Source organism: Mustela nigripes, chromosome 3, assembly GCF_022355385.1.
Source record: "Mustela nigripes isolate SB6536 chromosome 3, MUSNIG.SB6536, whole genome shotgun sequence".
In the NCBI taxonomy this organism is placed as follows: Eukaryota; Metazoa; Chordata; class Mammalia; order Carnivora; family Mustelidae; genus Mustela; species Mustela nigripes.
Window position 1 is genome coordinate 31,744,067 of NC_081559.1, and position 72,089 is coordinate 31,816,155.

Genomic DNA, 72,089 nt, shown 5'->3' on the forward strand with positions numbered 1-72,089 from the left:
CCTTTACCCTGCCTTCAGTGTAGGATACCTTCTGGAATTATGTCTGAAGATCTTTTTCCCCAACAGTCTCAGCTTCCACCACTCCCTAATTGCAGATGGTGCCCATTCTAACCTCCAGCCCATCTCTCTCTTCTGTGCATATTTTGTACCAACTTCTGAACATCTGGATGTGGATGTCCAACGGGCTGGCATGTCGAACTCAAAAACTGAACTTTCCTCTCATCCCTAAGCTTATTCTACCTTGTGTGCTTCCTATCCTTTTCAAAGTCACCATCATCGGCCAAGTTACCCAGGCCAGACATATTTCACTTGACCCAACTCCTCCTTCATCACTCTCTTCTCACTGGTTACGACTGAGTAAACTTGGGACAATTCACCCAGCATGCCTTATTTCTCTCTGCACGAAGTAAACCTTTGAGTCACCATGCTAAAGCAATGGGACCCAGTATCCCACACTGGTATACCAGGAGTAAACACCTGATCCAAGCTGGATCTTGGACCTGAGACCGCAGGGAACTTGAGTTCCATGTTATTCAGTGGTGGAAGCAGCAAGGTACAAGTCTGGAGTCACTGATGGTCACGTTTCCCACCGCTCAGAGAAACTAATCTGCAAAGAGATAAAAAGACACTAACACCAAGAGAAAAGATAGTGGAGAGAAACCTGAATGCATTTAAATGGGTGTTCTTAAGCCCCCGCTGTCTCCCTCTTCTTCCTGAAATTTGGTTCCTCAACTGAATGAAGTTCAGATGGCTTAAACCTTAAAGTGTGAGAGGTGGAGGGTTACACCTGAGACTCAAGAGGTAAGCAGACGCCCCTTAATGTGGGGCTCAAACTACATGAAAGGGTTTGAACTTTATCTTAAGAACAACGAGAAGATGCTCGGCAGGGAGTCTGCTTCTCCCACTGACCTCTCTACTCTCATGCTCTCTCTCTATCATTCTTAAAAAAAAAAAAAACAAAACCCAGCCAAACAACAACAAACAAACAAACAAAAACAATGAGAAGAAATTCAAAGACTTCAAGCAGAGAAACAACATGATCAATGAAGTATTTTGGAAAGATCACTTTGGGTGCATTATGGGGAAGGAATGAGGGGTGTCCGTTCAGAGGGCAAAACTCAAGGCAGAGAGACCAGTTAGGAGGCTGCAATTATGGAGGGGAATAATGATAGCAGCCAGGACTGGGGAAATGGCATGTGTTTAAAGAAAACAAAAGGTTTAATAATAGACCGGAAGAATCAACAGGTCATATACCAAGTAGCCATAAATAACCAGAAAGATACAAACACAAGCACAAGCAAACCCATTGGATTGGACCTTCTTGGAAACTGGAAGAGGTGGAGTCTGTGCCATTTTCTCCAAGGACACTGTTGTTGGACACTGTTGATTGCCTCTTTTGAAGAGCTGGTCCAGACCAGGTTGGTAGCTGTAGACCTTTCCAATCTCTTTCTCCTCATTCCTCCCTCACTTGGGTTGCTGGAACCTCAAATAGGTTTCCAGACCAAGAACGAATGGAAACGTGGATGAGGGTCATGAGAAGAGAAATCATGGCAGCCACAAAGCCTTGGTATCTTGGGCAAGACTGCTGCAGCTCTGCCCAGAGCAAAAACACTCGAGCCTTGTCAGACTGATAAAATACGTTAATTGATAGGACAATAAGAAAACAGAGGGGCCAGAGCAAATTTCTTGAACTTAGTTCAAAAGAGTGTTGAAAACAGAACTTCTTGAAGGACATTACATTGAAACTATCATTATGATGGATTTCTGTTGACCTTAACCGGATCTGGCCAGTCTCAGTGACTTACAGTAACCATGATGTTTGAATTTCATGAATGTAAGGGTGTGTATGTAAGAGAGAGAAAGAGAGTATTTGCCTTTATGATGAACGCCCCTTAAGAAAACTGTCACAGTGACCTTTGTTCTAAACTATCCCCTCTGAGAACTCTCAATCTGGGAAAAATACTATTTCCTTTTCAACTAAAAGATGGGAACATATTAGCTTAGGCTACAGTAAAATGTCATGTTATGGCGAAACATTCTCTTCCCTTTAGTAGAAATTACCTGTCATGAAATGCACCGGAAAAAAACAAGGAAGTGATTTTAAAGTAGTCATTTCCACACATAGGTTTTGTAACCTATGAGGCAATCTGAACCATCATCTTCTTATTCCTAAACTGGAGCTGAGACCTAGAAAGAGGAACCATCCTCTGTTAGTGGAATCTCAGATCTTCAAGCTGGACAGTGTAGATTTCCTCTCCTTATGATCTCATCAGGACTTGCCACGGCACAGGTGTTTGATATACTGTGGTTGAATTTTTGAAAGTGTATTTATGTTTTATTTGCTCACAGATACCTAATGCCAAAGCCATAGTATGTGGTTGGTAAATATTTGTTGATTGAATGAATAACTAATCCCAACCCAAACTATGGCACAATTGGTCCTCTGCATTCTTCAGAGACTTCTTCAGAGACATTCTTCAGAGAAGTTCGATGACTTCTCCATTTCAATGACATCCCTTTCCTTCCTTGTGCTATCATTCAAGAAACAGCAGTTATGTGCTCGGACTCTGGAAACAAATTTTTTTTCAAAACACAGATGGGGCTCCTGGTGGTTCAGTGGGTTAAAGCTTCTGTCTTCGACTCTGGTCATGATCCCAGAATCCTGGGATCGAGTCCCACATCAGGCTCTCTGATCAGCAGGGATCCTGCTTCCCCCTCTCTCTCTACCTGCCTCTCTGCCTACTTGTGATCTCTGTCTGTCAAATAAATAAATAAAAAATCTTAAAAAAAAAAAACCAGACACTTAGTTCTACTACTTAATAGGTGAACAATTCGTTTCACCTGTGTCTCAATTTCTCCATTGGTTAAAAATAATAAATACTACCTAGACTGGAGAGCTGCTGGGGGGTTTACATCAGACACAGAATGATAAAGCATGAGCACAGTACTTGCTAGGTGGTAAGCACTTAGTAATATTGACATACTTGTTTTTTTTTTAACTGCAACCACATTCAGACCTTGAACTTCTCCAAATATTAGGATACCCAGACACAAAAAAAAGCAAAATAAGCTTCCAAACCGGGTTTTGCCAAACCCTATGAGCTTCTGAAACTGTTTAATATCAATTTCATTTTGTGACAAATACAGTCGCTATGGGAAGGAAGGAGATGCTGAGAAAGTGGGTTCCTCACCTTCTTTCCCAATAAGAACAGGTTCACTTGGATTTATCACTCGGAGATCTTTTGAAGATTGAAAAAAAATTCCTCTACTAGAATCAAAGTTTGAAACCATGATCCCATACCATGTTGCTTCTCCTCATCCATTTTAGTAGGCTATGAAGAGAGCTCGGTCTATTCCTTGCCAGTAACTGGCTGGGTTATCTTGGGCAAATCACTTAACTTCCCTGCTCTCAACTCCCCATTCCATGAAAGGTGTAGTTTGGAAAGATAATGTTTACGGTTCATGTTTTCATGTTAGTTTTAGTTCTGGAAATCTGAGAAGAGTTGTTTTGAATAGCTTGATAAAGCTTTCTCGCCATTTAATGCTGGTAATCATTTAGCTACAATAACCTGGGGCACAATATATACACAGACACGTGTTGAATATTAAATGAGTGAGTGATTTGTTACTTAGGATGGTGATAGACTGTGCCTTGGCGGGGCCATGCTTTGCTTCAGTGTGCTATGCTAGAGTGTAACAGCTGTTTACTACTAGCTGAGGGCCTGGATGTCTTGCTTATTTACCAAAAAATTGTGAATCTGATTAACCAATTCTACCATTTATATCTCCGAGCATATTCCAAATCCATCTCTATCCTCCTTTAATACCACAGCAGACCACACCACCATCTCCTAGGCCAACCCTACAATGGTTCCTTAGGGTCTGCCTGCTTCCCACTCTTGTTAATTCCAATCTGTTCTAAATACATGCTCACTATTTCCTATCACTGGAACATGCATGTTTCTTTCAGGCACTATCATATATTTGGTTCTACACCCATGTGGTTACTTTGATTCTTCCAGGAGGCTATGAGCCCCTCCAGGACAGAGACCTCTTATTCACTGTTATAGCCAATACCTGCTCCCCAGCTCGTGCCTAGTACAAGAAGCCTTTTCATAAATAATCAATGAATGAATGCTCAAAGGCTCAGAGACCATGTCTTAATTTACTCTCATGCCATCAACACCATGGGCAACGGCGATGCAAAGCGAGCAATCGTTTGTTCCAGCTAAGATTCATTTAATGAAAGGATGACTCTCCTCTCTGGGTTTTAGACAAAACTGTATTTGAATCTTTTCCACTTTGCCAGCTGTGTGACTTTGAGCCTGAATTTCATTAACTGCAAAATGAGCAATAAGCTAGTGCTTATTGCTCTAGGGTTGCTTTAGGATGAGTGAAGGGCTCTGCACAACATCTGAGACAGTGTGTACACCTAGTATCCCCACTGGCACTGGGAGAAGGCTCAGGGAAGAAGTCTAAAAGAAGAATATGAATCCTCAACTAGGGAAACAAAACAAAACAAAACAACAAACAAACAAACAAAAGCAAAACCCACAAACCAGGAAGTTTTGCATACAAAAAGTCACAACTACCCTGAACTACTTTGCCTTAAGTATTCATTTGTATCCAACTTTCTATTAGAATTGTTGGAGAAAGAGACATGATGGTGGGGGTGGCTAGTCAACTTTGTTGTTTTGCCCTGTTGCAGATCCCTTCTAGCAATGACTTAACAGTCACGTGCCACTTGGAGTTGTTCAACTATACAGTAGGTAGTATTTATTAAAAAAAAAAAAAGTAGCAGTGCTCACAAGGATTAGGCAACTACTCAGAATCTAACCATTTAACGCATCATAACTTCAGGGTAAATAGTTGAATCTAAACACAGGCTGCAAAGGTCTGGACTTTGGCCATCATTTTTACCTCATTCCACCCCAATATTCTCCTTGAGCTCCCAATATATTTTATTTGAATTTCAGCCACAGGACTTTTGCACATGTGCTCCTTTTTTTCTGGACAACTCCCTCAGTTAACTAGATTCACCTTTATAGCTCAAGGTCACTTCTTCAGAGACTTCCCTGACCTCCAGCTTAAGTCTTAGAACCCTCTTACAGCCATTCACAGTAGGGTTTCACTTTGCAATTACACACCCAATTATGTGGTTATTTTGCTTCATGTTTGTCTCCGCCCGTAATTTGTACTCCGAGCCGAATCAATGAGTGTCTAGGTAACCAGGTGTAAGGCCAGGGCCCAGAATGGTTCCTGACCTGTGGGAGGTATTCAGTCAGTATCTGTTAAAGGAATGAATAAATGAAAGGTTTCCGGTACTAGTGGAGGGATCTGGGTATCCAAAGGAGGAAGTCGGATCTCTGTCTCTCCTCTCCCGCCGGAGTTAAAAGGTGAGATAGGGTACACACACCAATAAACATACAGAATACACAGAAGCAATGTCCCGCACCTCCTTCTAGCTGGTGGTCGATTTCTTGAACTAATCCTTCCCCAGCCAGAGTGTTCCGAGGAAGGGGTGGGTTTAAGGGCAGATACTGAAGGTGATCGAGTAGCTGAACAACGATCAGATCCCAGTGGAGATCCCAGTGGAGATCCCAGGTCCTCCGCAAGGCTGCAGAAGCCCAGGCTGCCGAGCTCGGGTAGGCCCCCGGCTGACCCCTCGCCATCCCTAGTACCCACAGCGGCGCGCTCTCATCAGCGCCCCGGCGCTGGGGCCAACGCGCCCGAGCGCGCCAGCTGCACCTCGGCCCGGGCACGCGCGATCGGCAGCCCCCAGCCTCAGCCCTCCCGCCCCACCCCACCCCCGACGAAGTCCGGCCCCCGCCTGCTACCCGGGCGTCGCTGCCGCTTCCCCCTCGCCGCCCCGGGGCAGTCCCGCGCGGGGCCGGAATCCGGCCGCTCACTCCTCCCAGGCGCCGCGAATCAACCCGGCGCCCGCAGTCGGCGCAGTCCTGTCCCGGGCCGGAGCATGAAGGTCGAGTTTGCGCCGCTCAACATCCCGCTGGCGCGGCGGCTGCAGACCGCCGCGGTGCTGCAGTGGGTCCTGTCCTTCCTCCTGCTCGGTAAGGACCCCGCGCGCTCCCGGGCGCCAAGATCCAGGCCAGTCTACTCGGTGCAGGGGGTCTCCGTCTCCTCCCTCGCCGACATTCCTTGTCCAAGGACGCGCTTAGATCCGCCAGCCCTTCTTTCCGTGTAAGTCAGAACAAGAAGGTCAGAGAGGGCTTTGGAGAGCTAACTTGGGACTCTTGGTTTTTCTCCCCACGTGCACCTCGTAGCAAAGGACTGTTCGGCAACTGTTTTCCCTGGGATTTTTTTTTTTTTTTTTGGTAATTGATGCCTACCTTACCTACAGTAAAAGGCACTGATGATAATTATGCAACTTGATGAGTTTTGGCAAATGGATACACTCAGATGTCACCAGAATCCAATCAAGCCGTGGAACATTGCACTATAGGCCTGCAAAGTTAGTAAACTCCTTTCCTGAATTGTCGACTGATTAAAAAACGACAACAACAACAATGCTCGAGTATTTACAGCCTGATTCCTTCCTCATCCCTCCCTCGTGACAAATAGCCGTGTACGCGTTTCCGTGTTTAAGATCCCTCAGGTGCAGAAAGGTACCTTTGTACAAGGAAGTCTGCAGCAAACATCGGTTTTGCTTGGGTGGCTTCTGTAGGTAAATAACTCGACCCAAGGGTGTGTTCTAGCGGGTTCCCAAGTTAATCCCATCGAGAAAGGCACCTTGAGGCTGTCGCTAGATGGAGCGGGTTGGGTTACCCGAGCGCTTTTTTTTCCTGGATGTTTGTTCAGCTCTTGGAGTAAATGGGGCGTGGATGGTATGAAACGAGGGAGGAATTACCGAAAACTTGCGCTGTTCTGAAGGCTAACAGCATTTGTATGCTATGTTAAGATCATGGGTTCTACCCTGTGGAGGCCACAATGATAATAATAATAATAAATTCTTTGCACTGTAGAAGTCTACAGTTTGGAAATGCTTTCATATTTTGAATGCCTGTGTCAGTGGTTCTTGACCCTGGTTACACATTAGAATCACTGGGGGAGCGTCTAAAAAATACAGGTGTTGGGGCTCCATCCCTAGTATCTTTAATAAGTTCGTTACAGAATGGAGCCCGTGGATCAATATTTTGTGTATCTATGTAACTATATAAATGTGTGTGTGTATACACACACAAACTCTCCAAGTGACTCTAGGGTACAGCTAGGGTTTACTGAAAAAGGAACTTCAAACCGGTAACTCATTAAGTCTTCACAGGCCAAACCCCGAGACAGGTGTGGCGGCATTACAGTCCAAGGAGCAAAGGACATCGCAACATTGACATCATAACAAACACTTACTGAGGGCTTAGTGTGTGCCAAGCCCTGTTCTAAGCACCATACACTATCAACCCTGTGATCTTCCCAACAACTCTATGAGACAAGGAGTGTGTGTCCCTGCACTCACTGGACAGATGAGGAAACTAAGAGGTGAAGTAAATTGTTCGAGGTCACATAGCTGGTCGGAGTGCGAGGAGCTGGGTGCAATCCCAAATATTCTACCCAGGGTCCCTGCTTTAACCACTGTGCCGCCCACTCCAATGGCTCGAACTTGGAGACTAACTTGCTGATCAGTCGCACACATCTGGTGGCCCACAGTCCTTTCCTTTTATGGCAGTCATTGTCATTGCTTGTATTTATGTATGTCTGTGGTTACTTGAGAAAGGTCTGCATGACTAACCTTGTCCACCAGCTCAATGTGGGAGCCTGGCCCCTGAAAGGCACAAAGTAAATACTTGTGGAATGACTGTCTCCACTGTGTCACCCAGAAGGGAGGCTCTCCGCTCCCTTGTGTCTCTAGTTGTATTAACCTGCATCACCCTCACAGCAACCATTGGAGGTAGGCCCAGCCCCATACTTGTTTTACAAATGAAGGTGCAGGGGTGAAGTCAGTTGCTCAAGGTCACAGGTGGGGGAGCCGCAGGTGTCAAATGTGAGTGAACCAGTGACTGAGGTATGACTAATGATTCTTAATTTGAGTAAGGCTAGAGTGGCTTGCAGACCATTTAAATGCCTTTTACCGCATGCATTTGACATTTTTGTTATTAGGAGCGTATTATTTTGTACTATATGTAGCGGTAATTTTTATTTTAAAACTTTCAAACATGCAGAAAGTAGAGAGAAGTGTGTGAATTCTCATATATACCCATTACCTGGGTTTATAATTATTTTAACGATTTACCATATTAGTTTTATCTATTGTTTTTGCAAAGACATTTAAAATCGTATATTTTAATCCTAAATACTTTGGTATGCGCATATAAGATTAAGTATTTTTTACATATTTATGGTACACATGTAGCATAATTAACAATCATTGCTTCAAATCATTTAAACTAAGTGCATATTTCCTAAACTGTGCCAGAAGTACACTTTTCTTGGTGATTTATTTGAACCAGGTTCTAAACAAGATCCTTGTGTTGCAGTTGGTCTTTACGTGTCTTTTAATTTAGAACAGTGTTCCCTATTTAACTGTCAGCGAACTGCTAAAAAAAGGAGATTACCTGTTCTGCAGGGTGTCTCCCTTCGTGGTTTTCCTGATTGCTTCTTTTGTAATGTTAACCTGTCCCCCAACACCCTGTGTTTCTTTCTTTCTTTCTTTCTACCCTGTATTTCTTCTATAGTGGAAGTTAGATCTAAGACTTAATGAGATTTTTAAATTTATTTTTAAGATTTTTATTTATTTGAGACAGAGCACGCAAGCTGGGTGAGCGGCAGAGGGAGAGGGAGAAGCCAACTCCAGCCTGGGATCATTACCTCAAGCAATGGCAGAGGCTTAACCTGCCACCTGGCCTGCCAAGGCTTGATTCAATGTAAATGAAACCTTTGTGGCAAGGCCTCTTCCCCAGGCACTGCTGTGTGCTTCACACTGCATTATGTCAGGGTGTACACAATGTCCAGTTGTCCCATTAGTAGTGTCTAAGTGTGATCGGTGGGTGCAGATAGGAAGTAATCTGAGGGCCGGTAATTGGCATGTGCAAGTAAAAGTTCTCCACTGACCCTAGTGGACTGCATTAATGATCCTTGCCTGAGTCAACTGCTACGTGGGACTGCAAAATGCTAGTTTTCTTATTCTGTCATTTACTGGCTAGAATTTCTGCAAAGAATAATTTTTCTCCATCATTTAGGGCCATTTGACTACACTGCAATTCAATTCGTACTGGAACGGTAGGATAAGAGCTTACTTCTTTCTTTCCATTTAATTATCAGTCTTGAAGGACGGAGTAGATGTAGAAGCTACTTTCAGTGGTGTCAAGGGAATTTTTATTAACTGTCTATTTTAAGACCTCTAAATCAAAATCTTGGAAAGCATTTTCCTTTCCAGGAAAAGAGTTTAAGCTATTAGCCCTTGAAATGTATTTTCAAAATCTCAGAACGTTTCATTCTTTCCTTGAAATAAATGTTTTATACCTGTCATCCAGTTTTATAACATTGTATTAGTATTAGGTGGATGACATTAATAATGATTTGATACATGTGTTTATGACAAAATAATTTTCACAATAAGTTTAGTTAATGTCTATTATCATACATAATTACAAATATTTTTTTTTAAGATTTTATTCATTTATTTGACAGAAGGATCACAAGTAGGTAGAGAGGCAGGCAGAGAGAGAGGGGGAAGCAGGCTCCCCGCTGAGCAGAGAGCCCAGTCCAGGCCTCGATCCAGGACCCTGAGATCATGACCTGGGCCGAAGGCAGAGGCTTAACCCATTGAGCCACCCAGGTGCCCACAAATATATTTTCTTTGTGATGAGAACTTTTAGCAACTTTCAAATACAATATAGTATTGTTGGGACATCTGTGTGGCTCAGTCGGTTAAATGGCTGCTTTCAGCTTAGGTCATGATGCCAGAGTCCTGGTATTGAGTCCCATATCAGGCTCCCTGCTCAATCAGCATGGTGTCTGCTTCTCCCTCTAGCTTTGCCTGCTGCTCCCTCTGTTTGTGCTCTCTCTCAAATAAATAAATAACATCTAAAAATATACACACACACACATATACACACAGTATTGTTGACTGTAGTCACTATGCTGTGCATTCCATCCCCAGCACTTACTTATCTTATAACTGGAAGTTTGTACCTTTTGACCCTCTTCACTCAATTTGCCTACCCCTCCACCCCCTGCTTCTGGCAACCACTAATCTGTTCTCTGTTTTTACAAATTCATTTTTTGGTTTTGTGTTTGTGTTTTGTGGGGGGATGGGTAGAGGGATAGAGGGGCAGAGGGAGAGGAAGAGAGAATCTTAAGCAGTCTCCACGCTGGTCATGGAGTCTTATGTGGGGGTTCAACCTCCCAAACCCGAGATCATGACCTGAGCTGAAACTAAGAGTCTGACGTTCAATGGACTGAGCCACCCAGGCACACCTATGAATTAGTTTTGTTTGTTTTCTTTTTAAAATTTCACACACAAGTGAGATCATACAATGTTTGTCTTTCTCTATCTCACTAATTCCACTTAGCCTAATGTCCTCAATGTCTGTCCAATGGTACCACACATGGCAGGATTTCCTTCCTTTTTTTTTTAATGGCCGGATAATATCCATGGACACTTAATGTCGTTTCCATGTCTTGACAACTGTAAGCCATGCTGCAGTGAACACGGTGGGTGGGGGGTGAAGGGCAGATTTCTTTTTGAGATAGTGATTTTGTTTCGTTTGGATAAATTCCCAGAGTGGGATTGCTGGATCCCCAGCCATCCGATCTTAATGTTCAAGAAACTGAACATTACCTACTAGTTTGTGGGCTACCAGCCTGCTAACTGGAAAGTAGGAAGCTGACAAAGAGAGAGCCAACATTTACTGACCGTCTTTTACCTATAACTGCTGTGGCAGAGAGGACTAGATTTCCTTTTTTAGATGACAAGACTGGAACGCAAGAGGTTAAGTGTCTTGCTTAGATGGCATTGGATTGGCCCATGATCTTCTACTGAGTGGGTTTATTTATTTACTTGAGCATTGTTCTTGAAGCATGGCTGACATACAGTTTGATATGTATACAGTTTGATATGATACAGTGTACAGTTTGATAAGCTGACATGTATCTCCCCGAGACATCACTACAGTGAGACAATAAACATCATCCCGAAGGTTTGTCCTACCCCTTTTGTAATCCCTCATTCTCCATTGCCCTTCATCTCCTGTGTTTTCTCTCCTACAGATTGGGTTGCGTAGTGTTTCATATAAATGGAGGCATGCCATAGGTACTCTTTTTTGGTCTGGTTTTTTTCACCCAGCATCATTATTTTGAGATTGGATCTTGTGTATAAGTAGTTCACTGCCTTTTGTTTTGAAGGCGTATTCTAGTGAAGGGATACATTGCAATTTGTTCATCTGTTGGTGAATAGTTGGGTTGTAGGTATTATGAATGATACTGCTGTGAATTTCTGCCTACAAGTCTTTGTATGAACACGTGCTTTCTTTATTCTTTATTTCCAAACCTGGGAACAGAATGGCTGGTCACGGAATGGTATGTGCAGGTTTAACTTAAAAAAGAAAAAGATTTTGTCTATTTATTTGAGATAGAGAGAGAGAGCACAAGTGGAGGTGGGGAGGGGAAAAAGGGCAGGAGGAGAGGAGGAAGAGGGGAGCCTGAGACCGGACTCTGAGATCGATCATGACCTGAGCCGAAGGTGGATGCTTAACCAGCTGAACCACCCAGGTACCCCAGGTTTAACTTTCTAAGAAACTGCCAAATTTTCTTCCCAAGTGGTTGTACCATTTTTCTATTCATACCAATAGTGTATGAAAGTTCCAGTTCCTCCAGATCCTTGCCATCACTTGATATACCCATTTTTTTAAAATTTTGGGATTTAATGAGTGCGCAGTAGTGTTTCATTGTGGTTTTAGTTTGCATTTCCCTGATGACTAAGGACGTTGAGCTTCTTTTCATATACTTATTTGCTATTTGTGTATTTTTCCTTTTGAAGTACCTGTTGAAATCTTTTGCCCATTTTTACTTGGGTTGCTTGTTTTCTTTCTATTGGGTTTTAGAGAGTTGGTTGTGTTCTTTGGGGTACAAGTCTTTTGTCAGGTATATACTTTGTATAGAATTTTCTTTCACTCTAGGGCTTATCTTTTCATTTTCTAAACTGTCTTTGAAAGAACAGATGTTTTTAACTTTGGCAGAGTCCAATCTATCCATATTTTCTTTGTGGATTGTGTTTTTGGTGTTTTATTTAGGGACCCAAGGCCAGAAAATTTTTTTTATATTTTCTTCTACATGTTTTGTAGTTTTAGGTTTTATACAGAGGTTGGTGATCCATTTGAGATTACTTTTTGTATGTGCTGCAAGGTCTAAGTTCATTTTGCTGGCATATGTGTAATCCAGCTAGTTCCTATCCTGTGTCTTAAAAAACAAAACCAAACCAGAATCTGTCCCTTCTCTACTGTAGTGCCCTGTGTATTTGTATATGGGTGGGTTTACTTCTGGAGTCTCTGTTCTGTTGCATTCATCTGTTTGTCTGTCTTGATGTCAGTACAATGCTGTTGTGATTGCTTTAGTTTTATAATAATTTGTGAAATCAGATCTCGTTAGCCCTCAGAACTTGATGCTTTTTTTTTCAAAGTGGTTTTGATAATCATATAAATTCTTTGTGTTTCCATTTGCACTTTAGAATCAGCTCGTCAGTTATCACACACACACAAAATGCCCATTGGGTTTTCATTGGAAGTGATATTTTTTATTGCGATTAATCTATAGATGAATTTGGAAAAAATTGATATCTCAAATACTGAGTCTTCCACTGTGTGATTTTATTTATAGCAGAAGTTTTTAAACTTTAGATCCTATTTAAGAATGACTTGGTGATTTTTGTTAAAATGCAAATTACCCAGAGACTTTGATTCTGTAGGTCTCAGGAAGAGCCATTATATATATATATATATTTTTTTTTTTTTTCTTATTTATTTGACAGACAGAGATCACAAGCAGGCAGAGAGGCAGGCAGAGAAAGAGGAAGGGAAGCAGGCTCCCTGCGATGTGGGGCTGGATCCCAGGACCCTGGGATCATGACCTGAGCCAAAGGCAGAGGCTTTAACCCACTGAGCCACCCAGGCGCCCTTAAGCTTTTTATTTTGAAATAATTTCAGAAATACTCACTGTAGAAAATAAAAATTCTGGGCATCTGGGTACCTGCGTAGCTCTGTCCGTTAGGCATCTGCCTCGGGTCATGATCCCAGTCCGCTTTTCCCTCTGCCCACTCTCCCCCTTGTGCTCGCTCACTCTTTCTCTCACAAAAATAAATAAATAAAATCTTTAAAAGAAAAAAGAAAGAAAAGAAAAATTCCAGAAAATTACAAAAATTCCAGTATTCCTTCACCAGATTCCCCAAATGTTAACATTTTACCATGTTTTCTTTCTTTCTCTGTCCCTTTCTCTCTTTGCACAAACACACATGTGAGTGTGCACACACACACATGCATAGATACTTTTTTTTTTTTTAAATCTTTAAGGATAAGTTACAGACTTGGTTTTCCTTTATACTTAAGTACTTTGGTGTATATTTCCTAAAACCAAGAATACTCTCTTATATAACCACAATACAATTATCCAAATGAGAAAAAGAACTGGTATGTTCATCAGCTTAATCCATACACAGACCCTATTCATATTCCGGTAACTGCCCCACAAATGTCCTTTATAGCAAAGGAACCCACATGTTGTATTTAGTTATGTCTCTCTTTAATTATGGTTTTCAGTTTGTAGCTATACAAAATCATTGTGCTTATTTTGTCCTTCAAATGCTAAACATTTCAGAAATATTAGGAACATGGGACTCGTTTCAATTGGATCCTGATAATTTATGTGCATTCATTAGGTGAAGAAGTAGGTCCAACAATGAATTTGCTTTTAGACGAGAAAAAGGCAGTTCCCTCTCCCTAAAACATTTTAAAAGCAATGTGGAACAGAACCATGTATGAGGAATACTGAGATGCAAAATTCTACAGAGGGATCTGAGGTTTGTCTTTTAGTACCATCCTAAGAAACTCTGGGAGGTAAGTTCCCTAAATAGGAATTTTAAAAATCAGAAGAATGTTACGCTTACATTCTTATAATCAACAGATGGCTCTGATTGTGTTTTGAAATACAGTGCCTCAGGAACAGGAAAGAAGAGAATGTGATGTGCTAAACTTTGAATTCCATTTCCTTCTTCCATACTCTGTTGCATGGTTAAAATAAGTATAGAAACAATTTTCATAGGGGAGAAATGAAAACTTCCTGGATACAAGTGGGAAGGATACACATACAAATTAAACATTTCCAATTATTTCTTAATAATTGGTCGTTATTTAATCCAAATACATAAAACTTAAGTAGTTTTTTGCAATATTTTTCTGATCCTGTTTGCTCATGGAAATTTAATAGAATCATGTTCAAGACGAGAATATTCTCACATAAGTAGATTTGTTCTACAGTTTATTTTCTTATTTCTTTCTAGTGAAGCCATTTTGTTTCTTTCTTCTTCTTCTTTTTTTTTTTTTTTTAAGATTTGATTTATTTGTTTGACAGAGAGAGACAGTGATAGAGGGTGTACAAGCTGGAGGAGTGAGAGAGGAAAAAGCTGGCTTCCCGCTTAGCAGGGAGCCAGATGCGGGGCTGGGATCATGACCTGAGCTGAAGGCAGGCACTTAAAGACTGAGCCACCCAGGTGCCCCATTTTGTTTCTTTTTAAAAAATAATCTTGACTAGTTATTAGAAAAATTGAAAAAGTGTAAAGGGCTTTTAAAGACCCTAGAGAAATTCCATATTCTTATTTAGAGGTAATTATTATCAATATTTTGGTGTATTTTTTCCTCCTGTTTACCTATTTTTTAAAACTTACTTTTACTAAAGTAATACGCACACTGGAGAACAAATCAAATAACATTTTGGAGTGAATCGTTTGCCATTGGTGTTTTTGAAGGTCTCAAGCAGTCAGTGGTGGCTAAGAACATTTATGGAGAGTTTCCCAGTGTGCTGTCACTATTCGAAAGCCTATGTGTTCTCTAAGTTTTATTAACCAATTATTTTTCTGTGTTCTAAATATAACCGTCTGATATCTTGAACAACTGATAAAGTTACACTGAGAACTTAAAGGATTTATCAGTTTATATGCATCAGGTCTTTGAAGAAGTGCCTATAGGTAAAACATTTCATTAGGGTTCACGGACTTTTCAAATTCTGCCAGCATTGATGGGCGTTTTGCCCGGATCAGACAATGCCTTTGCATTTGTGCTTTCTAGATCAGCACCCTTGAACTGTTGTCAGCATCCAGGTGAGTGCACTGGAGTCAGGAAGGGGCGCGGGACAGCAGAGGAAAGTCATTACTTAATGCTGCAGAAAATGACATATGGGTCTACATAAGCACTGAGGGACTTTCGCCACCCCAGAGCGCACACCTTGCCACCCCTCCTTGCCAGAAGTCTTCAGTTCATGGGAAAAATGTAATCTTCACCCCTGATTTTGCTAGAACACTTTTTTTTTTTTAAAGATTTTATTTATTTATTTGACAGAGAGAGATCACAAAGCAGGCAGAGAGGCAGGCAGAGAGAGAGGAGGAAGCAGGCTCCCTGCTGAGCAGAGAGCCCGATGTGGGGCTCGATCCCAGGACCCTGGGATCATGACCTGAGCCGAAGGCAGCGGCTTAACCCACTGAGCCACCTAGGCGCCCCTAGAACACTTCTTTTCTGTAAAGCTAGGGAAACCTACAGGCAGCATTGAAAGGTTCCAAGTGGTTATTTCAGTGATTCCCTCTATGAGTGGAAGGTTGGAAGTCAAGATTTTTTTTGCAAATGCAGAGTTGGCTCTGTGAGATTCCAGCTCATTCCCAGCCAGATAGCAGTGCTTAACCTGCTATGATCAGTTATATGTGTAGGTCATGTATTTCCTCCCATTTTTTAATTTGGAAAATTTCAAACTTACAGAAGTATTGAAAGAATAGTTCAGTAAGCCTTTTTTTTCAACCTGGATTCACCAGGTCTTAGCATTTCTCCACATTTGAATGCATACACACACACACACACACACTCTCTCTCTCTCTCTCTCTGTGTCCCCCTCCACATACACTTTCTTATTATTGTTACTGTTGAACCATTTGAAAGTAAGAAAGTAAGTTGTAGACATCGTGGCACTTCGTGATAAATACTATAGAATGTGTCTCTTGAAAACAAGGAACTTCTACATAATCACAATCCCAATATCATACCCCCCAAATTTGTCAGTGATACAAAAATCTTATTTAATATACGGCTCATATTCAGGTTTCTTTAATTGTCTTCAAATTTTCCTTTAAAGCCAGACCAGCTCCTATACCTTTCTTTATCCTCCAAGATTTTATTTATTTGTTAGAGAGAGAGGGGGCAGCAGCAAGGGAGAGACAGAGGGAGAAGCTGACATGCCACTGAGCAGGGAGCCCCATACGAGGCTGGATCCTAGGACCCCAGGATCAGGACTTGAGCCAAAGTCAGATGCTTAACCGGCTGAGCCAGCCAGGGGCCCCACCTTTTATTTGTTTTTTAATCTCTTAGAACTTTGGTATTTTCTGAATAGCACCCCCTAACTATCTTATAGAATGTCCCGGAGTCTGGACTTGCCTAATTATGTTGTCATGATTAGAGTCAGGTTGAGTGTTTTTGGCAAAAAGACCACAAAAGTAATGAGGTTTATTTCCCATTAGATCATATCAAGAGGCTTCATGTCATTTTGTCCCTTTATTGGTGTTGCTAAATTTAATGACAATGCCATATATTTTGGCTGAGCGCTCTTTGTTTCTCTTAGTACTGTTGAAGTGGGTGGGCCATTGCAGCACTATTCATAGTAGCCAAAAGGTGGAAACAAATCAAATGTTGAATGGTGAACGTTGAACAGATGAATGGGTGAACACATCATGATATAGTCATATAGGGGAATATTATTCAACCCTAAAAAGGAATGATGTACTGATACACGCTTTAAGACAGATGAACTTCAAACACTTGATGTTAAGTAAAAGTCTAGAGAAGCTTACGTGTCGGATCATTCCATTCATATGAAATCTCTCGACATAGACATAATGCAGCTTGCTGGTTGCCAGGGGCAGAGAAGAAGGGAATAGGGAGTAACTGCCTGATGGGCTCAGGGTTTCATTTTTGAGTGATCTAAGTATTTTGCAACTAGGTAGAATTACAACACTGTGAATGTATTAAGCGCTACCAGATCGATTTCTTTAAAATGGTTCATTTGTGTTATGTGAGTTTCACTGCAATTAAAAATGAAGTGAGGGGGAGGCTGCTTCTTGATGATGTACAGGAAGTAGAATCTGTGGGCATGAAGTTATAATAGAGAGTGAATGATAGAGGCTGGCTTTTGGTTTTTCATTCAACATATACCTCAGTCATCAACTGAAATTTATGCCTTCTGTGCAACTTGGTTTGTAGATCAAGACGCTTTTAAAAGGTATCAGTATCAATTTGGGGAACCATGCAGTACATTGGAGTAGACTTTTTAAAATCTTTTCTCTTTGACCTCCCATTCAGAGGAATCATGTTACCTTGGATTGCTTACTGAGATAAAAATAGAGAAGAGAGGTGATCCGGTCACCTAGTTTTTTAAGCGTTTTCTTCTTTCAGTCCAATGTAGGGTCATGGGATTTAAAAAGCTATTTTGGTGCTGTAAACGATATGAAATATTAAAGAATGCATGCAATGTGTGCAGTGGGAGTTTAAATTAGAACAGCACCTTTGGATGGTGAGGAATCAGAGTGTATCAAGTGACAGACGTGTTTCTGCTTGGTGATCCAGGGTTTTCCTGACTGTCCTCTAGAAATTAATTAAAATGTGGCAAATGTTTTACAAGTTTATGTTTTTAGAGAAAATTTGTGAGAAGCCCACATTTTCAAAAAGAAAAGAGTGGTTGAATTAGTATTGCCATCCAATGGAATGTGAATCAGTCATCAAAAAGACCATTTTTTAAAAAAGATTTTTATTTATTTATTTGACAGACAGAGATCACAAGTAGATAGAGAAGCAGGCAGAGAGGGTAGGAAGCAGGCTCACTGCTGAGCAGAGAGCCAGATTTGGGGCTTGATCCCAGGGCCCGGGGATCATGACCTGAGCTGAAGGCAGAGGCTTCAACCCACTGAGCCACCCAGGCACCCCCAAAAGACCATTTTTGAAGAGGTTGTTTTTTTTTTTTTTTAAGATTTTATTTATTTATCAGAGAGAGAGAGAGAGCGAGCTCAGGCAGACAGAATGGCAGGCAGAGGCAGAAGGAGAAGCAGGCTCCCTGCCAAGCAAGGAGCCCGATGTGGGACTCGATCCCAGGACGCTGGGATCATGACCTGAGCCGAAGGCAGCTGCTTAACCTACTGAGCCACCCAGGCATCCCTTGAAGAGGTTTTAATACCAAATTTATAAAATAAAACAGCTAGTGTGAGATCATCATAAGAGATACAATACAGAACCTTAAAAAGTGATCACCCATGTTAAGGAAACCTAACTGTTCATAGGAAAAAAAAAGACACAAGGAAAATTTTAACAGTACTTCTGGTTGAGTGATAAGAATGTGGGTGCTATTTTATCTGCTTTTAGTTTTTGTATTTTCCAAACGTGTGATAGTAAACACCATCACTGTAACACCACTCCCATTAGTCAAGAGTGTGCTAGGCATGATGGCGTGTCTATGTTTATTTCCCTGTCATCCTTGGAGGCAGGTGCTGTCATTAGCTCATCTCACAGGTAAAGGCATTAAGGTTCAAGAAGTAAAAGAACTCGCTGCAGGTTAGGCAGCTAGTCGGCAGATTCCAACATGAGCGGTCCAATTCCAGGTCCGTGTTTTAACTATCATCCAAGCAGAACATTTAGTGGCTGTTGAAGAGAGATGCAGTATGTATTCAATTAGTGTGTGTGTGGGTGGGTTAGTGGAACACTGAATGCGTAGCCCGGGGACTTTATTTCTGGATCTGCTCTTGACTCCTATGGTTCAAATTAAGTTACTATGCTTTTGGTCTCAGTTTCTCCATCATTATAGTAAGGAAAACAGACCCTCCCGTTTGCCTGACTTCTTATGCTTATGAGGCTGCCTATGCGTTTCTAATAAATACTTGTAAGTTTATGGTGCTCTTGCCATGAGCTATGATTAGTTTAGTTTAGTTTTGTTTTGTTTAAAAAAAGTGTGTGTCTGGGGCGCCTGAGTGGCTCAGTGGGTTAAAGCCTTTGCCTTCAGCTCAGGTCATGATTCCAGAGTCCTGGGATCGAGCTCCGCATCAGGCTCTCTGCTCAGCAGGGAGCCTGCCTCCTCCCCCCCCCACTCTGCCTCTCTGCCTACTTGTAATCTCCGTCTATCAAATAAATAAATAAAATCTTAAAAAAATAAACAAAATGATAAAATAAAAAATTGAAAAAAGTGTGTGGGTGTAAGAGTTAGGCAGATCCAGGTTCAAGTCCTTTGGACCCTAAAAATCCCTGAGCTTCAGTTGCCACATCAGCAAAATGGGTACAGTACTGTGTACCTTGAGGGGTGGGAGGAGAGAAAATGACATTGCCTGGGGGAGGTGGTCATCACTCAGAAACTGATTCTCCCTTCCCTGCTGCATCTTAGCTCACCTGATCTAGTGGAGAGTGCAGCCTAATGAGACCTCTGGAAGTTTCTTGTACATAATTGACACATGGTAGTGTCATAATTGACACATGGAAGTTTCTTGTACATAATTGACACTTGGTAGTAAAATAAAGAGAAAATTAACCAACAGTGGTAAATTGTCAGCACTCAGACCTGGGTAGAGGGAAGCAGGTGAAGCAAAATGAAATGACCCTGATAGGAATGAGGGCAGAGGACACTCTCTTTGGCCGTACTCCCGGAGTCATGGAAACGTCCCTGGCTGTTCCAGAATGCAACAAAACACCCCATGGAGGGATAGAGGGCACGTTCTTCCTTAACCTTGCATGTACTTTCCTTTTACAAACCTTAACCTATCCTGGAGAAAGCAGGTCTGTGCTCTTATGGGGGTCAATTCTATATTTAGGTTAAATCTATACCAGGATATTTACTGATTTATATAACTCCAGAAATATAAATATATGTTCTGTTTTTGGCAAAAAAAAAATTGTACCTACAAAACTGTGATAGGTCAAAGTTCTATTAATCAGATACTATGACGGATAGTTTGGAAACAGAACTCTTTGTAGCAGTTGATAGGAAGTGAATAGGAGTTTGGGGAACTGAAGTCAGCTCTAAAACCAAGACTGCAGATCATAACAGAAGAAGAGACAAAGGCGTCCTTAAAGTCCTAGGTAACGGGTGGTATTTATTGGGCACGTACTGTGTGCCAAGTTTTATGACTTTATGCTTCCCTCCTCCTTTCTCATTAGTATTTCTCTCCCTCTCTTTTTTTAAAGATTTATTCCTTTATTTGAGAGAGAGCAAGGGCGTGGGTGGGTGGGAGCAAAGAGGGAGAGGGAGCACATTTTAAGCAGGCTGGCTCCCCACAAAGCCTGGAATTAAGACCCAGGCCTCCCAGGACCCTGAGATCAGGATCCGAGCCAAAATCAAGTCACATGCTTAACTGACTGAGCCACCCAGACCATCCATATTACTCTTTTTTTTTTTTTAAAGATTTTATTTATTTACTTGACAGACAGAGATCACAAGTAGGCAGAGAGGCAGGCAGAGAGAGAGAGAGGAGGAAGCACGCTCCCCGTAGAGCAGAGAGCCCGATGCGGGGCTTGATGCCAAGACCCTGGGATCATGACCTGAGCCGAAGGCAGAGGCTTCAACCCACTGAGCCACCAGGCACCCTCATATTTCTCTTTTTATAAATATTTTTTAGTATGAGAGCACTGATCTAAAAAAAAAAAAAAATCTGACTTAGCTTAATGTATTACTTTAAGGCAAACATTCTTGTCACTACTACCCAGTCAAGTTTTCTTGCTTCATATATTTTGAAGCTATGTCATTCGGTGCATAAACAATTTGGATTTTGCTTTGTCATAATAAAATGTTGTAAGTAGTGAAAGATGAACTAAGATGTAAAGAGTTTCTCCTACGCTATTTCTGTCTCTGGCGACAGAGTTCCTGAAAATAGTTTGTTGCTAGAATGTTCCCTCTTTGTGGACACATAAATAATGGTGGCTCAGCAAGGTAAACACCTATAGTAGGAATTCCCTTTTTTCAGTAATGATTCCTCCATATATCATGTCAGGGAGGCTTGCAGACCAGCAGCTTTGAGAGTAGACTGTGGATTTAGATCAACCAGTTCCTTTCTTGTGGGGCTTGGGCAATCCACTTAACCTCTCTATGCCATTTTCTCTTCTACAAAAAGGGCTGTCTGTGGCCACTTCGTTGATACTGTAGCTATGCAAGGGCTACATGAAAATATTTTGGGAGAATACATAATACAGTACTTGGCATATAGTCAATAGACAATAAATCTTATAATACTGTATCATTGCTGTCTTGTTATATTACCTCACTTGGACTTAGGCTCAGTTTAACGCACCTAGTGTATTAATTAACCCCCCCTGCCATGGACCATTGTACAGTGAGCAGATGCTGACTGACCCTGATTCCTGAGGTCTTTTCCTTTCTTACAGCACAAGTGTGCATTGCAGTCATCGTGATACTGATCGTATACAACTATTGGTTCCTCTATGTCCCTTATATGACATGGCTTTACTTTGACTGGAATACCCCAGAGCAAGGGGGAAGGAGATCCAATTGGGTCAGAAGCTGGACCGTTTGGAGATATTTTAAGGACTATTTTCCGATTCACGTGAGTAGAATTGTTTTATGTTGTACTATCTTGAACTGGGAGAAGAGTGGAAATTTGTTTTCATCATAAATAGTTCAAGCTTTTCTCTTTGCAGAGGGAGAAAGCCTACAGATCAGCCCAAATTTCTAAATGGGAACTGAGCTAAATTAACACCATTTTGAAAGCTATGTGCGGGGGGACTCTGGGCTCAAGAAATAGTTTACACATTTGGAAACAGCTCTAACCTAGAGAACTAAACAAGTCATGTTTTCTCTTTCCTTTTTTGTTTGTTTGTTTTTAATATTTATTCATTTATTTGAGAGAGAGATAGCAAGAGAGAACACAAGCAGAGGGGAGAGTGAGAAGCAGCCCCCCCACCACCTCCCCACCTGCCTCCCCACCAAGCAGGGATCCCAGTGTGGGATCCCAGGACCCTGAGATCATGACCTAAGCAGAAGGCAGACGCTTGACTGACTGAGCTACCTAAGTGCTCCTCTGTTTCCTTTTGACATAAAAACTAATCATGAGTTTCTTAGTTTCTTACTGGAACCTAATCTGAACCTTTTTTTTTCTTTTTTAAATCTCACTATATATGGTAGCTTATCAAAACCTTCGATTTGGATCCAAGTCACAACTATATATTTGGGTTTCACCCCCACGGAGTGCTTGTTGCTGGAGCCTTTGGAAATTTTTGTACAAATTATTCAGACTTCGAGGAGCTGTTTCCTGGCTTCACTGCGTATCTTCATGTGCTCCCATTTTGGTTCCGCTGTCCACTCTTTCGAGACTATCTGATGACCAGTGGTAAGTGAAGGCAGATTCTTATGTCTCCAGTGTTTGAGGGTGGTGGGATCACACAGGATGTTCCCTCCCAAACACAGGTTTATAGTTTCTTTCATTTTTTTAAAAAAAGATTTTACTTACTTATTTGATGGAGAGACTGAGAACACAAGTCAGAAACAGAGAGAGGGGGAAGCAGGCTTCCTGCCAAGCAGAGAACCTGATGTGTGGCTTAATCCCAGACCCTGAGATCATGACCTGAGCTGAAGGCAGAGGCTTAGACCACTGAGCCAACCAGGTGCCCAGGTTTATAGTTTCTTAGTTAAGCCCTGTGTCTGTATCCCTGTCTGATTCTTCCCATGCTGCTTAGATGTTTCTTGTCTCCCCCACTGGACTGGAAGTTTCAGGAAGACCCAGACTATTTCCTTTTTTCCCCACTCCTTTCTAGCATAGGGCCTGGGATATAGGACTGTTCAATAGATGTTAATTCAATGCAAGAATAAATTGATGAATGCATTTTGTATATCCAGATATGGAAGAAAGAATCTTGGGTCAAACAAGTGATAGATTGCACCTTTGGAGAAGCACTTTGCCTGTGTTTATTAGCATTAGAGATGGAAAATAGCCTCCAATATGTCTTGAAGTAACAGCCGTGCATAAATGAAGCATACTCAGTCTGAGTTTTTCTTCCCAGATTAAGTAGAACTTGGCTCAGAACTGAGTTCATTCTACTCTGCTACTCTGAACTAGTGGAAGACTCTTTGATCGATGAAACCATGATTCTACCAATTCCAAGAATAAAATTGAGCTGAAATACTATAAAGACATATATGAGTGTGTACAGAGGCTAAGCTTGTGTGAACAGCTCTCACGTCGATTTGAGAGGTTCAATTTATTTGATTTTTTAAGCCGACCAACTTATTGACTCAGCATGAACTACAGAATCTTACAAAGTGCTTTATGTTTATCATCATCATCTACGTTAACTATTGTTGTCTTGCATTTCAGGGATATAAAGAAAAGTGGGTAGCCTTTTTTTGAAAATGTGTAATTTCAGGATAAGCGGCATATTCAAAGATAGAATTTACCAGGGTCTCCCAGGTTTTCATTAGTTCCTATTAATCTCTCAAGTCTCTGTTGTCATTGTATACCTGATAGGAAATCACTAACCACCAGAGGACTGGGATCCCTGGCTGGGTTTTCAGGTTCTGCATACAGACGGACCTTCACCCATAGGGCCCTGGGCTCTCTGTCCAGTCTGGCTGTCACTGCATGTGGCCTCTAGAGGGCGCACCAAACCTCCAAACTACTATACAGGCCAAAAAATCCCTCCCTTGTTTTGTAGATGTTGATTGGGTTAGTTTTTTAAGAGGAAAAAAAATTAAAGGGAAATTTTTTAAATTTCAAAAAAGGCACAGAAATATATTTCCAATATACTGTTTTCTGATTCCAAGCTGCAAGTGAGTTTGGGTAGTGGTAACTGAGAGCAGGTGTGGCAAATTTATGGTACAAGAGATGTACAAACACCCCTTTCCGTGGCCATGTCAGATACATATAGTCAACCTTAAGAGTCTTTCTCCCATATAGTGCCCTTGGAGTCATTGCCATTTGCTTGAGATGGCATCTGAGATTAAGCTTGTCTGTTCTTTCTGGTTTATGACGTCATGGGATCTTTTCCTTTCTGCCATCACCTGAGTTATCTCTAAAAGCTAGATTAAAAATATCCAGACTAAAGCTAAATAAAATATCCAAACTTGTAGCTACATAAAAGCTAAAATAAAGCTAAATAAAGTTAAATAAAAATATCCAAATTTGTACCTGGTAGAGCCTTAGGGTGTCCTTATCTCAAAGTTTGGAGAGTTCTCAATTTTTAACTAGAACCAGCTTCCAGGATGGCCCCTAGTCCAAGGCTGCCTTTCTACTCTATGCCTGGATTGGTGGCTCTCTCTCTGGGTGTGAAAGACAGACAGACATGTGTACCAAACCTCATGCAGTAAAGAAGCAATAGAGGGGTGTCTGGGTGGCTGTCATTAAGCGGCTGCCTTTGGTTCAGGTCATGATCTCAGGGTCCTGGGATCGAGCCCCACATCCGGCTCTCTGCTTGGCAGGGAGCCTGCTTCCCCCTCTCTCTCTACCTGTTGCTCTGCCTACTTGTGATCTCTCTCCTATCAAATAAATAAATAAAGTCTTAAAAAAAAAAAAAAAGCAGCAGCAGCAGCAGCAATAAAGTTTCAGAGGTCCTTTGCTGACCAGTGCCTGCTTTACTCTTACCCGAGGGATTTCTGTCACTGTAAGTCCCCATAAGTCTCCCCTCCAAACTATTCCTCTGTGGTCCATTTTGGTGAATCTCTGCTCATCAGCCAGGGCACATTCTGTGTTTCAAGGCTCATGTTCCTTCCCATGTGCCCAGTACGGCTCAGCAGGTAGCAGAGATCAGATCACAACAGCCACGTATATAGCCCAGATGAGGTCGCTATGAAAAACAGCTGATGGATTCGACAAGACTTACAGACTGATGTGGCCTCATGAAGGTAGCAACTATATATGTCGTATCATCAGCATCTAGCATCGTGTCTTGCCTGTAGCAGGTGCTCAAGAAGTGTTTTGAATGAGAGAATGAGTGATGAGTCAGCGTGGTTGCTAAGAAGAGGGGGGTATGTATGGGAGGAGCCTATACCTCTGATTTGTGTGACAAGATAGGTGATGGTCCCATTCACCTTGAGAGGTAATGTTGCAAGAAGAACACAGTGCATTGGGTTTGGAAACATGGAGTTTGTGGTGTCTTTGAGTTGGTAAGGTAGAAATGTCCATTGGGCCATTGGAAGTGTGGGTGTAGAGCCTCAGGAGGAAAATGTCCCAGGAGATGGATTTGGGAGAGTTCAGCACACTAAGTGGTACTTGAATCCGTGTTCGTAGATAACATTAGAAGATATTAGAGACTCTGAAGGAGCCTTAGTTCAGCCTACTGTAACAGAATACTATAGACTGGGTGACTTAAATAATAGACATTTATTTCTCACTCTTCTGGAGGCTGGTGTCCAAGATCAAGGCTCTGGCAGATCTGGTGTCTGGTTAGAGCTCCTTTCCTGGCTTATGGATAGTCATCTTGTTATGTCCTCTCTTCCTCTTTTTGTAAGGACACTGATCCCATCTTGGGGGCTATGTTCTCATGACCTAGTTACTTTCCAAAGGCCCTACCTCTTAATACCTTCCTACTGGGCATTAGGGTTTCAACATAGAAATTTTCGAGGAATACAAATATGCAGATCGTAGAGCTCTAAGTCATAGCAGCATTTAAGGATGGTCTATAAAGAGAGCCCAGAGAGGGAACTGAGAAGTGGCCGGAGGAGAGCTGGTGTCTGGAAACTCAGAAGGCCCCCCTTTCCAATGGAATTAATGCCTCCAGCTCCCACTCCAGGCATGCAGGGCAGAATGGCAATGTCTTGAACTCAAGAGAAGTTCAAACCCATTGAGACTCAGGTTCTCTACCCTCTGCCTCTTTAGTAAGTTGTTGGTCACTCAGAATCCTGCCTTATTTTATATTCCCCCAGTAATAGGCACTTATAGTAAAATGAGCATATAACTGTCCTTTAAGAAATGAGGTGTATTGTGTCTTAATAAAGCCTGCCTGACACATTCTTTTATGACTCAAAAAATGGATAAAGCCATGAATGGAAGGAAACAATAAGACTTTAAAAAGCAATTATCTCTGTAATACAGGTCATGAGTGGCTTGTTTTTTTTTTTTTTTTTCCTTTAAGAGTTCATGACTTTTTCCTCCACGAGGAAAAAGTACTTAGTACATTCAAAATCTGACAAGGAATCTTTAAAGTTATTTTTATGTGGGAAAGCCTGGTACAAGACTGAACAATTATATAACTATCTTAAACAAACAATTTATCAAAGTCAGACTAGATATTTTGGAACCATGTAAAGATCTGATTATTTGTCAGATGTCTGAATTTTTAAAATCGTTTACATTATAAATCTAGATTTGGGAAATAAGAATCCACATAAAATATCTGAAAACATGTCCTTGTGTGTTCAGAAGGTCCAGTGCAACCTCTTTGGTTCTGAACCAGGATTCACCAGGGTAGTGATCAAGGCCACCATATACAGCTATCCAGGTTGTGCACTGAACAACCTGCAGAGGGCAGAGGGCATCTTTCACTTATAGTGCAATGTGAATAGAGTCCACAAGATGCAGAGGGCATCTTTCACTTATAGTGCAATGTGAATAGAGTCCATAGAGTTGAGCAGTATACAACCTACCCAGATAAGTGATAGATCTAAAAACAAGTGATATTTTAAAGACCTAACCCATCATCTGCCAAAATATTGTTTTATTAATGGAATATATTACCAAAGATCCAGCTGTGACAAAATTATAAACTACAAGATGTTCCAAATGTAAGCAGAATAGGGAATTTTGTTAAATGTTCGCTGATGCCATTGAATAGTATGATAAAAACTTTTTAATTTTTAAAATAAATAATTAGCCTTTTGTTTTATTCACTAAGGGTCAGTCTCAGTTTCTAAGAAAAGTGTGTCCCATGTGCTGAGCAAGGAGGGAGGTGGAAACATTTCAGTCATTGTTCTTGGGGGTGCAGAAGAATCACTGGATGCCCATCCTGGAAAATTCACTCTGTTCATCCGCCAGCGGAAAGGATTTGTTAAAATTGCTTTGACCCATGGGTAAGTAACTTCTCATTTCAGGTACCTGGGTCAGAGAAATTAAGATGTTATTAAATGAACACAAAGAAAGAAAGTAATTTTTCTAGTCCTTAAAGACAGACTTCCTCTTAGTCGACCTTACAATAAAAGCAGATGTGGATATTCATGGGAAATGGTATACAGCCTTCCCACTAAGGTAGCTCAATTCTGTTGCATCCAGAAGTTAAACGCACCTTTAAAAACTAAGCAAACAGGGTGTCTGGGTGGTTCAGGCAGTTGGGCATCTGCCTTCAGCTCAGGTCATGATCCCAGGTCCTAGAATTGAGCCCCACGTTGGGCTGCCTGCTCAGGGAGGAGTCTGCTTTTCTCTTTCTCTTGCCCCTCTCTTCCCCACTCATTTTCTCTCTCTCTCTCTCTCTCTCAAGTAAATAAATAAACTCTCAAAAAAAAAAAAGCAAGCAAAAATTCTGAAATTTTATACACGGAGTATAAATTTCCAGCCAAATGAACAAATGAATCATGGCCTGAATTATAGGTGGGAAAGAAACTTCCTGGACCCTTGATTTTTCTGTGGAATAAAATTCCGCAGATCACTAAATGGCTAAAATACCGCCCCAAAGGATTTCAAGTATAAGTCAGTCGCATTGTGTGGAACATGAAATTAACAGTGCAGACAGACATGGGAACACTGAAAAATTCTTGGTTCACATATTCATCGGTTACGTACAACACCCATCAAAACGCATGCCCAATCATTGAACATTACATCAAAAACTAATGATGACTAGTTGAACTGAATAAATAAATAAATAAAAATATTGAAAGGAAAGAAAAGAAGAATTCTTCGGATATGTTGCAAAAGTCATCTGAACAGAATATAAACACTTAAATTGTTTTCCATAAAAATTTGTATTCTTGGGGTGTCTGGGTGGCTCAGTGGGTTAAAGCCTCTGCCTTCAGCTCAGGTCATGATCCCAGGGTCCTGGGATAGAGCCCCGCATCAAGCTCTCTGCTCAGCAGAGAGCCTGCTTCCCTTCCTCTCTCTCTGCCTGCCTCTCTGCCTACTTGTGATCTCTCTCTGTCAAATAAATAAATAAAATCTTTAAAAAAAATTTTGTATTCTTCTGCTTTGTTCTTTGTAGCGCCTCCTTGGTCCCGGTGTTTTCTTTTGGAGAAAATGAGCTATTTAAACAAGTTAACAACCCTGAAGGCTCCTGGCTTCGAACTGTGCAGGAGAAACTGCAGAAGATCATGGGGTTTGCTTTGCCACTGTTCCATGCCAGAGGAATTTTTCAATACAATTTTGGCCTGATGCCCTATAGGAAACCTATCCACACTGTTGGTATGTATATTGAAGACTAAAGGCTTGTTAGAATAAGTAAAAGTATTACCTTCCTTTGAGCAATGTTATTGTTACTGATTGCAGTGTTAATGCAAGAGAAGGGGCTTTGAATAAGACCTTCCTAAAATAAGAATCCTATAGATGTTATTTAAGCTTCATTTACGATATGCCTTCTGGCTAAGAAATGACTGTATTTTCCATTTGGGACTTGATTACTTTCAGGAATACTACTGTTGAACTACAACAGGGAGAATCCAATTTAGACATAAAGTTCCTAGTACTCTATATGAATCTACTTCTCTGTACCAGCAGATTGGAACATAGCAGTTCTTTGATGAACACATTACATCAGTCTGTTAATAGAGGCAGATTTCTGTGTAATTCACATGCGCCGGTTTCTGTGGCAAAAGCATTTTGGGGGGGCCGCTCGCTGTTTTTATGTGTATTCTAATATGAGCTGATTTTATTTCAAAAAGTGGTATACTGGGGGGAATTGAGATGGGGGAGGAGGGTGACAGACTGTTGATAGAAGGAGCAAGGCGCAGAGTAATGAGCTCTTCACACTGGAAGTGACCTGGATTGCTGAGCGGGAGACAGCACAGAGCCAGATGCTGATAGCACCGTTAACCAAACTGTGTGCTTGATCTGAAACTGAAAGTAACAGTTTCACTGTGGATGGTCCATTAAATGACATTCAGAATGTTTTTAGATCTGTTTCATTCGCATGGGATTTTACCACTTACTGTCAGTTTCTGAGAGCCTTGTGTTTCCTGTGCAGTCACGTGACACTATTTTTAAATCCCGTATTTAATTCAAATGGAATGTTAACGCTGTTGATTAGTTAGTGTAATGGGAACAGGGAGATAAGTCTGCAGTTGTGTTTTTCCAAGATAAACTGGTTACATTTCTTTGGCATAATGTATATTTTTTTGACCAGATAATCAACATGGTTAGACCATGATTTTTCTTCGTTGTAATATTAAATAGTCATTTTTGGTCCCTTATGGGCAAAGTACTATAATTGGCGTTTTGGGGGATATAGGGAGAATTGAAAGACATGATTTTTAGGAACTAGAAGTTTGATTAAGTGCAACTCATACACGTATGAAGTTAGTTGCTGATGTTGAAAGCTAAGTGTATTTTGTTGATTTAAATGATTATAGTTATCGCCTGGTGGGGATGAACTTTAGTGTTTTTTTTTTTTAACTCTAGTTTTAAGTTAAGTGGTCATCATGTGAAGCAGCCTAGTTATAACTCTACTGACAAATAATTGGTCAGGGGTCAAATAAAAATGATTGAATCCAAATTTGTTTTTGAGACTAGAAAACCTAGAGCTCTTGTTTTCACTTGTGCCTATCTAACATGCTAACATTCTAACTTCAAGAGTTAGAATAAGAGAAAATTGCTTCAGTCTATCCTTCCACTTACCTCCCAAATGATTAACATCAGAAATACCATATCTAGTCTCTAGCATCCTCAGTATCCTGCTGTTCCTTGAAGCCTCTTAAAAACCAAGCTGAGAATATGAATGTTTATTACATAAAATCTCAGCTGCCACGAGTTTGATTTTATGGCGGTAGAGTGGGAGTCAGATGATTGAGAGCAGCCGGATTTGGGTGAACCAGACCCTCACAGACTGTGTGCAGAAAAGACTTTCATTTGAGGGTGACTGGATGGCTCTGTCGTTAAGTGTCTGCCTTCAGCTCAGGTCATGATCTCAGGGTCCTGGGATTGAGCCCTGCATCGGGCTCCCTGCTCAGCAGGAAGCCTGCTTCTCCTTCTCCCTCTGCTTGTGTTCCCTCTCTCACTGTGCCTCTCTCTGTCAAATAAATAAATAAAATCTTTTTTTTTTTTTTAAATGAGACTTTCATTTGGAGGATGCTTGGCTGGTAAGTTGGTAGAGCACACAACTCTCAATCTATGGATATATGAGTTCAAGCCTCATGTTGGGCATGGAGCCTCCTTAAAAAAATAAATAAATAAAATGGAGACTTTTATTTATTCCATAAACAGAAGCAAAGCTATGTCTCAATCCAATGCAATGCGATATGGTAACAGTGATCTAAGTTACTATGTTCATTTCTTTCTTTCTTTTAAGATTTTATTTATTTATTTGACAGAGACACAGTGAGAGAGGGAACACAAGCAGGGGGAGTGGGAGAGGGAGAAGCAGGCTTCCCGCTGAGCAGGGAGCCCGATGTGGGGCTCGATCCCAGGACCCTGGGATCATGACCTGAGACAAAGGCAGACACTTAATGACTGAGCCACCCAGGCGCCCCTCTGTGTTCATTTTTATTTTAAATCAATGCACTGCAAACCCCGAATTGTTTCTTTGCTGACTCCCTGACATAGCCCAGGCAGATCAGGTAGAGTCGAGACCAGCAGGTTATTTTATGGCCCATCTGCTCCCCTTCCATTTAGTTAAGAGTTTGTGAACTTACCTCTCCCTCTTCAGATCAGTAAATGTTAATTCAGTCCATCGTAAATCATCACTTCATCTGTAACCGTCTCAACCACAGCTGTCTGGAGATGCTCAGATTCTCCATCCTGCAGTCTCCCCACATGCCTGGAGACCTCACTTCCTCAGTGACCTCAGAGCATTCATTTCAGTGTTAGTGATTCTTGAATACTAGTGAGAATTATTAACACTAGGGATTTTGTCTGTTAATATCCTACTAATTAAATCCTCTTAAATATGTGTTCTTGGGCACCTGGGATGGCTCAGTTGGTTAAGCTGTTACCTTCAGCTCAGATCATGATTCTAGGAGTCCTGGGATAGAGTCCCATATCGGGCTTCCCCTGCTATGCCTGGAGCCTGCTTCTCCCTCTCCCTCTCCCTCTCTGTGCCACTCTGCCTGCTTGTGCTCATGCTCTCTCTCTCTCTCCCTATGTCAAATAAATGATAAAATCTTTTAAAAAATAAATAAAAAATAGATAAAAATAAAAGTGCCATCATGAGGTCACACTTACCCTCTCTGCATATTTCTTACACTACACCTTGCTAAACCATCAGGTTTCTCTGTGTCCTCCATCAAAACCATCTTCCCTATTTTTAAAAACATTTTATTTATTTATTTGACAGTCAGAGATCACAAATAGGCAAGGAGGCAGGCAGAGAGAGAGGGGAAAGCAGGCTCCCTGCAGAGTAGAGAGCCTGATGCAGGCCTCGATCCCAGGACCCCGGGATCATGACCCGAGCTGAAGGCTGAGGCTTCAACCCACTGAGTCTCCCAGGTGCCCCTCATCTTCCCTATTTTTTTAAAAGATATTTTAAAAAAAAAAAGATATTTTTTATTTATTTGAGAGAGAGGGTGTGCAGACACAAGAAGGGCAGAGGGAACAGGGACAAGCAGACCCCTCTCTGAGCATGGAGCCCAGAGTTTAATCCTAGGATCTCGAGATCATGATCTGAGCTGAAGTCAGTTGCTTAACTTACTAAGCCACCCATTTTTCCCCTTAGCTGAGGGTCACTCAGTGGAAATAATTTGTGAAGAAGATACCATATATTAGCTTCTGCACAGCAAAGGAAACAATCAACAAAACTAAAAGACAGCCTACTGAATGGAAGAAGATATTTCCAAATGACATCTCTGATAAAGGGTTAGTATCCAAAATATATAAAGAAGTTATACAACTCAACTTCCAAAAAACAGTCCAATGAAAAAATGGGTAGAAGACATGAAAGAATGTTACTTCAGAGAGGAAATACAGATGGCCAATGGACTGGTGAAAAGACACTCAACATCACTCATCATCAGGGAAGTGCAAATCAAAACTACAAGATAACACCTCACAGCTATCAGAATGGCTAAAGTAAAAACACCAGAAACAATAAGTGTTGGTGAGGATGTAGAGAAAGGGGAGCGCTTTGCGCTGTTGGTAGGAATGCAAACTGGTGCAGCCACTGCGGAAAACAGTACAGAGGTTCTTCAAAAAGTTCAAAATGAAACTACCCTATCACCCAGCAATTGCACTACTGGGTATTTACCCCCCCAAAAAACACTAATTAAGAGGGATGCATGCACCCCTGTGTTTATTGCAGCATTATTTACAATAGCCAAGTTACGGAGGCAGCCCAAGTATCAGTCATCAGATGAATGGATAAAGAAAATGTAGTATATATATACTGCAGAATATTATTCGGCTGTAAAAAAGAATGAAATCTTGCCTTTTGCAACAACATAGATGTAGCTAGAGTATAACGCTGAGCAGAGTAAGTTAAAGAAAGACAAATACCATATGATCTCTCTCATATGTGGAGTGTAAGAAACAAAACAAATAAGCAAAAGAAAAAAAAAAAAAGAACCCAAGAAACAGACTCTTAGCTAGAGAGAATGAACAGAGGAGAGGTCGGTGGAGGGGGTAGAGGAAATAGGTGATAGGGATTAAGAGTACATTTATGATGAGCACTGAGTACTGTATAGAATTGGTGAATATTGTATACCTGAAACTCATATAACACTGTATGTTAACTATACTGGAATTAAAGTAAAACATTTAATAAAAAAGTAAAATAAGATATACCATATATTTACACATTTCACAATAGTATGCAATTTACATATTTTGTTATTGTCAGTTTTATTTTTATTTATTTATTTATTTTTAAAGATTTTATTTATTTATTTGACAGAGAGAGATCACAAGTAGGCAGAGAGGCAGGCAGAGAGAGAGGAAGGGAAGCAGGCTCCCTGCTGAGCAGAGAGCCCGATGCAGGACCCTGAGATCATGACCTGAGCTGAAGGCAGAGGCTTAACCCACTGAGCCACCCAGGTGCCTCCCAAGAAGGGATAATTAAAAGAAGTTTAGACTCAAAAAACAATGTGCAAGGAATTGCAGGCTCCTGGAATTACTTTGTTTCTACTATACAGAGCTCCAGGAGGGCAGGGATTTTGTCTTGCTGTTCTCTGCTGTATTCCCCGTGCCCCGTGGGTAGTGGCTGCAGACACATTTGTAAACAAATCATTCTTCAGTTATGCCTTTCTGATTTGTAAGTTTTCAAATATCTAACAAGTACCCATTAAAATTTGTAAGGGAAGCTAAAGTTAAAATCAAGTTGTAGAGCCAGTACAGGTAGTATGACGGGAAGTTACGTGTTTGGGGAGAAAGTAAGAGGCAAGGCTATTTGCCATTGAAAGGGGGAGGTTTCTATTCAAAGGTTCAGAAAAGTTTCCTGAACAGTAAAATGAACTCCTGTGTGCGTTTCTCCCACACTCACCAGTTGGTAACATTTTGCTACGGTTTTTATCTCTCTTTAACGGTGTGATAAATACACTCTTTCCAGTTATCACTGAGCTGTTGGAGTGTGTGCAAACATGACATTTGCTCCTATGTATCTCTTTTAAGAGCAAGATGATTCTGATCTATAATGTCAGTGCAATTCAGGAAATCAAACGTTGATAAAGTACTGTTAACCAGTGTACAGTGTGTATTTAAATCTCACCAGTTGCCATAATAATTTCCTTGTTAGCTGTGCTTTTGGTGGGTATCAGGGGTGGGCGGGGGGGTCAAGTGTTTTTTTCCCACAGCAGGATCATACATTGCATTTAGTTTCCACATCTCTTCAGCCTGCTTCAAACTGCATTAATTTTTCTTTTTCTTTTCTTTTTTTTTTTTTTTAAAGATTTTATTTATTTATTTGACAGAGAGAGATCACAAGTAGATGGAGAGAGAGGCAGGCAGAGAGAGAGAGAGAGAGGGAAACAGGCCCCCTGCTGAGCAGAGAGCCCGATGCGGGACTCGATGCTAGGACCCTGAGATCATGGGACTTGATGCCAGGACCCTGAGATCATGACCTGAGCCGAAGGCAGCGGCTTAATCCACTGAGCCACCCAGGCGCCCAAACTGCATTAATTTTTCAACTTCCTTTCTGTCTTTATGACATGAGCAATTTGGAGTAGTGTAGGTCAGTGGTTTGTAGGTCAACTTGGGTTAGTGTGTTTCACCATGAGTATATTCCAGTTATGCATATGTGGCAAGAATTACACAGAAATGATGTGTCATCCTCAGTATGTCACATCAAGAGGCTCTTGCTGTCAATTTGTCCCATTGTTGGTGATGCTCATTTTGATTACTTGAGTGGGGTGTTTGCCAGGTTTCTCTACTATAAAGTTAAATCACAAAGATTTATCTACATAAATTTTTATCTACATAAATTTTTACATATATTATGTTAAATATTATGTTTATATATATTATGTTTATATTATGTTTATAAAGACTTTTCCTTTTCATGAACAAGTAACCTGGGGATGGTGTCACTTAGACACTGTGTAATTATTCTGTTCATCAGACTTTACTTGATGGCTTTAATAGCCATTGATAATCCTTGCCTGAATCAATTAAGGAAGTCATGGTTGCAAACTGGTGATTTTCTGGATCTAGTATTCCTTCTATATTAATTATTTGGCTGTCCATCTTCCCAGTGTTAGATTATTTGAATTCTGGATATCCAGGGAGGTTTATCAGCTGTGTGTGCGTGTGGCATGGGAAGGGTTCTCATCCCGTCCTGTCCAGCCTCACCATGTCCCCTGACTTCATAACTCCTCAGTCTGCCTTTTGATTATGGATGTGATAGAAGTGTTTGTTTCATTTTTATACTTATGGCAAAATTGAAAGATAGAATCACTGCCATTAGGAAATTGATTCTTTCCACTGCAGGCTCAATATGATGGTAGCCGCTACGCTCAGGCACCAGCTACATAAAGAAATCAGTATTGACATTAAGAAGCTGTTTATCATACATCAGCTAAAATTTACAGATGGAGGTAATGTGGGTTTGGGGCCTGATTCAGGGTGCTTCCTTTCTCGTCCCTGAGCGTCAGATTTTACATCTCTGAAGGAGAGACTCTTATAATTGTCCTGTCTTGTCTTAGGGTTATTCTGGGGATCAGATGACATGGTGTGTGGGGAAGTGCTCCATAGGCCCCAGGTCCTGAGAGAGCACTGGTTGGTGCAGGAGGCCTGGCCAGATTGTTGGGAGCTATTAAATGTGTTTCCATCTCCCTGTGTAAGTATTCTTGCCAAAGTGTTCATCTGAATCAGACTGTGAGGAAACAGACAAACCCAGATTAGGAGACATTGTATTAAACAATTGGCCTGGATTCATAAAAAATACTAACGTTGTAAAAGACCAAAAGGAGAGAGTACCCAAAGACACAACAGCTGTCATAGGGAGAAGCAACTGTAAGGATATCACTGAGACAACTCATCAAGTTTGAATGTAGATTTGGTACAAAAGAATATCACATAGAGGTTAAGTTCCTTGGGTATGATAATAGTGTTAAAAAGGACAGTGTTTTGGTGGCGCCTGGGTGGCTCAGTGGGTTAAAGCCTCTGCCTTTGGCTCAGGTCATAATCCCAGGGTCCTGGGATTGATCCCCGCCTCAGGCTCTCTGCTCAGCAGGGATCCTGCTTCCCCTCCCTCCCCCCCACTTGTGATCTCTGTCTGTCAAATAAATAAATAAAATCTTTAAAAAAAAAAAAAAAAAGACAGTGTTTTTGCTCTTAGTTACTTCATGCCGAAATAGAGAGGATAAGGCTATTGAACAATCGACATCTACAGCTTATCATCAAACAGGTCTACAAAAATAAAAATACATATGTATATACACACAGGGCAGTGTGCAAAAGATATTAAGAACCTGTGAGTCTAGAGGAAGAGTATGCAGGTACTTATTGCATTATTTGTTCTGTAATTTTGAATTTTTTAACATAAAGATAGGGAAAGGAATGTACTTTAATAAAATAAAACTGGTTTGAAAACACTTAAGGACCAAAGTGGTCCCTTATATTTCAAGTCATTATTATATTCTGATGGCGGGGGTGGTGGTGGGGAAGCTGGCCAAGGGATTCTCTGAAATAGAAAGGAAAGGGAACCTAATTTAAATTTAAATGTAAAGTAGGGATTTCAGGAGATAAAAATGTTAGGGGGATTAGTATGGTACCCAATACAGCCCATTAAGTGTTCAATAAATGTTCTTGAGTGTGTATGTGTATGGAAGCACACATACATACTCTCTCTCTCCTCACATCTGGTATATTTGAGCCTGCACCATGAGTCTGAGGTTCAGTGAACCCATGTTTCATTGGCACCCACATTTTGACTCTTCCCAAATCCGTGCCAACAGACTGGCCTTTGTCTCATGTACAGCTGTGTAGCATCCAGGAAAAGCCTAATTCCTGTATGGGACTGTTAGAGCTATAAACTGTGGAATGTTCATAATCAAAGAAAAATAGAGAAAAGATTCCTTATTGCAAAAGATCTAATCTTTGCCTCGGTGTGAAGAAAATGATGCCCCTTTCCAAATTTCTCTACGGTCCTGAGCGCAGTGCCCCATGAAGCTGCTCATTCTTCATCTTAGGTAAATACAACACAGCACCATAGAAATGAGGGCAAGGCTGCTGTGTGAGGCCCTAAGTGCATAACTAATCTTGAATTGCTTGATGGAATTGGAAAAAGGAACAAATGGGCATGCCAGCTAGATAAAGCACTGCAACAGAAACAGGAGCATGATGATTCCTGACTCTGCCATGAGGAGATGTGGGCTGATTTTTCCAGGGCAAGGAGTTCTGTTTCTAAGAGCAGTGTGATGAGGCTGGGTTTTTTTGTGTGTGTGTGTTTTTTTCTTTGTGTTGTAAAGAGAGTTACAGGGCAATGTGCAGCTAACTTAGTCTTAGCTTCGTTTTCTTCTCCTTAGTAGTAAAAAAAAAATCTTTTTGGCAGTGGGTGGGTGGGGAGAATACTGGTCTTTCTAGGGCTCTGGGGACTCTTCTCAGATTTGTTTTGTGACCTCGGTCTTTATTCCTAAAAAGTAATTGAGAATGATTTCTTACTCTCTAGTCCGATTTTGGATTAGTAGGAGGGGTAGGAGAACCAGTTTTACCTCCTGAATTCCAGTTCTTTTGGTGTAGTTTGGGAATTTCCAGCATCTCCATTTCTCTACAGGTAAACAAGAGAAGGGCAAGGATGAAACTGCCCATCTCACACTTTAAAAGAGAAGTCATGGGCATATTTGAGCTCTCTGGAAGAACCATCTGAAATATAGTGAGCCCATGATTAAGAAAAGAACAGGATTGAAATTAGTTGTATGCAACGAGGAAGTAGTTTCTTCTTTCATAGGAAGTAAAAATTAATAATTCAGAATTCATGAGTCTTAATTAAGCTGAGAACAACACACTTCATCTTCTCAGACCTCTCTTTCTAAGGCCCCCCCACTCCCACTCTGAATAGTTGCACTTGACCTTTCTTTTTCGTCAATTTCACTTAACAGAAGCTAGTTCTATAAAACTGTGAATTTGCTAGTAGATTGCTATTGCCTAATAGATTCTCAATTCACATGTAGATATCTCAGGGTTTTTTTTTTTTTGTTTTTTTTTTTTTCTCTTAAAACAAAAAGGTCAGAGTGAGGAGGAGGCTTTGAGATCATTGAGTTCTACTTTTTTATCCTATGCATGTGATAAGACCAGAGAGGAAGCTACTGCCTAGCTCAGTGTGCTGGTCTAGTCTAGCGGTCTTTGTCTTGGACCAGCTCCTTCCTGTTCCACCCCGTCACCCCATTAGCCTCCCCTCTTCTGTATTTCCAACCACAACTGACAGCAAGACAGTTCCAGTTCTTTCTGTTGGGTTACAAAGGACTGATGTCTACTCTATGTAATTTTGACGTTCAGGCTATCAAAAGAGAACTGTATGGGAGATTCTTGAGACTGGATCTGTTTAAAAACATAGCAATTGGAGAATATTAATACTGCAATAAGGCGATATGTATCTACCATGTATGTCTGTGTATATCTCCTTACTGCAACATTAGATAGATAATCTTCTTAATAATACATTTTGTTATATGTAACATTTGGTTATATGTAACATTTTGTTATATGTAACAAAATGTATTTCATATATATAACCTATATATATGTTATATATACATACATCACTCTGCTCTGTGCCCCCTTAGGTCCCATACTGATTTCATTTATCACTTCCTTCTTTCTCTGTGCCTTAACATTTGCCTGGTTTTCTCTTAACTCACCACCTTCTGTTACTGACATGGATTTGAACCTTGGATGTAGCATGGAACAAGCTAGGGTAGGCCAGAGGAAACCTCCTCTCTCCCCTCTGAGTTCCATTCTAGTACCCACGGCCCCACTTGGCCTCATGCCCAAGTTAATAGAGGGGAATAGAGAAGCTGTTTGCTGCCCAGCAGGTTACTGAACATCTGTAGGTTTTCAACTCTTGGCATCTGTAAGCAGCAGGGGTTGCAGTGAGCTGGGAGGACCCAGGAAAGCAGATGCCAAAGCCACCTGTATCTTATAGTTTCACACAGTCTTGAGACACAATCTAAACATCTTTTTAAAAGATGTTTAAAAAAAAATTAGGGATGCCTGAGTGGCTCAGTGGGTTGAGCCTCTGCCTTTGGCTCAGGTCATGATCCCAGGGTCCTGGGATCGAGCCCCGCATCGAGCTCTCTGCTCAGCGGGGAGCCTGCTTCCTCCTTTTTCTCTACCTACTTGTGATCTCTGTCAAATAAATAAACAAAATCTTTAAAAAAATATATTTCTTTATTTGACAGAGAAAGTGATCACAAGTAGGCAGAGAGGCAGGCAGAGAGGGAGAGGGGAAAGCAGGCTCCCTGCCGAGCAGAGAGCCTGGCGCAGGGCTACATCCCAGGACCCTAAGATCACGACCTGAGCCGAAGACAGAGGCTTAACCTACTGAGTCACCCAGGTGCTCCTAAACACCTTTTTAAATATGTATAGAGTTGCCAGGTTAAATAATAATTAGCTCATTTTTCATTATAGGTAAAACACAAATGCATTCTCATTGTAGGAAATTCCTACAATACAGATAAAGTGACAAGTCTCCCACCTTTACCTTCCTTCCTTCCTAGAAGTAATGGTTATTAGTCTCTCTTTCTAGATTTTTTTAAATGCACTAAAGCTTATGATGCACCTTGGTATATAAATGTCTTTTCATAAATAGGATCCTACTGTATTATTTCACAACTTTTTTCCCCACTTCTTACATTTTAGACCTCGATGTGTGTGTGTGTGTGTGCGTGTACACATATAATTTCATTTTTTAAAAAACTGCTGCCTAGGATTCTGTTGCATGAACGTTCTGTGGTTTACTTAAGAAATTTTCTACGGAGACTTCTGCTTCGTTTTGTTTTCCACTCTTAACAAACAGTGGGACTCTTGTGATTGTGTGTGTCTTCTATTACGGATTCTTAGTTGTGAAGATACACATTCCTTAAATTAAAAAGAGTCAGAGGAGAGGGCCGATGCCTGATGACTCAAGACTTCGCAGTCGGTCACAATAGGGCACTGTGGCCGGGCTGCCAGCTGTACCAGAGGGACAGGGCTGGTGACATTCATACACAGCTATGCCCTCTTATCTCACAGCTGTGCTCAGTCCAGTAGTTCACTTGACTCAGAGTCAAAACCACCAGAGGCCTTCCCCTGCAGCGACTGCGGAGAAGGAAAGTTCTTTATTGGTTCTCAAGTGGGATGGTGTGACTCTTGGAGGCAGCCAGTGAAATGAACCAGGGATTAGAGCAGGCGGATTCTGATTGGTCAATCTCTCTCCCCCGGGCCGTCTGTCCGGTCCGTGAGGGGCAGCTGGTGCAGGTGCAGTGGTTTCATTTCCTTACTTCAGATGCATTCTCTTTTTTTGCAGTTGGCCGTCCAATCCCTGTGCCTCAGACCCTGCACCCAAGCCCAGAGCAGATTGAGGAGTTGCATCAGACCTATATGGAAGAGCTGAGGAAGCTATTTGAGGCCCACAAAAGGAAATATGGCATCTCGGAGCATGAAACTCTCATTTTTAGATAACTACTCTTAGAAGGCATACAGAGGAGGAGAGAATATCCGATTGGAGGATACATCATTTTAAATAAGGATTTTTTTTTTCTTTCACTCTGGAATCAAGATTACAACTGAAAAGTATTATTTATGGTGACAAATGTTAATGTCTATCCGTGGGAGATAAAAATACAGTGGGTGACTGTAGGAGAAGGAGGCAGAGGACCATAACCCTTTGGGTGATCCTCATTAGGGAACGTGCAAGCATTTCCCGGGTTAAGAAAAGGTTTAGGATTATTCATTATTCGTGTGCTTAAAAAAAAATTAAAAAAATTAGACCCTTTTACCAAAATCACAAGAATTTAAGGTGGTGTATTCATGAAGTATCACAGCTCTTGTTTAGCACAGCTGAAACACTTAGGAGACAGTGTGTCAAGTAATTTTCCATACCTAGCTAGAGGAGATCATTTCTTTCTTTTTTTTTTTTTTTTTCCCCTGCTTGAACGGAGAATTTTTTGGGTGAATAACATTACTTTTCAGAGTTAGATAACTTGATCCTTTAGGTCCTCTCACCCAACACATTTTTATACAATACTGCAGAATTTCTGTGCAGGTTTTGAAACAGGATGAATCTACCATCTGGAAACCCATGTGGATGAGAGCACGTCTCCTCATTTCTCTTCATGCTTAGAAATGCTCATGCTTGTCATTTGCTCAGAAATTCTGAGCAAATGTTCATTTGCTATATGTTCATTTGCTATATAGACAAGAAGGTCTTTTGGGAGACATGCTTTAGAACATTAAAATTCCAAAAGGTTTTCATGATATTAGAAATGGTTTTAATTTCCTTCCCAAATGGCCTCTTTGAGTAAGGCCAGCTATGAAATAAAGTGTCCTCTCTGGTTGTAATGTGTCCAGTTAGAGTTGTCTGGTCCACGGGAGTGAGAACCCTGTTCCTCCTGTTCACTGACCTCTCCCTAGTGCCTGGGTCCCGCACAAGATAAGTGCTTGTTTACTGAATGTATTTATAGATGAACCCACAAACATTTTTGCCTTAAGATGAAGAATTTTTAAAGCTTTATTTACAATAGGACGAACGTATTATAGACAAGAGCTTCTTTCAGAAGGGGAGAATGTGCTGGGTCTGTTTGTCTCAGAATGGTGATTGACAAGTCAGTCAGTCAGTCTTGTCAGTTGCCTTAAGGAAGAAGAATGTCTAGTTTCCAAATGACCTCCACTGCTGCTTGTTGCTTCTCTCGCTGCTGCACTCTAAGTATTTGAGGACACCTTCACTGAGTTCTAACTTAATAGATCTTCAGGCCTCTGACTGTTAAAACGTCAAGCCCTGGGCTAGAGCCTAAACTGTGTTCAGCATCAGACAGACAAAATCATGCTGGGTAATGTCTTGAGGAGGAAAGCATTTCACAGAGGAAAAAGTGAACCTCCCCCATGGTTCCATTTGAGGTGGTTTTGGCCAGCATCACTCGGGCTTCACGCTCGTTGAGCAATCCTGGAGTCCACTGACCCGTGGCCTTCAAATTAGACCAATTTTATAGTCAAAGCAGAGAAGAGGACACAACCTGTTTTCAACAGATGCAGAAAATTGGATTGTAAATCCTTTTTTGGTATTATTCAATACTAGCAAGGCATAAAGGAGCACCATTTATGGAAAATGACACACCCTAGCTGGTTAGGGGTCAGTCTTCGTAAGGCCAATTAACCACCACAACTAAAGACTTTCAAGTTATTTAAAAACCTGTGGGGACTCCTGGGTGGTTCAGTTGGTTAAGCCACTGCCTTCAGCTTGGGTCATGATCCCAGGGTCCTGGGATTGAGTCCCGCATCGGGCTCCTTGCTCGGCAGGGAGCCTGTTTCTCTCTCCGCCTCTGCCTGCCACTCTGCCTGCTTGTGTGCTTTCTCTCTAACGAACAAATAAATAAATAAAATCTTAAAATAATAATAATAATAATAAACCCATGAATTTGGGCCAGGTAAATTAAAAAAAAATTTTTTTTTTAAAAGCATGAATTTCTTTCCTTTAGAGAAGTTTGTTAAGTGCTTATGACCCATAGTGGCGATTTCATGTGCTTTCTTTCATGAAGGTATGATGTTTAATCTCCTACTTGGTGGTGGAGGCCAAGCTGACCGCCACCCCCAGCATTAGCTGGATTATCGAGGAAGCAGTTAAAGCCCACATGTAGTGAAACAGAGACACTAAAAATGAGAAAAGTTTTGCTCTGATGAATTTATCTCGAATTTTGCCATTTCTAAAACCCAGACATCAGCAACTTTAATTTTGGCATCTGTAAAAATCTTATTTTTAGGTACAAATTAGGGATTTTTATCTCTTTTTCTTTCTTTGGGTCTCCAGAGGTCTTAATCCAGCCAGAAGTCCTTTCATAAAGTCAAAGCATAGTAGGAAGTTCCTTTATAGTCCTAGAGATTACAGATGAAGATTTGGACATGAATTTTTGCTATAGCACAAGTGTGGGTCATACATGGTATGTGCTAATCCCTTCCTGTTGTTTTCCAGTAACCCATGATTGCCAGTTGTATCTGTCTTTTTATTTATTTATTTTTTAAAGATTTTATTTATTTGTTTGACAGACAGAGATCACAAGTAGGCAGAGAGGCAAAGAGAGAGGAAGGGAAGCTGGCTCCCCACTGAGCAGACAGCCTGACTAGGGGCTTGATCCCAGGACCCTGGGATCATGACTGAGCCGAAGGCAGAGGCTTTAATCCACTGAGGCACCCAGGTGTCCCTGTATCGGTCTTTTTAAACTAAGTGATAAAATGTCTTTCTGGGGCTGGAAGAGGTACTTCAAATAGAATTTGTATATCTTTTTAAAGCAAAAAAACAACAACAAGGCAACTACTATATAACCAACTGGTTGTGCCAGTTTCTCTGGGATGGCAAATACTGAAGCAGTTTTTTATATTTAAAACCAAGGGGTTTGTCAAATACCTTATATGTCAGTTATTTTACTTAATCCTTCCCAAACACTCACAGCCTAGTGCCTTCACAGCATGTATGGGAAGGCGAAGGTCTAACTCCGTCCACAGTTTGCTCACGAGATGGGTTCCGCGTTGGTGGAATCTGTGTCTGGCTGGGTTGGATCCCACCCCCGACGGAGCGCAGGCCTCTGGTGCTCTCTCAGCGAATGCTTATGGCTCTAACCCAGAAGTCTGATAGACTGTGTCAGTGGAAGTCAAGTTCTAGGGCCAAAAGGGGCTTTGTGTCTGGCATGAGTCCTTCTGCAGATGGAGCAGTTGAACCCCAGCAGCTTAACGTGGCTTGACACCGACTCCATGATCATATTCCTCAGCCCTGATGGAACAGGAGGAGATACGGCTCTTCCATGATTGTTGATGAACCCACCTGTGAATCCTCCCGTAAAACCAAACATGGAGCGCGATTAAAGATACTCCCAAAATGCAAGGGGTTTAACAACCCTGAAGCAAGCTCTGTTTTTTTGGGACCTGGAACGTTTTTCTTTTTTGAGACTGGTCGGCTGCATTGTTGATTTTTCCCTTCTGCAAGAGCTATTTTGGGGATGTGCACTGGGTAACGTCCAAGGTTTTCAGCAACAAGCTAAGCCACTAGAGCCTTGTGTATGGAGTAGCAGGATAAGGCAAGGTGCTTTATGTCCCTGTGAGAGCCGCAGAGGATTTTTACTTCTCAGTCACGTGACCATTATTACAGGTCAGGGCAGTCCCGTTACTCAGCAGTGGAAGCAAATCTTCTGTCACCTTGCTGACAGCCCTAATCCCATTCTGGCTCTAGCATCATTCAGCTGGGTGCTATTTTATTTTATTTTATTTTACAGCTCTTAGATTCTGGTTAAGAATTTTCTTAGGCTCTCTCTTGAGAATAAAGATAAATCTGACCTTGTATTCCCAAGAGCCATGTAATTCTCCTCTCCTCCGTTTCCAGACCCACTTGGAGCCTTTGGTCTTTCTGGTTGGATTCCAACTGTCCAGTGTGGGGTACAGTCATGCAGAGACAACCAGAAAACACAACTGTGCTATTTTTTTCTACCTTCCAGGGGCTTCTATTTCAAATAATCCTTTAGCCTCTGGTCCTCCACTAAGTGCTGGGTGACCTGGACTCCTTCTTAGGAGTGAATGATCTCCAAGGTCCCATTCACTCTGTCTCTGTGGTCTCTGCCTGGCCCTCATTCTCTCATGGTAATAACATCCAGCAGGAGATGGAGATTTATCCGTAGACTTCTTTTTCCTCTGCCATCCTCCCTTGTATTCCTCTGGACACACAGAGGGTTCAAATGACTGTCTCCCTTAGCATATGGAAAACATAAATTGCTATGGAGATTTCTCCAGCATCACAGTGGCCTTTAGGCATGGTGTTCCTAAGAAACAGTTTCGTTCTCTATAAATAAAAACTGGAGACATTTATCGAAGTGGTCTCCTTCTTTATATGGCTCAAAACTGTGAAATAACAGTTTATTTCTTGTTAACATCTTTTTAGGAGATGGTGAATTTTTATATTTTCTGTTTTGGATGTGTTGCCGTGTGCTTTTAAAAAGCTCTTGGTTTCTAAAGTGTTGACCAATAAATGTGTTTTGTGCCAGAGTTGTAACTGTGTGGGCGTGGTGTTTTGGCTGAGTGGGATGGTTTTCCTGCCCATGCCTTGCCAAGGCTGGAGGCGCTCAGACCTGGGGATGGATTCAGGCAAGGGAATTGCGGTGGTGGTGTGGGCATTGCCTGAAGAGCCAGGCCTGGAGATCCTCTCCACGGAGAAAAGACAAAACAAAGCGGGGGCAGGGCTAACCGAAAAGTGCAGACAGATGTGCCAGATGAAAGGAGCAGAGGGCAGGAAGAGGAAACAAGCCGGGGAGGGGCCGCGGTGGAAATAGGAGTGAAACTTGTCAGATACGGAAATGTTCAAAAACTTGTAGAAGAATGGATAGATTCCAAATCAAGTGAATCGCCGCTAGTAGGTTTGGGGTTTCTTTTCGGGTGATGAAAATGTTCTGCAATTGGGTTGTCATGATGGCTGTCCCACACTGCAGATATACCAAAAACTCCCAAACACCCCTCTCCAAATGGGAGGATTTTACGATATGTGAATTACATCTCAATAAAGTGGCTTTGTACACTCGAGTCAGTCATACACTTGGCAAAATAACAGAAGAAGCTAAAAACGCAATTTCTTTTTTTATATGTCAGGAGTGAAATTGCCTCCTTTGGATGCGTTTTGGATGACAAAGTTTACATTTTGATTTTTGAGACTTGTTGGTGTTTCTGGTGTCTGTTATCAAAATAGGGGTTTGCAATACTCTTTTAAGATATTTTATTGGCTAAAGAACATGCTGAGATTGCCTGGGTGGCTCAATTCGTTAAGCGTCTGTTTTCAGCTCAGGTCATGATCTCAGGGTCTTGGGATCGAGTCCTGCACTGGGCTCCACCTATAGTGTGGGAAGTCTGTTTCTCCCTCTGCCATTCCCCCTGCTTGTGTTCTCTCTCTCTCTCTCTCTCTCTCTCTCTCTGAGTCAAATAAATAAATAAAATCTTAAAAAAAAAAAAAAGAACAAAGAAAATGCTGAGTTATTATTGTGTAAAAATACTGTTTGACTTTAATTTTTCCTAGTATTTTATGAATACTGTAGTTAGAATATATAAATAAATATAAATAAACAAAACTGTGGTTAATACTAAGTAAATATTATCCTTTAAAAACCATTAATATTTATTAACCACCTTCAATGTGCCAGATACAGAACTAGGGACTTTAAGTACATTATGACATTTAACTCTTAAAATAGCCCTGTGAGGTCAGTACTATTTTTATCCCATAAGGAATTAGAGTTCAGAGGGGCTAAGAACTTTGCTCAAGATAACCCTCATGGTGGTGGTGGAGTTCAGATGGGATGCCAGGGCCTCTGGCCAGGGCCCTTGCTTTGGACGTAGGGCTCAGGAGCCCTGGGGTATCCACCATCTCTGTCACTAACTCGGGGAAGTGAACTTGACCTATGGAATGAGAAGGTGGAACATGACCACAAAGGTTCTTTATGGGTCCATCTGCTGGTGATTCTGCTCTAAAGCCATCGACATTTCCAAACACTGCTCCCTCTCCCCAACCCCAGCACATATACACACACAGACCTAATAGGCACAGGAGTCCCCACCCCCACCCCCGCCTGCGCTGAGAACAACCCGGAGAACCAGTTGTGAGATGGCAAAGTGTTGTGGCCACCCTCGGAAGGACGGGTAAAATAGTTTCATAAGTGGGCTAATATTTATTGTCAAAGTTAATCATTTAAAATGTTAGCTTAAGAACACCTGCCTAGTTTAAAGTGTTGACTGATTGATTGATTGTAGCTGTGGTTGCATGAAGCATTAGCTGGGGTAAGCTCATTTCTCCAAACTGTCTTTTTTTTTTTTTTAAAGATTTTATTTATTTATTTGACAGAGAGAAATCACAAGTAGATGGAGAGGCAGGCAGAGAGAGAGAGAGAGGGAACAGGCTCCCTGCTGAGCAGAGAGCCCGATGCGGGACTCGATCCCAGGATCCTGAGATCATGACCTGAGCCGAAGGCAGCGGCTTAACCCACTGAGCCACCCAGGCACCCCCAAACTGTCTTTTTAAATTGATTTTATTTTGGGTACCTGGGTGGCTCAGGCGGTTACGTGTCTGCCTTCTACTCAGGTCATAATCCCAGGGTCCTAGGATGAGTCTCACATTGGGCTCCCTGCTCAGCGGGGAGCCTGCCTCCCCCCCCACCCACCCCTCCCACCCTGGCCCAGCTCCTGCACGTGCACTTTCTCTCTCTCTCTCTCAAAAATATATAAAATCTAAAAGCTATCCTTGTTAAAAAATTTTTATTTTCTTTCTCTTGCGTATATGTATGTGTGTATTTCCGAGTACCTCTTAAAAGTTTTCTTCATAAAACAGTTGCCGCATGTTCCAAATTTAAGAAGAAACGTCTTTGGTTTGACCTCTCCTTGCCTGCCTCTTCCAGTTCACCAGCAGCATCTTTAAACACTCTAGATGGAAAGGAAATGTGATCTTCAGTTTGACCTGGCATGACATCTTCTGTGTAATGCTGAAGGAAAGGAATGCGTGATCGCTCTTAGATTGCTTGACTCCATAACAGCAGGATCATATAATTTGTCATTTCAAATTCACTTAACTTTAAAATAACATTGAATCTGTAAATATGGAATGTTAAGTCATAGAGTCATTGATACGTAGATACATCTGCATTGCTGTTATTGAAATAAGAATACCCAAATAAAGGAAAATTTAAATCATGGGGAAGAAAAGAAAATGTGGCTTATTTGGGAGCTAGCTGTGCTTTTAAAGATGCATTCGATTTACATTTTGAATAATATATAGGCGATTGAAATTAGTGTCATTATTACTGCAAATAAATGCAGGAAGTGTAACATAGTGACAGTCCGTGATATTTCTGCTGGAAGCAACACACTATTCCAAACCAGGACCCAAGCCTATCCATGTCTTAAAAGCAGTTGCAGAGGGAGGAATGCCCTTCTCAACCTTCTCAACCAGGGACGTTGACCCACATGCCTCCCCTTTTCTACCTTCTTCTATAATTTTAGCTTTTCCTCTCCACATTGGTTTCTGCTTTTCCCACAATCCAAGAAAAAGAAAAATAAAAGGAAGCAAAGGGAAAAGTTGAATTTCAGGAAGGAACTAAGGAACTCTTACTTTCTAGCAGAGGTAAGGTCAAGGACGGTGGAAGTAGGGAAAAGTTGAACAGGAAGCAAGGTCCCTGCTCAGAGGAGGAAGGACCGCAGGATGGAAGAGAGAGACATCTTTACCATTATACATGTGATGGTCAAAGACCTTTCCCAGTTCGCTCCACGGTGTGCCCTTGTCCCAGAGCATCTTCTTTTCGGTGACAGATGACAGGAACACGTTTGGGACTGACAGCCCAAGAGAGATGTTCTCTCGGAAAAGGTATTCGGCCAAAGGAAGACTATGTCCTCATGTGAGCTCCTTCTTGGTAATGAGAGAGTAGGTCTTGCGTTAGAAGTTCACCCTTTCCTTATCCTTACCAAGACGCCATGATTAGGCTCTTTGCTGATGTCTGATTTCCGTCATGACTCCACCTAAGTAGGCAGCTCGACCGTGGAAGATCGTAGCTGAAAATTATGGGATTCGCGGAAAGCCCTTTCTGCCCCCGTTACTATGCCAAGTTGATGCATGGTATTATAGCTACGTCCAAATCTGAGTACGTCTGTCTGTTTCCACTGTTCCTGTTGAAGGGTTCCGTGAAACACACCGTCAGGATGATTTGGCTACAAAGCTGAGTTTCAGTGTTGAAGATGACAGACTGTATGCAAAGCTGTGTGCCCTGCTGGTCATTTGTGGCCGGAGGAAAACGCTTTTCATAAGGAGCTGTGGAGACTGCACTTTGGAATCGCTCTGAAGCTCTCACCACATCCTTTCGGCCTAACTTCCCTGTGAGGGTTATTTCCTTTTCCACATCTTGATAGGCTTAGACACTGCCCCAGGGTCTTTATTTCAAAGGAGAAATTTCTCTTCCATCCCACCCGGGATTTCTCTTTGCTCTGGGCTCTCGTTTCTGTGAAACAGGAATGCAGAAGCTTTGGTCTGATCCTCTGTCTGGGTATGTAATGTGTTTTCTGCTCATTCACAGAGTTCCATCAGGGATAGTCTCTGCCAGGATTCTTTGGCAAGAATCCACTGAAGAATTGCTTTCAGCTTTGTTTGTGGTTACTAGATTCAGTTGGAATTTCCTGCATCTCCCGGCGATTCAAAGATTCTCATGGAGGGCTGGAGGCTGGGGGCGGCAAGGTGTGTTGTTGCCAGTAAATGCAAGAAGTCTGGGTCCTGTGAGGAAGAAGATGCGCAGGGCCCAGTCATTCTGAACGTCTTCCCAGTCAGCTGGACAATATTTTTTTTAAAGATTTTTTTATTTATTCATTTGCGAGCGAGAGAGAGTGAGAACACCAGCCGGGGGGAAGAGCAGAGGCAGAGGGAGAAGCAGACCTCCCGCTGAGCACGGAGCCCTACGTGGGGCTCCGATCCCAAGACCCCGGATTGTGACCTGAGCTGAAGGCGGATGCTTAATTAACTAAACCACCCAGGTGCCCCTCAGCTGGACGACCGTGATCAAGCACCGACTTGGAGGAAAGAACCAAGCTGCAGGCCCCATGCACTGCCCACTCTGGGACCATACTTAGAAAACTATCTCATTGGAGAGTGAGGAAAATGGGGGTCACAGGAGCAGCTCCAGCCAGGAGTTGTGAAGAGATGGGGGAGCTCCGGAGGGAGCAGGATCCACTGAGGCTTTCAAGATAAAGAAGGCTTAGGTGAGCGCCAAGGGAAAGCTTAGGCAGAGGAGTCAGGATAAGGGTGACCAACTTGTCACAGCTGGCCCCGAACTTTCCTGCCTTTAGCAGTGAAAGCTTCCGTCCTGGGAAGCCCCCTAAGTCTAGGCCAAGTGGGACTCCCCCCAACCCAGGCAGAAAGGCACAGCACCACATGGCCCTGTGTGGCGGGCACAGCTAGCCGCTCTGTCTACCTTTGGGTGGGGTGACAGGGAAGCATTTTTTTTTTTTTCCTATTTAATGTTCCAGAGGGCAGCTTTTAAACTAATTTTTGAAAAACGAATATCCAACTCAGCTCTATAATCATATGATACTCTGAAATGTCTCAGTTTCTGTGAGTTCCATGTGAGCGGCAGTCTCAAGGCTCTGGAAGTTCTCCATATATTTGAGGGAGATTTTTTCATAAATTCTCCTTAAATCACTGTCCTGTGTGAGGGGCCTCGAAACTAATGACAGTGACTGTTCCCTAAGAATCTGGGTCCTGTGGAGAGGGTTGTGGGCATGTGTGAATGTGACTGACTCTTCTGCACTTCAGTTTCTTTCTCTTCAAGGAGAAGTTATGTTCTCCTGTAATGGGTTTCTAAAATATTTTTAATGAAGGGATGCTCAGACCCTGAAACTCAAATCTGAAATGTTAGGAAATGCCCTAATCTTTATATAAACTTTAAGTGTTTATTTTCCGCCCCTACCTTTTACTTGTTAAAAATATACATATAGGGGCGCCCGGGTGGCTCAGTTGGTTAGGTGACTGCCTTTGGCCCAGGTCATGATCCTGGAGTCTTGGGATCGAGTCCCACATCGGGCTCCCTGTTCAGCGGGGAGTCTGCTTCTCCCGCTGACCTCTCTCCTTTCATGCTCTCTCTCTCATTCTCTCTCTCTCAAATAAATAAATAAAATCTTTAAAATATATATATACATATATGTTTAAATCTTATTTATTTTTTTATGCTTTGTTCCTGAAAGTACCATAGATGGAATAATTCTGTTGGAGATTTGAGAATCTTATTCATCACGTGAAATTTAATAAAAATGAGAATTGAATATAAGAACATAACATTTTGAGCATTCACTTACAATAATAAAATTATCTCTCCTACACAAGAAGATCCATTGAGTAGTAGAAACTAGAAATCATGGGGGCGCCTGGGTGGCTCAGTTGGTTAAACGTCTGACTCTTGATCTCAGTTCAGGTCTTGATCTTAGGGTCAGGAGCATGAGCCCCACATTGGGCTCCACAAGGGGCATGGAGCCTGCTTAAAAACAAACAAACAAAAGAAACTAGCGATCACTGATACTTTTATATCTTTGCCACAGTTAAATGAGCATATTTAATCTTGAAATAGTTTTTTTTTAGTGTAAAAAAAACTAGTAGGATTTTAAAAAAATTTTATATACTTATTTGAGAGAGAGAAAGGGAATGAGCAGGGGGAAAGACAGAACCAGAGGGAGAAGCAGACTCACCATGGAACAGGGAGCACGATGAGGGACTCGATCTCAGAATGCAGGGAATCATGACCTGAGCCGAAGGCAGATCCTCAACCAACTGAGCCACCGAGGTTGAAACATAGTTTAAAATTTTGTTTTTAGGGCATGTGGGTGGCTCAGGGTTAAGCCTCTGCCTTCAGCTCAGGTCATGATCTCAGGGTGCTGGGATCCAGTCCCACATTGGGCTCTCTGCTCAGCAGGGAGCCTGCTTCCCCCCTTTCTCTGCCTGCCTCTCTGTTTACGTGTGATCTCTCTCTCTGTCAAATAAATAAAATCTTTAAAGAACAAAACAAAACAAATAAACTCTTTAAAAAAATAAAATAAAATTTGTTTTTATATCTTTCCCACTTCAAGTACCTTGGCAGATTAAACTTAGGCTGAAGTTGAACTCCCCTCAAGTGGAATCCAGAGTTACGTGACCACAATCAAATTCCTAAAGAAACAGAGAGTTTCCCATGAGAAGCATCTGTCTAAATTATTCTTTCCACAGTGACTATGCTTGAGACTAGATTTAGAAAAGCTCTAGATTGCTTCAAATCAATTCCAACTCCAGAGACTCAGGAAAGCATTAGATCTTTGACCGACATAGCCAGTGAAACCGCAGCGAGAAAGGCCAACCTCATGCTTGTTTTATCATGGAGGCAAAAAGTACCACCGCACCTTCAGCCACTACATGTCTGTTTAAGGCAGGAAGATGAAAGGGGTCCTCTCTCTTCTTTGACTTTTTTTAGAATCCTTGCTACCTTTCGCAGAATCCCTCTGGCAAACTCTGCTTGATATCTCATTGGTCAGAAATGGGTCGTGGGGCACACCCAGCTACAAATAAGGCGGGGAAAGTAACAACTGACTTTCCATTCTCTATGGCAGAGCTTAGCAAACTTCCCCAATCAAGACCAGGACGGGAAATATCTTACCCAGTAACTACTCACTCCCTCATTATAGTGCAAAAGTAGCTGGAGATAATTAATGAAAGAACATGGCTGTGTTCCAATAAAACTCTGTTTATGGACATGGAGTTTTGAATTTCATGTAATTTTCATGAAATAGTCTTCTTTTGATCTTTCTTTAACCATTTAAAGCTAAAACCACTCTTAGTTCGGAGGGTATATAAAACCAGCAGGCTGACCTGATTCAGTTTGTGGATCCCAGAGGAGGGTGAGAATGGTTTGGGGGGGTGGCGGGACACCATAATTCTGCCGCAAATAGGCTCTGTACTTTGAATATAAAATACCGGAAAGTGATGACAAGTTCAACCCATGAAACCAACTTTAATTTTCCTGAGGTCGGCAAGCAAATTCTGCTTCCAAATCATGTTGCTTGTCATAAACACATTAAATCTACCAGGTCCCTTTAACTCAGAAAATCTGTACTGCTGATATCCAGGAGATCTTTATATATTTTTACACATTTTCTTTTAAATTGCCCTATAATGACTGCAAAACTAGCTCAGACCTACACAAACAAACTCTAGAATGGAGTGTAGAACTGAAACTCGAAAATTATTGACTCTATAACATAGACATTTGCACAGCTGCTCAAACGTCTGTTTGTATGAGCTTCATGAAAATTCAGAGATAATACTACCTTTGGTACTAGTTAAACAGAAGAGTGGTATCTTAGATATATTGTTCGAATGATTATTCTTTTTGAAACTATTTCTTTTTTTTTTTTTAAGATTTTATTTATTTATTTGACAGACAGAGATCTACAAGTAGGCAGAGAGGCAGGGAGAGAGAGGAGGAAGCAGGCCCCCCGCTGAGCAGAGAGCCCGATGCGGGGCTCGATCCCAGAACCCTGGGATCATGACCCGAGCCGAAGGCAGAGGCTTTAACCACTGAGCCACCCAGGTGCCCCTCTTTTTGAAACTATTTCTAAAATGTTACCTTTTCATCCCCTTAGAAATGTTCTGCATGTTCTCTTTTGAAATTTAGAGTTAATTTTATAATTATGCTATATGTATGTATATGTAAATATAAAAGTATTATTATGTACGTATGTATACATACATAATATAATACAACTAAAGCATAATATATAGCATATATATTACATATAATAGATACATATAATTATGTGCATATAATTATACATATAATACTATATACATATTTATACATAATAGCACTCTCTCCCTCCTAATAAAAGAAATCTGAGTTCCATAGCTAAAGAGTCTAGGGGTTCAGGCATGGATCCAGATGCTCAGATGATATCGTCAGAACTCAGTCCTGCTCCATCTCTCTTCTCCCACTGTGTTGACTTCACTGTCCAACTCCCTTCACCTTCCTGGTGTCAGACAGGCACCAGCAGCTGCCGGCACACATCCTACTAGGTCAGCACTCCCAAAGGAAAAAGAACTGCTCTTTTCCCTAGAATTGGGTCTTACTGAACTGACTTGGATCATGTGTCCAATCCCTGAACACATCCTTGTGGTCAAGAGGTTGGAATATGCTGACTCGCCTGGGCTCTGTGGTTAAGGGCCTCTGCCCTAGAGATGGGGAGATTGTGGAGCCACTGGCTTTCTGAACCACATGGACAGAGAATAAAGGATAAGTGGTTCCCCAAAGGAAATCAGGGTGAATGGATTCCGGGAAGACAAAAATAATTGTCCGGTACGATAACATTCACATTTGACTTTTAACAAAGGAGTCAGGAAGAGAATATGGAGACTCAAAGGAAATAAATGAGAAATGGGAAAACCATGGGAATGTGAGGAAAGTGTTTTATGTAAACCGGGCAGGGTCAGTGGTTCATAATCTTGGCGATGTATCAGAAAAATCAAAGTGGTTAAAAAACAAACAATGAAACAGACTTCTGCACCTTACACCAGACGGGCTGAAGCAGAATCTGGGGAAACGTGGTCTGGGATTCTGTTATCTTTGTAAACCACCCCACATGGAAGATCTGCCTCTTATGCATAGACTTGCTTTGGGAGCTACCAAAGGAGGTTGCATTAGAGCACCGGCTAAGCTACTGTAGCAGGGAGACCGCAAACCACGGAGATGGGAAGAAATTGATTTCTGTCTCACATTATAGTTTGGAGGTGAACAGTCCAGGATGGTGACCATGTTTATTCAAAAGCAAAGTTCCTTCCACTTGTCATGGGCCATCCCCCCTCCGGTGTTGTCCTTGTCTGCACAGTTGAAGCTGGCCACTGCACCTCCACATGCTAGCCCCCCGGGGAGAACAGAATGAGGAGGGTGGAGAAGCCCTGAGTCCTGAAGGCTGAGGCTCCAGAATGCACACGGCATTTCTGCTTTCTTTATATTGGTCTGAACTTAGTCACGTGGCACAGCAAGTGCAAGGGAAGCTGGGAAGTGTAGTCTTTCTCTCACCTAAGATATCAGTATATAGGGGTACCTGGTGTCTCAGTCAGTGAAGCGGCTTCCTTCGGCTCAGGTCAGGATCCCAAGGGTCCAGGGATCCAGTTGCCCATTGGTTTCCCTGCTCTGGGGGAGGTTTGTGTCTCCTTCTCCCACTCCCGGTGCTTGTGTTCTCTCTCACGCTGTCTCTCTGTCAAACAAATAAAATCTTAAAAAAGAAAAAGAGATATCAATATATATATTTTTCTTGTTTCTAAAAACACCCCCCCATCTCTACATCAGTGGCTGGGTGGGTGTGTGCCCAGCTCCCATCGGACACCTACAAATGAAACATCCACAGCTTTCCGTTAAACGTGACAAGTTGAATCGCATTAATCTTGACTTCTTCACGAAACTCCTCTGAAGTGAGAATAAAGGAATAAAAGTGGTGAAAAGCCAAAGAGAACAGGGAGGAGTAAGAGGAGAAAGTGACGTCAACACTATTCTGCAAAATGAAAAACAGATGGACAAGTGGTGAGTGAGTTGGCAGCACAGAAGAAGCAGAAACCGTCTGCCGGAAAGAGTGCGGGAGGGAGAGGGTCCTGTCGGAAGCAAGTGGCTGTGGCCGCAGGATCATCTCAGGAAGGCCGGGCACGGAGGCCACCACGTGTGGTGTCTGAGCAGACTCTCAGGTTCCCTGCCCTAACTCGAGCAGCTTGTGCATACCTGAGCAGAGCACAAGAGTTTTGCTCTTGGAAATTCTAGAGAAGCTCAACTGGCATGCCAGGCTCAAAGAGAGGGATGGAGGTGGTGAGGCGACTCTAAAGCTGGTTGAGTGACAGCCTCCATTTTGAATGGTAATTCCCATCCTTCCCCCTTCCTACACCGTGTTCCTACAATCCTCAGCAGCCAGCTTTCTATCGCCCCAACAGGAGAATGGATGATTCCTCTCTGGGGAAACCCACCAACCGACAGATTCTAATTTGGGGGAGTCTCCATCTGCCACGATCTACTGAGGTCTACCAATGAATAAACTACTTTCACAGAGCCACTGGTCAGTTTTCTGGTGTCAGTAAAGGACATTGAACAATCACCACAGTTTTCAAGAAGGGCTTCAACGGGAGACCGAACAAATGAGGAACGTGAGAGAGAGGGAACCAGGGGAAGGAAACTTCAGAAAATGGTAATTTATACCTTTAGAGAGATGAGACCATTTTGTAACAATAAAACAAGAACAGAATACTATGCCAAGAAGAGTGTGTAGAAAAACAAAGTGACGTAACTATAGAGCGTGACGGGGGCAGGACAAAAATAGGCACAAGAATGTATGAGGGAGCCAGATCCTCACACTGAAGAGAAGAGAGACAACAGAAGAAGTCCCAAGTTAAAAAGTCAAGAAAGAGCAATTTAAGCATGTAATTTAGGGGCGCCTGGGTAGTTCAGTTACTTAAGCGCCCACCTTCAGCTCGGGTCATGATCGCAGAGTTCTGGGATTGAGCCCTCATGGACCCCCCAGTTGTGGGGGGAGTTGCTCAGCGGGGAGACTGCATCTCCCTCTCCCTCTGCACCTCCCACTATCCTGCTCTCTCTCTCTCAAATAAATCTATAAATAAAATCTTTTTAAAATTATAAAAGGCAGGGCACCTGGGTGGCTCCGTGGGTTAAAGCCTCTGCCTTTGGCTCAGGTCATGATCTCGGGGTCCTGGGATCGAGTCCCACATCGGGCTCTCTGCTCCACGGGGAACCTGCTTCCTCCTTTCTCTCTGCCTGCCTCTCTGCCTACTTGTGATCTCTGTCTGTCAAATAAATAAATTAAATTTAAAAAAAAAAAGATATCTGAGCAAACCATTATAGACCAAGCTGCCAAATATCTACAGAGAGTTGGGAGATGTTATAAAAATCATAGATGCTCTGGTTTTTTTTTTTCCATTGTTCATATATTTTAATAATAGGAAGTCACTTTGTTTGGATAATTTTGGGAAATGATGATGTGGTTTTCCTGTTGAGCTATAAGCAGAAATGCTTTGCACAGCATTTCTACTGATCAGCTTCTCAAAACCCTGTCTCGCTCACTGACACCCGCTCACTGCACTGCTCAACGGGTCAGATACTTGCTTCCTCAGTCTTACTCTGAGCTAAGAGTTCCCACGTGTTCCAGTTCTGGTCAATGAAATATATGAGGGTCTTGGTCAGGGACCTCTGGCAAGTGTTTTTCTTCCTGATAAGGAGTTGGTGCATTGAAAGAGAGATTCCACGTGATGCCTTTAGACAAAGGGATGTCATTTTGGAGCTCTTTGTGGCCATCTTGAAACCACAAGGGCAAGGCCAGAGGAATTTCTGAAGGCACTGATCCAAAGCTGGGGCAGCAATAAATGTTAAACCAATACCAACAACAAACTCATGCCTCCTTGTTATGCAAGAATAAAAAAAGCCAAGTTTTCTATTTTGCGCTACAGAATCATTCCTGTTTTCATTATTGGTCCAAATATGTCATCATATTATTTTTATAAATAATATCACTATCTCAGGGTCTGCTATATGATAAGGCACTGCCTTAATTACTATAGGGCAGTGCCCCGATTACTATAGGGCAGTGTCCCCCGTTGTAATTGAGTGAAGGAAAGTAAAATGATGGACTCACATCAGCACGATCATTCTGTGACATTTGTACACTTGTATGAAACTTTAAAACAGCTTTTCAAGAAGTGTGGCTTGACACACAGATATTGCAGTTGTGATGACTTCTGGACTCCCTCAGCCCTCCGGGTAGCTTAGAGGGCCTGGAATGGTAGGCATTTCTAGGGCTGCTGGCGTCCTTGGGGCAGTTGAGAACCCCTTCTTGGCTGCCTTATCGATTTGCCCTCAATGCCCTCTGCAAATATAATCCTTCACTCTGAGTGCCATTGGGTAGAAGGTGCCCGGAAACCATGCTTTAGGATTTACACATTGCGTTTACGTGCACCTGCTCTCTTGGTTTTTGCAGGAACATTGTGGCCTTATTATGAATCTCATCCTTCAAATCCTCAGCCTCAGTAGACACCGAGTGTCTGGATAAGTTAGATATTTGGGGATTAAAAAAAGTCAGACATTGCACCACTCCAAAAAGAACTTTGCCCTATACAACTTGATTTTTAAATTTTAGTCACCCATTCTAGGTTTGGGCCATTTTTGCTTTATCTGTTGATTCCTTGACAAATGGTCAGCAAGCATTTGCTGAGTACCTATTATGTATTTAAAGGCTTAAGGGAAGAACATGTCAACTGAAATCCCCCCCAAAACAGGCCAGAAATAGGCAAAAATGAGAAAAGGGTTAAGCCTATTAGGATGGCCTCTAAGCTCTTCCTACACGGGACCCATCACCCTGGCATGATATCCTGTTGGTTCACATGGGTAAAGGCTGCTTTAAATAGTGATTAAAGTACGGGGGTGTTAAATGGCCAGAAAGACGTAATCCTCCTCCCCAGGTCTTTCAGCATTGGGACCCCCCAAGAGAACATTATTATACAGAAAATAAAGTTTACTTCTTGACTTTAGTCCTAACTTAAAAAAAAAAAAAAAAAATTTACGTAGCGTGTCCCAAGTCACACGGCCATTTGGCGGCAGAGTCAGAATTTGGAGCTGGGTCTTCCCTGACTCTGCGCTGCAGACAGAAGAGGCGTATTTATTACCCCCAGCTCTCCAGTCTTATTTTACACTTCCCTCTGAATCTACTGGACAATAATGAGCTTTGATTGCTCAGAGGGGGTGGTGGGGGGAGGAAGCGAATGGGGTGATGTGATGGAAGAACGCTTTGGCAACCACAGAGCTGGAAGCTGACAGGAGGGTGGTTCGGCCAGCTCCAATCTCTTTATTTGTGGGCCGGGGAGATGTGACGAGACCAGAGAAGCCAGCACGGAAGACAGTGACCACACTGTTCTGTGGGACCGAGGGCCCACGTGCTTCCTCACCATTTGTTTCTTTGGCCTCCTGAACTCCTCTAGATGGCATTGTGCTTGTCCGCTGTGCCAGGTGCTTCTGGCAAGAAAAGGGGGAAGCGTCTGTGGGGGAAAGCTGGGCTCCGTCCAAGCGTGTGCGTTATTTCTACTTGTTTCCTTAACTTCTGAGGCTGTTTGTCTGAGTCCCTCAGGCCTGGGGCCACGGCTGGCCAGACATTTTATTTCTACTGGTGAACCAAGATGGTGGGGCTCCATGAGAGGGGTTCGGGGGACCAGAAGGTCCATCCAGAAGTCCCTTTATACACATGAGAAAAACAAAGCCCTAAAGGGTCCAAGGAATTTCCCCAAATCCCTAAACTAATGAATGACAGAGGCCAGAAGTTGCCCCTCCTGGGGAGCCGCTACGTCCTCGGCCTGTGATTCTGGCCAAGAAACTTGGCATCTCCAAAATGCAACGTTCCTATCTGTAGAGATTAGAAAAGCACGTTTTCTACAGGGATAGGAAACATAGCTGAGGTTATGCATGTAAAGAGAATGCTGGAAATGTTTGCTTTTCATTTATGCTGCTTCTTTCCATTCAGTTCTGGCTCTCCTTACTGTGCTAACCTAACTGTGGGACTCACAATAAAAAGCATCCCATTTGTCAAAAATCATGGAAATTACATACTGAAAGAGTGTGATTTTTATTACACCTAAATTATAACTTACTAAACCTAAGTTGTTTTTTTTTTAAAGGCTTTTATTCATTTCAAACTATCAAGTCTCATTAAAATCCTATAACCCTATCATTTAAAAAAGGCCCTTGCACAGTTACAGGGGCCTTAAAACATGAAGGATAAAGGTATCCAGTTAGAACAGAATTTAAGCACTTTAATCTTACTGTACGTAGGAACCAACTGAGGGCAGTGTGGGTACAGCTGTATATATTTGCCCAAGGATGGGTTAAGTATTCAACAAAACCTAATTCCGGAAACTGCTGATTTTCCATTATAGTTTATTTTATTTATTTATTTATTTATTTAAAGATTTTTATTTATTTATTTGACAGACAGAGATCACAAGTAGGCAGAGAGGCAGGCAGAGAGAGAGGAAGGGAAGCAGGCTCTCTGCTGAGCAGAGAGCTCGATGCGGGGCTCTATCCCAGGACCCTGAGATCATGACCTGAGCCGAAGGCAGAGGCTTTAACCCACTGAGCCACCCAGGCGCCCCTATAGTTTATTTTTTAAATAAACAGAAAACTTGCATTTCAAGTCTTGAACAATTTCCATGAACTTCAGAAGTTCTTCCTCTGAAGCTTTGTGAAGTCGGAATATATTTTTCTGCTTTCCTTTTTCTCAAGCAGACATGACTTCCCTCCTCTGAAACCTCATGATATGTAATAGTGTCACCAAGATCTACCCCACATCATAATTATCTGTGACTCTGTCTTATTTCCTCATCTAGATTTTTAGCTTTCTGAGGTCAGGGCTCTCTCTGAATAATGTTGCCATTCCCCATGGTGCCTAAGATTATGCTTAGTGAATGAATGAAAAAAATCTATCATTGTTAACCGATAAAACAGAATTAAGAAGGGATGCATTGTTTCATTGAGAAGTGAATGAATGGATAAAGACCAACAAACAAAATGGTGTTTCATTATTGTTAACTGGTAGGGGCAGCATTAAGAACAATAAATTGTGTCAGAAGGAACTATAGGTCCTTGACTGAGTAAATAGACAATCTTCCATTAACATATCCATTATTTTTAAGTGAAAGCTCCTGACTAAACCTGGAATTAGGACATCGGGACTGTAATCCCAGCTCTGTGACTAGCAAACTGGGGGAACTTTGCCAAGTTACTTGAGCCTCTGCATATCAGTTTCCTGCTCCATACAATGAAGAGATTGAAGTCAACATTAGGTCATCACTGAAGATCCTTCCAGTTTTAGCGTCCGACAAGTGTGGGGCTCTCTGTGTCTGTCTCAGTGTCTCAGGCACAGTGGACCTTCAGGAAACATCTTTGACTAAATTGAAGGAGTTAGTGAAAAGGTAGCACATTTTTATTTTTTTCATCAAGCTTATGCCTGAGCTGCACACATGTGTGCCCGTGCACACACACACACACACACACACACACACACACACACACACCTCTAGAGTATAAAGCTCCAGGAGGAGAGCACCTCATTCTGTCTTGTTCACCAATGCACCCCAGTGTCCCCAGAAAGGGGCCTGGCACTCAGCAGTTGCTCAATAAACATTAGTCAACTGAATAAATGTGTAAACCAAAACTAAGCAGATTATTTTGGAACAAATCTCAATTCACCACCCCATCCCTAAATCCACAAATCCAATTCCAAATTCTTTAAAAAATATATAATTTCTGAAGATTGCAACAAAAGAGAGTGGGCTATTTCCCAAATACACATCAAACTTTCCCAAAACCCTCTTAACCCATTCATCTGTCCCACATTTTATACAAGGCAGGGGTCTTGAACTTTCTTTTCTCTTTTTTGCCCAAACTCTGACCCATACTGCTTCCCTTTCGTCCTCATTTCTTCTCTCCTGCCTCTAATCCCTGGCCTATTCTTTAAAAAAAAATTGAGATATAATTTTCACACAATAAAATTCACTATTTTAAAGAGTATACAGTTCAGTGAGTTTTTGCATATTAGCAAGGTTGTACAAGCATCACCACTAATTCCAGAACATTCTCCTTACCCTATAAAAATTGGTACCCGCTAGGGGTCATTTCCCATTATCCCTTCCCTCACACCACCCCATCCCCCCCGCCACAGCCAGTTACCTCTTGACTCTCTCTGGATTTGCCCCTTTTGGACATTTTGCACAAATACAATCATACATTATGTGGCCTTTTGTGGTTGGCTTCTTTTGCTCGGTGTGACATCCTCAAGGTTCATATGTATGATAGCACGTATCAATCCTTCATTCCTTTTTATGGCTGAAGAATATTCCATTGTATGGAATATTTTTGCTTATCCGTTCATGAGAGGATGGCCACTTGGGTTGTTTCTTCTCCTTGACTATTAGAAACAATATTACTATGAATATTCATACACAAACCTTTCTGTGAACAGCTTTTTCTCTGTTTTCAATTTTCTTGGAGACTATACCTAAGAGTGGAATTGCTGGGCATGAGAAATCTCCTCCCAAATTGTTTTCCATAGCTGCTGAAACACATTTGCATTTTCACCATCAGTGTAAATGCTTTCAGATTTCTCCACATCTGTGCCAACAGTGGCTGTTGCCTACTTTTTTTTTTTTTTTTTTTTAAATCATGGCCACCCTAGCAGGTGTCAGGTGGTATTTCATGCTTGTTTTGATTTGCATTTCTTTTTTTTTTTTTTTTAAGATTTTATTTATTTATTTGACAGAAAGAGATCACAAGTAGGCAGAGAGACAGTTAGAGAGAGAGGAGGAAGCAGGCTCCCTGCTGAGCAGAGAGCCCGATGCGGGGCTCGATCCCAGGACCCTGAGACCATGACCCGAGCCGAAGGCAGAGGCTTTAACCCACTGAGCCACCCAGGTGCCCCTTGATTTGCATTTCCTTGATGACTAATGATACTGAGCATCTTCTTGTTAGGCATACCCTTGTTAGGGATTTTTCTAGTCAAGTCTCTCGCCCATTTTAAAATCAGGTTGTTTGACTTTTTATTGTTAAATGGAGAGAGTTTTTCGTATACTCTGAATACAAGTCCTTTGTCGGAGAGATGATTTGCAAATATTTACTCCAATTCCGTAGGCTGTTTTTCACTTTCTTGATGATGTCTTTGCAAGGAAAGAAGTTTGTAGTTGTGTAAAGTACATTTTGTTTTAAGATTTTATTTATTTGACAGAGAGAGACACAGCAAGAGAGGGAACATAAGCAGGGGGTAGTGGGAGAGGGAGAAGGAGGCTCCCTGCCCAGCAAGGAGCCTGAGATTCGGGGCTCGACCCTGGGACCATGACCTGAGCGGAAGGCAAACACTCAACAATTGAGCCACCCAGGTGCCCCAGTGAAGTACATTTTATCTACCCAGATCTATTCTTATTTATCTTCCCCATTAGCACCTTGACCCTTAGGTAAGTCAATCTAGTTTCTCTTGTTACTTCCAATTCTTCTTTCTACACTTTAGCCTGATCTGTATGACGAAGGTCCCAAGAAAAGTATAACAGACACTCTTGTTTTCTTTGGAGTCTGAAATGAGGAAAGTCTGTGACCTCCTGTTTTATCATATCATTGTCCCTTTGAGATATTAAAAAATATGTAGGCACGATGTTTACTTTTCTGAGGGTATGGTCTATTTATTTTATCAGATTTTCAAAGCTACCTTTAATGTCAAGAATATTTTTAAAAATGCATATAAGCTTCATTCCCTTGTTTTACAGGAAAATGGGACTTGGAACGGTTGAGTGATACGGCCAAGGCCACACAGCTGATTAGTGACAGCTCTGCAGACATTCAGGTTTCCTTATGGCCACCACCCTCCCTCGTGAGCACTGTCTCAGCATATCATGCTGTCTCTAGAATTTCTTTATGGCAAGTGGATTCCTCTTGGAGCAGCACATTAAGCCAGCACCAACATTTTATCACAGATTTATTCATCAGAGATGGAGGCTAGGCCAGACTGACTTGGAAGGGTGTGTAGAAGCGGGGGAACAGGGTGGGTCTAGGTGGAGCGCAGAACCATCCACCCTGAGACTTCCCTAAGAAGTCGGCATGCCTAGATGGAGCTTAGACTGGAAAGTCACAGAACAAAAAATGTGGGAGAGAGAAGGCGAAGGTGAACCACTTTGCCTGGGTTCTGCTGGAAACAAACTGAGGACTGAAATCATGGAAGCACATGTACTGAGGAGTGAACAAGAAATCAGAGAAGCTGGAGGACTAAGAACAGTGGGGGAACAAAAAAGAGAGTGCAGTTGATTATCATAATGCTCTCTTCTCCTACCTAGACAATTACAGAAATTTATCTGAGTGTTACTATGGGGGAAAAAAAGAGAGAGATACTTTTAGAAACTTTCTAGTTGATTTTTTAAATTCTGGACTTTTTTTTTTTTTTGCCATCAGCAAAAAAATTTCTAAATGTTTAGAGGGGCATCAAGGTTAATACTTTTGGCTAAAAGTTTAGTTAGTGATATTGTATCAGTATTAATTTTCTGGCATTGGTAACAATACTCCATTTATGTACAATGTCATTGTAAGTGGAGGATGCATGATGGACACACAGGAATTCTCCATTTTTTTGGTGGCTTTTCTCTATGTCTAAAATGATCTCAAAATAAAAAGTTTAAAATTTTTTAAAATTGGCTTGATATAGAATTTCAACAATATCCAAACTGTGAAACGAGCCCAGTGTCCAGTAACTGATGAATGGATAAAGAAGATGTGGTATAGATATGTATAATGGAATATTACTCAACCATAAAAAAGAATGTAGGGGCACCTCGGTGGCTCAGTGGGTGAAAGCCACTGCCTTCGGCTCAGGTCCCAGGGTCCTGGGATCAAGCCCAGCAACAGGCTCTCTGCTGAGCGGGGAGCCTGATTCCTCCTCTCTCTCTGCCTGCCTCTCTGCCTACTTGTGATCTCTATCTGTCAAATAAATAAATAATTTTTTTTTTTAAAAAAGAATGTAATCTTGCCATTTGCAATGACATAGATGGAACTAGAAGGTATTATGCTGAGTGAAATAAGTCAGAGAAGACAAACATCATATGATTTCACTCATATGTGGAATGTAAGAAGCAAAACAGATGAGCATGGGAGGGCAGGAAAGAGAGGCAAACCAGAACATAGACTCTTCACTATGGAAGACAACCCGAGGGTTACTGGAGGGGAGGTGGGTGGGGGATGGGATGGGGATTCAGGAGGGCACTTGTAATGGGCACTGGTGTTGTATGTAAGTGCTGAGTCACTAAACTCTGCTCCTGAAACTAGTATTACACTGTATGTTAAGTAACTGGAATTTAAATAAAAAATTGAAAAAGGAAAAAAAAATGGCTTGGTTTTTTAGGTTTTTTGTATTTTCAGAAATGCATATTTTAACAATGCATTCTTTATGGGATCATAATGCAGAATAGTAACTAATAACTGAACATAGCAAATTTTATTAAATTTACATTTTTTTTGAGCAGGTGGTATATTTCTAACATCCAAAATTTTAAATATTAAAGGACATTCAGTGAAAACTCTGTCTCTACTTTCAGCCACCGACCTGGTGTGTGCCCTTCCAGAGAGATTTCATATATATAGATGTCAGGGTTCTCCAGAGAAACAGAACTAATAGGTTATATAGTAGCAACCCCTCACCCTGAGGGTATATGTTCCAAGACCTGCAGTGGATTCCAGAAGGCACAGATAGTACCAAACCCTATATATACACTGTTTTTTCCTTTACGGTTTAATTTATAACTTAGGCGTAGTAAGAGATTAACCACATAAGTAGTAATAAAACAGAACAATTATAACAATATATTATAATACAAGTTATGTGATTGTGGCCTCTCTTTCTCTCAAAATGTCTTATTGTCTTGTACTCATCCTTCTTGTGATGGTATGAGATGAGAAAAGGTTACCTGATAAGATAAAGTCATGGGAATGATGTAGGCACTTGGACATTCGCAGCGTTAGGTTACTATTGACTTTCAGCCAATATACTTTTTCTGGAGCACTTTAAAAAAATATATTTTATTTATTTATTTGACACAGAGAGAGAGGTCACAAGGAGGCAGAGAGGCAGGTGGAGAGAAAGAGGGGGAAGCAGGCTCCTTGCGGAGCAGAGAGCCTAATGCAGGCTAAATCCCAGGACCCCGAGATCTGTGACCTGAGCTGAAGGCAGAGGCTCTACCCTCTGGGCCACCCAGGTGCCCCACGCTGGAGCACTTCTTAAAGGACTTAATATCCACCTGACATTTCTGTCCCTTCCTGATCACCTCAACTGACTTCTTTCTGTGAACTTGCTGAAAATAGAAGTAATGACCCAACCACCCATCATTTAACTCGAGGGAGTGTTTGATTTTTAAGGGGAAAAAAAGGTGTTTTTCTATAAGGGCAGGCAGCTCCACTATCCAGGCACTCAAAATACATATTCTAGGCCTTTCCTAACATGGCTTTTGCAATGTCAGGGATCCTCCCACTCTTAAAAATCATTTTGTAGAGGTAGAGGGTAGTAGAATAAATAAATAAATAAATAAATAAATAAATAAATAAATATGTTATCAGTGTTCCACTTTTCCCCAGACATGTTTTCCATCTCTCATTTTGCTGAGTTCTATAACCTCTTAAATGGCTTATTTCCAGGATTATCTGTTACTTTATTAGATGGCATTGTTTAGCTTTTATTTATCTATTAACGTAATACTCTTCCTCCAGACTGTGCCCAGGAAAGCATCTCTTTTCTCCATCAGTACTGCACAAATGATATATTCTCTAGTGGAAAACACTACCCATCCCCTTTTAGGGAACTCTCCCCCATTGTGATCGAGACGCAGAAGTGACTTGAATCACCGCCCCCCTTCCTCCGTCGTCGGCGCCTTAAGTAACAGTTCTTCTGATTCTCATCACATCAGTTCTTTAATACCGGAAGGCCGTCCCTCCAAGCGGGCTCGTGTGCCTATTGGTCAGGCAAACCATCTGTTGCAACTGCTCCTCCAATTGCCAGTGAGGAAGGATTTGGGAGCTAAGCCGGCTATTGGCTGAACTTGAGATGACCAGAACAGTAGGGAATTCTTGAGTTGCTGGGACTAGCTAGCATGAGGGGAAAGGTCAGATTATCAAGGAACAGAAAGAGTTTAGGGAAAAGTCTATTTCTCTTTATTGGCTGTGGTTACTGTGCATTTACCATTTCTTCGGACCTGCACCTGCCACAACTGCACATCCTAGAAAACTAGGAAATGAAGCTGAAAACACGAGGAAAGTTGTGGCTTGTGGTTGAGCAGCCTCTTAGCTGCTGAATTCGTGCATTCAAGTCAGAGTGGCATATTCCGATTCCATATTCTCTGTCAAATTTTAACAACCCTTGGAGATCGTTTCTCCAGGGATCACTGATGTTCTTTTTGAAACTTGCAGCATCTCCTTTAGTAGATAACTAAAGAATGCCCAACTTTGGCACAGATAGAAATCTTTGGGCTCAGAAAAGCTAAGGGATAGACTCCAGGTCACTGTGTTGGTTTCCTAGGACTGCCATGACAAAGTGCCACACAACTGAGTGCCTTCAAACAATGCATTTCATTGTTTCCCAGTTCTGGAGGAGAGAAGTCCAAAATCGAGGTGTGGACAGGGCTTTGCTCCCTCTGGAGCCTGGCTTCTTCGGGCTTCTGTGGGTGACCAGCAACCCTCAGTTCTCCTTAACCTGTGGTGACATCCGTCTGATTTCTGCCTGTCATCACATGCTCTTCTTCCTGTGTGCCTCTGTCTGGATTTCCTTCTTCTCATAAGGATGCCAGTCATATTGGATGACCTCACTGGATGACTTAATGACCTCATCTTCACTTGGATACATCGGCAAAGTCCCCACGCCCCCAAACATCACATTCACAGGTACAGGAATTAGGGTTTCACGATATTTGAGGCCGGGGATGGGGAGACTAAGGGAAGGGGACGTCACTTAACCCCTAACGGTTGGAACGGTTGGTGCAGCACTGGGAAAATATTGACTGCCAAGCCACTATTTCTTAAATTAGTTCAGATACATGTCTCCTGAACCTCTCATTAAAGCGTGGTTTCTCATTCAGTGGGTCTGAGAGGAGGTCCCGAGAATATGCGTTTCTAATGCACTACTGATAGTGCCAGTGCTGGTCCAAGAGCACATCTAGGAGTAGCAGGCTTTACCATACCCTGTGCTGTCCAACACCGTAGGCACTTGTTCATGTGGATATGTTCATTCATTATGAAGATTCAATTACATAAACGAATTAATTTCCTTAGTCTCATTGGCTATGTTTCAGGTGCTTGATAAACACATGTGACTAGTGTCTACCATCCTGGATGGCCCAGATATAAACCATTTTCACCATCACAGAAAGTTCTACTGGATAATGTTAATCTAGATCAGTGGTTCCTCAGGAGATCCAAGGGCCACTTGGGAAGTGGCTTCTCATGCATATTCTCAGGTCCCACCACAAATCTACTGACCTAGCAAGTCTGGTATTGGAGCCCAGTAGGGTCTGTGAATAAACCCTCAAGTTGACTCTGGAGGCGTGTGCTCAAGTTTAAGAACCAGCTCTCTTTGGGTGATTTTTTTTTCTTTTTATGGGGACATAATAAGAATCTAAAACACCTGACTGTGACTGAAAAAAGGTTATCAAGGGACATGATTACCCTCTTTTAATATCGGCTGTGAAGAAGTACCTTAATTGGCCCTCTTTTGGTCCAGTCTGCGCCCAACAGAGCTTGAGACAAGGACTTGCATGCAGATAGTTTATTTTGGAATGTGACCTCAGGGAACAGGAGCATGAAGAAGACGAAAGTTAATGCAAGGGTGCATCATTGAGCTGCTCATCCCATGGAGAACTTTTTGGGGAACCTTGTAGGCTGGGCCTCTGTGTTGTCCAACTGAAAAGGGGGAAATTACCAACACCCTCAGTTGGTCAAGGACTATACCAGAAAGTGATAATTTTCACACACTCTCACACTTCCAGTTTTGTTCATGCACCAGAACTGGCAAGTGAGCTCCAGCAGGAGTCCCATGGCCAGAAAAGGAGCAGAGAAGCTGGGATAGAAAGCAGGAAAGGCATGATGTGGTTGAGCCTAGGTATCAGGTGGCTGCAGCAAAATGAGGCAAAGATGCAGACCAAATTGAGATGAGGCATAAAAAGCATCCAACCATTCAGCTCCATTCCCTTAAATGGGATCCCTACAGCAACTTGTAAAAGAGGATGAAAACACAAGGAGAGGGGCGCCTGGGTGGCTCAGTCTGTTAAGCATCCCACTCTAGGTTTCAGCTCAGGTCATGATCTCAGGGTCATGGGATCGAGTCTCCATGGTGGGCTCTGTGCTCAGCAGGGAGTCTGCTTGACATTCTCTCTCCCTCTCTCTGCCCCTCACCCCATGCTCTCTCTCTCTGAAATAAATAAATCTTTAAAAATAATAATAATAATAGGGGCGCCTGGGTGGCTCAGTGGGTGAAAGCCTCTGCCTTCGGCTCAGGTCATGATCCCAAGGTCCTGGGATCAAGCCCCACATTGGGCTCTCTGCTCAGTGGGGAGCCTGCTTCCTCCTCTCTCTCTGCCTGCCTCTCTGCCTACTTGTGATCTCTGTCTGTCAAATAAATAAATAAAATAAAATCTTAAAAAAAATAATAAAGCACACAGAGGGAGAGTCAAAAAAGCCTTTTCTTTTATTTTTTTCCCATGGGTTTTTCTTTAAAGATTTATTTATTTATTTATTTGACAGACAGAGATCACAAGTAGGCAGAGCGGCAGGTGGGGGGTGGGGGGTGGGAGCAGGCTCCCTGCCGAACAGAGAGCCCGATGCGGGGCTCGATCCCACGACCCCGAGATCATGACCTGAGCTGAAGGCAGAGGCTTTAACCCACTGAGCCACCCAGGTGCCCCAGCCTTTTCTTTTTTTATAAAAATCTCTGCCACGTAAACATTCCCAAGTCTGCAAGGATGCCTGGCACGTAGCAGGCACTTAGTGTAGTTACTTACCACCTTCCATGTCCTTCCTCCGCCTCTCCTTCTGAGACTTCTAACATTAAGGAATGTGAAAACTCACTCTTCGTCCCACATTGATATTATGAACCATTCCCTGTATGCCTCTTGGCAGAAGAGAATAGTGATTCTTTTTTTTTTTAAGTTTTTATTTATTTTTTCTTTTCAGAATTCCAGAATTCATTGTTTATGTACCACATCCAGTGCTCCATGTGATTCTTTTTTTTTTTTTTTAAGATTTTATTTATTTATTTGACAGAGAGAGAGATCACAAGTAGGCAGAGAGGCAGGCAGAGAGAGAGGAGGAAGCAGACTCCCCGCCGAGCAGAGAGCCCTATGCGAGGCTCGATCCAAGGACTCTGAGACCATGACCTGAGCAGAAGGCACAGGCTTAATCCACTGAGCCACCCAGGCGCCTCACTCCATGTGATTCTTGATGTTCATTTGTCGTGGAGAACGTCTTCCGAGGACCCTGACTGCCAAAGAGCTGTGTGAAACCCAGCACACTGCCCACACCCTTTGCAGTTTCAACTGTGTATTTAATCTTAAGAGTCTCTGAAACCGTGTTTTTGCTGTGTGGTCCCACCAATGGCATCAAGACTCACGTAATTAGGAAAGCTAAGCTGGTAGAGAAGTATTCATAGGCAGGAACCATTATACTACAGGAAGTTGGTCAATAGCCCTTTGCCCTTTAGGCTCTGAAAGCAATGGTTGGTGGCAGGCTCCCCAGCTTCCAACAAATATGTACTTCCTTTTCCACCTTTCCATCCTCAGACTTTCTTTCTCTCTTGCTCTTATACATCTTCTGTGGGGCATGCACCTAGGGACCCTTTTGTCCACCCACTAAGTGCTGGACCATAGAGGAAACTTCCAGGGGCTTCTCTTGCTCCATCTGCAAACTGAAGATGAGAAGTTCTGCTTCCCAAGGCTCTGTAACAATTGAGACCATGTCTGTGAAAGGTCTTTATCTGGGAGCCTTGTTCACTCTCTAATCCAGATTCTTCTAGTTCTTTCCCTTTTTGTCTTTTTCCATCTCTCTTTCCCCCCTTCTCTTCTTTCTCTCCCTCCACTGTGTTCCCCTTTTCCTTTTCCGTGTTCCCCTTTTCCGTTTTCCTTCTGACCGGCCTCTGCCACGGGCTGCATAGCACTTTCCTTCACATCACTTGTGAAACACAGCTGTAGATTTCTGTCAGGAAAGATGGTGGACACAGAACAGGACCCAACCTGACCATTTCATCTGCAAAGCCCAAGAGGAAACAAGAATGAGGGCTGTTAAAAAATACAAGGAGCTCCCTGTCATCCAGTTTGGTAACTTGATATATGCAGTCCAGAAAAATACACTTCCCCGGCTCGGATGATCCTCTAATGTGGGGACCAGCTGCCCGCTGAGGGTCGGGTCAGCCAGCAGAAGTAGCAAACAGGTGGTCTCCCTTTAGATCTGCCCCATGGACCAGCTCTACGTGGCAGGAGGGTTTTATTTTATTTTTTTTTTAAGGTTTTATTTATTTATCAGAGAGAGAGAGAGAGCATGAGCACAGGCTGACAGAATGGCAGGCAGAGGCAGAGGGAGAAGCAGGCTCCCTGCCGAGCAAGGAGCCCGATGTGGGACTGGATCCCAGGACGCTGGGATCATGGCCTGAGCCGAAGGCAGCTGCTTAACCAACTGAGCCACCCAGGCGTCCCGGCAGGAGGGTTTTAAATGGAAACTTGTTCATATAAATCCCAATTCCTAGTGTCTCTTGAAAAATGAGAAAACCTGGCAACGCTGGGTCCACATTTCTGCATGACAACAGTTTCCGGAGATGGGTCGTAGGTGTGCTTCCTAGAAAGGGCACTTACGTTCTCTACTTTACCCCCATCCCTGCTACGTCCTGTTGTAAACACTTGGCTGATGTCACTTATTTGGTACTTGTCTGGTCCCCTGAAAGTGTCTGGGCTCAGGAGATCAGTGTTCTCCTGTCCCTAAAGGCTGACCTGCAGGACTATGAAGGTAGGGGTATAGACAAAAAGCAGGTCAAGAGAGAAGGCACTCTAGGCCTCTTTTTTTTTTTGGTAAGATTTTATTTATTTATTTGACAGTGTGAAAGCATGCATGAGGGGAGAGGGAGAGGGAGAAGCAGACTCCCTGCTAAGGAAACTGGAAGTGGGGCTGGATCCCAGGACTCCTGGGAACATGACCTGAGCCGAAGGCAGAGGTTTAACCAACTGAGCCGCCCACGTGCCCATCTAGGCTTCTTGTTAGTTGGGGTAAAATATACGCAACACAAAAATCGCTATTTAACCATTTCTACGTGTACAATTCAGTGGCATTTATTATATTCACAGTGTTGTACAGCCATCACCACTATATTTCCAAAACTTTTCCCTCGCCTAAATAGAAACTCTGTGCCCATTGAGAGGAACTCCCCATTCCTTCCCATTTACTCAGCTTCTGGTAACCTCCAGTCCGCTTTCTGTCCCTATGAATTTGCCTATTTTAGGTACCTCATATAAGTGTGATCCCACAATATCTTCCCTTCTGTGTCTGGCTTATTTTACTTAGCAGAATGTTTTCAAGGTGTTTCCGTGTTGTAGCAGGTATCCATTCCTTTTTATGGCTGAATAAAATGTTATTGAACTGATATAACACATTTTGTTTATCCATTCACCCATCAATGGACACCTGGGTTGCTTCCACTTTTTGGCGCTTGTGACTAGTACAGCTTTGAACACAGTTGCACAGAGATCTGTTCAAGTCTCTTTCAATCCCTTAGGATATATATCTAGGGATGGTCTTGTGGATCACATGGCATTTCTAAGTTTAGCTTCTTTTTTTTTTTTTTCAAGATTTTATATCTTTACTTGACAGACAGAGATCACAAGTAGGCAGAGAGGCAGACAGACAGAAGAGGAAGCAGGCTCCATGTTGAGCAGAGAGCCCAATGCGGGGCTCGATCCCAGGACCCTGGGATCACGACCTGAGCTGAAGGCAGAGGCTTTAACGCACTGAGCCACCCAGGCGCCCCCTAAGTTTAGCTTTTTAAGGAACCACAAACTGTT

The 72,089-nt window shown here is 42.2% G+C and overlaps 1 protein-coding gene across 2 annotated transcripts; it reads left to right on the forward strand.

Moving 5' to 3' along the window:
- The first annotated feature begins 4,075 nt into the window (after positions 1-4,075).
- MOGAT1 (monoacylglycerol O-acyltransferase 1) lies at positions 4,076-47,626 on the forward strand. 2 transcript variants are annotated; one of them, XM_059393582.1, is made up of 6 exons: positions 4,076-6,068; positions 21,609-21,787; positions 22,366-22,570; positions 27,066-27,240; positions 28,362-28,561; positions 47,277-47,626. In XM_059393582.1, exons 1-6 carry the CDS (start codon positions 5,975-5,977, stop codon positions 47,387-47,389), a joined length of 966 nt encoding a protein of 321 aa, XP_059249565.1. In that variant the 5' UTR covers positions 4,076-5,974; the 3' UTR covers positions 47,390-47,626. The 2 variants fall into 2 exon arrangements, with proteins under 2 accessions (XP_059249565.1, XP_059249564.1); XM_059393581.1 differs by lacking the exon at positions 47,277-47,626 and adding an exon at positions 40,239-44,953 and having other exon boundaries at positions 4,078-6,068.
- The last annotated feature ends 24,463 nt before the right edge of the window (positions 47,627-72,089 follow it).

Bases quoted from the DNA above. Each gene is read 5' to 3' on its own strand.
- MOGAT1 (XM_059393581.1), top strand. From the start codon at position 5,975: ATGAAGGTCGAGTTTGCGCCGCTCAACATCCCGCTGGCGCGGCGGCTG. The intron at 21,788-22,365 runs GTGAGTAGAATT...TATATATGGTAG, and splicing joins AGGACTATTTTCCGATTCAC to CTTATCAAAACCTTCGATTT. The intron at 22,571-27,065 runs GTAAGTGAAGGC...TTATTCACTAAG, and splicing joins AGACTATCTGATGACCAGTG to GGTCAGTCTCAGTTTCTAAG.